Raw genomic sequence first — 72,089 nt, 5'->3', positions numbered from 1 at the left:
GGTTGCTTTGTTGCAGATTTTGATTGGCTGTGCCGGACAAACGGTTTTGAAAATCAGAAATCCCTACGATAACTTTTGTGAGGCTCAGTCTGGATATCATCTATGGCAATTTTGAAGAAAATTCGACCAAAAATGTAGGAGGAGTAGGGAAAAAACGCGTTTCCTTAATCTTTATTGTACAGACAAATTCAATATGGCGGCCGTTATAGCTTCTTGAGGCTTTTTTGTTCCTCATGAGAAATAAGGCATATGTAATGAATTTCAGAATTTTGGGACTTATGGCCTGCAAATGGCATCAATTTGAAAATTGACATATTGGGGCGTGGCCTGTAGCGCCACCTATTGTCTCACATGGCCCATGTTTGGTATGGTAGTTACCAATGGTCTGCAGTTTCAACATGCCAAATTTCACAACTTTTTACGGTACTGGTCTAGGGGCTGCCATTGACTCCCATGGGTAAAACATAATAATAATACCACCAATAACGATAGGGTTCTCCTACCGGAGGAACCCTAATAATAATAATAAAACTAACAATAACAATAGGTTTCCTCCTTACGGAGGAATCCTAATAATACTAACAATAACAATAGGTGCCTCGCAGCTTCGCTGCTTGGCCCCTAATAATACTAACAATAACAATAGGTGCCTCGCAGCTTCGCTGCTTGGCCCCTAATAATAAGAAAAGGTAGAAACACTTAAGTGGCTTCGCCGCTTCGCGGCTTGGCCACCAATAATAATAATAAAACTAACAATAACAATAGGTTTCCTCCTTACGGAGGAATCCTAATAAGAAAAGGTAGAAACACTTAAGTGGCTTAGCGGCTTGGCCACCAATTAATCGATACGCTTCATTAGTTTTAGGAGTGGCCAGAGTCTATTGTAAGGAATGGCCTTGTAATCAGGAGTCCTGTTGAGGGACATTGGGCTGTAGGGTTGCAGGGTGATACTGGGTACAAAGGACCTGGGGCCGGTTGCACAAAGCACCTTAAGTTAAGATTTTCCTTAACCCTCGTGCTGCCTTCGGGTCACATGACCCAAAGGTTCATAACGAACCATCGTTGTGTTTACCCAATTTTACCCAATACAAAAACAAATTAAAATAATTTTCTTTTAACCTTTGCAATGTGGGGGGTCTGAGACAGCCTAGCTGTTAAAAGAAAATGCTTCACTTTGTCTTTGTATGCGGTAAATTTGTCGCAATACGACGGTGGGTCACAATGACTGATGGGTCAGAATGACCCGAAGATAACACAAGGGTTAAAGTCAGAGTTAAGGTTTCCTTAAAATGTAATCGGTTGCACAAAGCACCCTTAAGTATTTTCCTTAAGGTTTCCTTAAATGTTCCCTTAAGTATTTAAGGTTTTCTCCTTAACTTCGTCTTATACTTAAGGAATCCCTTAAAGTTCGTTAAAGCGTTGCACGAAAGACCTTAGCAACCAAACTAAGGAAGAAAATTTAAGGTACTTCTAGTTCATTTTTAATCCGCAACATGGCCGAGTTTATGGATATAAATGAACGTAGGCCTATCCCAAGAAGTGTTCCGCGACCGCGAAAACCCAATGGATACACTTAATGATGAGCAATTGATCTTAAATTATAGATTTGACCGGCAGTCAATTTACGAATTGTCCGACCGTTTACAGTTGAGTCGATACCAATGATGTTTGCTACCATCACTGCCTCATCTGAAAGTGGTTTTGGAGGTGGACCACCACCTGAAAATGTATTCCAAACAAAATGTATTTTATGTCAATGTAGTTGTTTTATAGCACTCTGTATAGGCTACTGTGCTGCTGCAGTCTAAACATGAAGGCTATTTATGGGTCGGCTAGTCTACCTCGACTAGCTACTGTAACAGTAAATGTTACAAAACGTTACTGTGTAGCAACTACAGTAAGCTACACCTACAAGTAAAGTTGATCTCACCAGTTTTGTTGGACTCCCTCCTGAAATGCGTGATCTATTTTTTGGACATTACAGTTAAGTTATCATATTTTTTTTGAATTTCTGAAATTGACCATTTGATCAAACTTCGTGAGTTTATGTTGGTTGCTATTTCCTCCCACATTCGTAGTTTTTTGTGGGCTGTTATGTGCGGATCGAATTTACTTTTCAGTATGTGTTTTCTTTTGCTATATTCCTGTAGAGGGACAATCTTTTCCTCCTCTGACCAATTCGGTTTTCTTGCCCTTTTTTTTCAATTTTTAGCTCTACTGTAGCTCTTGTAAGGTGATGTAGGCCTACTAACGATAAAACTGAACAGACGCGGTCACCGTGGAAACGGTCGAATTTTACTGCTGTGAAATCACGTTTAATGTAGTAAATCCCTTAACGTTTCACCTTAGCTAAGGAAACCATTTAAGGGATTCTGTGCAACCCCCTTAAGTAAATCCCTTAGCTAAGGAGAAATCTACCCTTAAGTGTCATACTTAACCCTTGTGTTATCTTCGGGTCATTCTGACCCATCAGTCATTGTGACCCACCGTCGTATTGCGACAACTTTACCGCATACAAAAACAAAGTGAAGCATTTTCTTTTAACCGTTGGGCTGTCTCAGACCCCCCACATTGCGAAGGTTAAAAGAAAATTATTTTTATTTGTTTTTGTATTGGGTAAAATTGGGTAAACACAACGATGGTTCGTTATGAACCTTTGGGTCATGTGACCCGAAGGCAGCACGAGGGTTAAGTAAAAAACTTAAGGTGCTTTGTGCAACCGGCCCCTGATCTCCTCCTCTCCCTGAAACAGAAGCCCCAGAAGGTGGGGGTGTTTGTGGACTGAGGTCATCTTCTATGATGCAGAGGCCAGGTCCTGTATCTACTCCTTCACTGGATGCGTCTTCAGAGAGCTCTTCCCCTGCTTTTCCCCTGACTCATCATCCTCAGTCCTGTAAGTCACATAGACTGAGGCCTTCAGTCTACTGCTCTCTCTTTAACACACACAAACTCCACTTCCTAATATACAATTTATATCAAATGCAGCATGTCATGTAAATGTTTACAGATGTTATGCAGTCTGTCATGTGAATATATACAGATGTTATTCAGTCTGTCATGTGAATATACAGATGTTATGATACATCTTCAGGGATGAGCTTTGACAATATAACCACCAGGGGGAATTTTGGAGCAGATATTGTATGAGCCAATGAGCCACACTGGTGCTTCAGAGCAACACAAACATTGACCCTACTATGTCGGTTCTCTCGAAGTGAGAAACTTCAAATTGAGTAACATCTGTAGATACTTGTCTGGTACATGTGTAAGTAAAATATAATTTTACATTAATATAAATATAATGTAAAGTTGAAGAATGGGTCAAATATAGCTTTTCTACTTTTATTCAAATGATTTTACACAATGTTACAGCATGTGGCATTCAGTTTTCCACAACTTAGAAAAGGATTGCATGATTCTATGACATTAAGGGCATCTCTCCTCATGGTTCAACTAGAGAGGGTGCTGAAACAAAACAAGCTTCAAAAGGACATGTCCCCCCATCCAACTTGGAGCAATTTGTAGGAAATACAACAACAAAAACTGACCGCAAACTAAGTTGTGGCCTGAACAGCCTTTTAAAATAAAGCCTTAATAACTTCCCCATCTCAGACCTTTAGGTACCTCACATCTATCATTCTTACTACAATTCCTAGTCAACGGGCTTCCATAGATTGTACACTGGAGGGCTCCGTCAATGCTACCTTCCCACCCAACCACAGAACCCCCTCCCTATCCGTCCTGTTGGTGACCTTTGACCAGCAGCAGGGTCAGAGGAGCTCCGCTGTGACCTCTCGGACAGTTTGGGCACAGTTGGCACCGCAGCATCCAGGGTGATGCCTTGTCATGAGAACTGGATCTGCTGCACGCCAGGAATCTGCTGAGTCAGACCAACATGTGAACACACAGCAGGGTGAGATCACTACTGCATCATGTCCGTGGAAATACAAACAATCACGTGCAAGTTCATTAGCACTGACTGGTCTGAGTAACACGGAGGAGGTAAGGAACACATGCGTTTGGCTGATTCATCGGCAGGAAAGGAGTGAAGAATACAGGACTGAGGAGATGACTACAAGTGAAGCTCTTCGTCCACTCTGAATTGTATGCTGGCAATTGCTGTTAAGCTCATGCTCAATCAACTAACTTCCAAACAACAATTTGTGGTTTCATAATTTTAACACAGCGATACTGCATCTTAAATGTTGGCTGACATTAGCATAAACGGTGCAAAACAGATGTGTGTGGGATACGTTAAAAGGTATGGATTTTAGGATTAAATTACTTCAAGATTTAGCATAACCCCAAAAATTTAATGGATGCATTGGGTGTATCCTGTGTGTTCATGTCAGTTGTTGTGTTTTAGTTTGATGGTACCTTCACGCACATCCTCCAGTATTGGGACAACAAGCATTAAAACAATATGAAGGCAGATGTATAAATATTCTTGGAGGAGTCAGGTCAGTACTGTATTTTTTGGAAAATAAGCCACATTTTCTATAAACCGCACCCCACCAGAATGGGAGCTTTGTGTTTGTAAGTCTGAGTATAAACCGCACTGGAATATATGCCGCACTTGATACAGGAACAATAATACCAAGCAATGCACAAGTATGGGCAGTACAGCATGCCATTGTGTAACACACTTCGAAAACGAAAGTAAGTAAGTGCTGAATGTATGTTTTCTAGTGTCCGGGAGTTAACTAATATTGACCTTTTAGATGCGTGAGTTCTAAATATTTCTGACGGTCCCCAAAGCGTGTTATTTTTCCGAAACGGTAGTTAGTTAGCTTTACTTAGCTTCTGGGCTAAATTAGCGAGCAGAATACTTGTAGCAATGCTACTACTATGCTAGCAGACATCCACACATGCAAAAACGAATTTCAGGGAGGTGGTTTTACTGGATACGCATATATGCGACGTTATGCAGTGAGACCAGCATTCGAACGATCACATATGTGTGACGCTACTACTTAACGGGTTAAATAGCATTCACAAAAAGAGTGTTTCTACTGTTGTTTTGTTCTAAAAACTTTCTATAAGCCGCACCTCAATAAAAATGTAAAATCAGATTATAAACCGTGGTTATATTTCCGAAAAATACAGTAGTGGTCTGAGGAGCCATTTTTGACCTAATGGGAACAGAGGCTTACCTGTTGATATGAGGTGGTGTACACCATGACGTTTTGTTGCTGTCCATCCGCCGTTATGATGCCCGCAGGCAGCGTGTTCGCTGAACGACAGAAAACAAGGAGATTTTCTCCAACAGAATCCCGATGGCCACAATATTTGGTGTGATAAGCAAGGATAGCGGGAAAACCTATGCAGTATCTGTGTCAGAGAAATATAAAGATTTGGGAACACGTTCAGAACAAACTGTCGCCCGTCCACTTACTGAAGCTGTCGTCTGCTAGCTCCTCTCCCAGGCCTTCTCCAACTGACACACCTGGCATGCCCTTCTCCCCCTTCATCGCCTAGGAGACAGCAGGAAGTTGTCAGTTAGCTCCAGTGCAGGAAACACCAGTGCATGGTGTGTCTCCTCACTCAGGCTCACCTCTCTGAACTTCTGCAGGTAGAGTTTGAGTGGCTCCACATACATGTCGAAGCCTAGAGTGGACATGGCAAACAGGATGTCCTCTCCATTGATGGTCTTCCTCTTCTCCTGATGGCAGCGCTCACTGGCCTCGGAGGTAATGAAGCTGATGAACTCGCTGACGCACTCCTGCACACACTCCTTCGCGTCTTTCGCTATCTGTAACACATACATGTCCACCAAAGACCTTTGAGGAAAGAACAGTGATGAAACTATTCAAATATGTCTGGTGGCAGCACCTCAATTTCTGCTCTGTCTAACACAGTTTACCTTTCCTGTCTGTGGAACAGCATTCTTCATGATGCGGGCAACATTAGCAATAGGTAGATAGATGTCCTGCTCCCGGAAGTTCTCTTTGATGTTACCATCATCATGGTCATTCAAGCCCTCATCTCCATCATCTTCACCAGACATATAGAAATGCAAACAGAACATTAAAGTATGTTTATCTTCTGTGAATATGACTAAGGCCACTTCCTTTAAAAAGGAAATACAAATGCATCTCAGCCAGAACAAACTCGAACTCAAACAATCCTTGGAAACTCACCATCTGGGGACTGCAAGATGTAGTGACTTCCAGCGATGTACTCTCCACTGATGCCCAGCTGAGAGGCGTCTGTCGTAGAGCCGTCTCCGTCCATGTCACAAGCTAGCTAGCTACTACAAGAACATGTTCAAAAAGAGTTGTTAGTGAGCTACGCTAGCTAGCTCGATGTAGCTGCGACAGGCGAGGAACTTGGTACTGTAAATAGGACGCTATGGGAAATTTAGGATAAATAACAGTTCGACATATGAGAAATGGTGAAAAAAGGCACCAATAAGATAGCTAGAATTAAACAATGATGGATTGATAGCGTGAAAAGATGGTTTATGAAAAGATCTCAAGTCACTTCGCATTGCAGTTCACGCGCGTCAACAAAGGTATCGTTAGCTAAAATAAGCTAAGCTATCATTTCAGAGCACAACGCAAACATACCACCACAGTCAATACTGGCGAGCAAACTAGCCAATAATTGTATTGTGTAACGTTACCTGTTGCAGATAATCAATACTTGAACAAACGTTTCTAGTAAGCTATCCATTGCAAAAGTTAGTATTGCAAGCAGTCTGACAGCTTGCGCTCAGAACTGCCATTGTTGGTATACGATTCTGGCCTGTTCGCGCAGAGCAGGACATGGCTCGGCCTTAAGTGTAATTAATATTTTTGCGATAATTCGCCCATTACCTACTTCCTGCCATTCACTGCTCATTCACACAGACGACAAATACAAATCTGTCAGAGAGGGACATTTCCATTCGAGCTAACGAGAAACCGGTTAGCAATCATTGGCCGGAGCCCGACACAAACCTGCAATGAAGCCCTGGTTGGTTACCTTCTCAAAACGGCCGTTTGGTTGGACAGAAAATGGCTGCGAAAGAACCAGTCCTCGGCCGTCCTCAGGACACAAGCCGACTGCTGCACCGTACCAACCGCAAGAAGGCTGTTCTGCTAAGTATACAACCGCCCCTGTACAATACAAATTAAATGCACAAGCTGTTCAACTGGAAACACCCTCCCTTTGGGTGAGTTTCTCAAATACTCATTGGAATTCTGAATTCAATGTGACAATATAGGTTATTCATTGGGTGTGCTCAAGCCTTCGGCGAGAGCACAACCTTTGTTCTTTCACATATATATTATTGGGTGTGCTCAAGCCTTCGGCGAGAGAATTTAGAATAGAATTTTCCAAAAAAAAGGAGAAAACAACTGTTCTAGATCAAACCTATATTGAGCCTGTGGTCTATCATAGGTTAGTGTCACAGTGGCCACATCTAGAACAGCCAAAGCAGCAGTTTATGGACGAGGGTATCAGTCTGTTTTTTTTCTGGCCAAAATCTTTCTAAGTACACAACTTCAGGTTTTAGCGCATGCGTGTTTGTGAATGTCACTACAGTCATTTGCGTGCTGTCCAGGGGCGTCGTTAGACCCTTTTTACCGGGGCACGTGCCCCAGTAAAGTCTAAAGTTTGAGTTTTAACTATTTACTTTATTAGATAGATAGGTACTTTATTAATCCCGTGGGGAAATTCAGGTGTCTCTCACAGCTCTCATATTTACAATAATAACAGACACTATGTACAGACAGTATGGTACAATACAAACAGACAATACAATAAGTTATGTACAGTGTAGATAAAATAAAGTTTATATTGTAGATGTATAGTGCAAACCAGTGTATGTATTAGAGTGTATTAGAGTTTTATGACAGCTGGGACAAAGGACCTCCTAAGACGCTCAGTCCGAGAACGAAGGGTGTTGAGCTGCCTGCTACGGAGTCTGCTGGACTGTCCTGCCAGGACATTCTGGACGGGATGATTGACATTGCCCATGATGGCCAAGAGCTTGCGCCGCATCCATATCTTTATTAGTCAGTGCATTAATTTAGATTGATAATCCTGGAAAAAATGTACGCGTATCCCAATCAATGCTTGTAAAATCAAAGCAGTTTAACCAAAAACACAAACCGATGCCAGTAGAATTCCATGTCAGCGCGCTCTTCTGAGGTTGCCAAATAGCCACGCACACAAAAGTCCAGGTTTCGGACTCGGCACACAAGTCAGAATTGAGGTATGCTAAGAAAACATTACAGAACTAACGAAAGTTTTTACATGATAGGCCTACCGATCATCTTATTTTGACTAAAATATAAAAACAATATTACATGAAGCTCAAAAAACACAGTATTTGCGCTCAAATGAATATGAAAAAAATGTGCGTGCTCGCATTAACTATTGATGTCCCTGCCAAAGCTAATATCAAACTTGCGTCCCTGAGCTGTTGTATAGTGGGTTAAGCAAGGGGAGTTTCTATAGCCGAGTCGTGCATTGTGCGCAGCAAGCTTGGAAGACAGAAAAGGGATATGAATAGGCAACTACTCTATCACACTTCTGCTGTATGCTGGGAGGGCAGAGGTCACCATCCTCTAATAAAATCAATCATTTCATATCAGTTTTTACAAGCAAAGTCACAAATGGGATATGCCATGCCAAAGAGACTCCGATTGGGTTTTATTGCCGATTAAAAAACCTCCTTCACTGTTCTGTGCCAGTTTTGGCTATTGAGCTGCTGGCTGCCTGCCAGGCTCTGGAGTCCTCCGCCCCCAGCAGACCACAGCCCCTCTGGAGAAGGTCTACCGTCTGGTACGCTCTGTGGTCAGGTAAGACATCAGTGCCACCCTTACATTTAGGATTGTCATCCCAAGTTCCGCTGGTCAAATATCCAGCGTTCACCATCTCGATGACTTCCCATGTGCCCTTGGGAGCGAGACCGAGCCATGACTCCAGACATTGAAGCCGTTCACATGCTCCTCGCAGCCAACAAGGAAATACTTAATTTCCCAACTGTATGAATTCAATGTTTCATGAAAATGTACGTGAATTGGCAGGTTGAACATGTTTTTGCATTTTGCAGGTGTGGGAAGCGACGGTGGGGTTGAAACCACACTCCTGCTAGAAAGAACAGAATCCCACAGCTAATCAATGACTTGGTTGTGTGCTATATGTGAAGACATATGACTGGTTAGATGTAATCCTTAAAGGCCTCCTTAGATGTTACATTCATACAGGCAATAAACAGAGAGAGAGTGCATTCCATATAGGCTAAGGCCCTAACGCAGCGGTCTGGGTTTGATTTCGGCTCAGGCCATTTCTGAATGTCTTCCTCTCTCTCAATTATTTCCTGTCTCTGTCCAATAAAGCCATAAAAGGCCAAAAATATATCTAAAAATAACATTTTCAACATTCTACTTGTATACTGCAGCAGAAATACGGAACACAAAAAAAGAAATATTGAAAACAGTATTTGTGTAAAAGAAAAAAATGTTTGTTGGATAAAAAACAAACAAAAAAAATTTGAGGATATATGAAGCAACATGACTTATGGTTGTCCACTTTTCTTCAATAGTGACATGCCAAATAAATCTAAGGAAGAAAGCAAAGTCAGCAGGACAGAGCCTCGGAGGTGACATAGATAAAAAATTATTTTATTTTGTGCCCACGATTTATTAAATTGTGCGCACGTTTTACTAACTCATTCCCTCGTTTTAGTTAAATCCTTCCCTCATTTTATGTCTATAAATTTGATGAATCCCTCTTGAATAGCCTACATCTCCGTGTTGTGTGCATCTTACCATCTTCAGTTGCAAGTGAACTATGGCGAGACTATAGATGGCAACACAAAGGCCAACAAATACTAACTTTGTATTGTTAATGAAAGCAAAATAAAGTTGTAAATAAAGTTATTTGCTGTCATTATTACATTTACATTTAGTCATTTAGCAGACGCTCTTATCCAGAGCGACTTACAGTAAGTACAGGGACATTCCCCCAGAGGCTAGTAGGGTGAAGTGCCTTGCCCAAGGACACAATGTCATTTGACACGGCCGGGAATCGAACTGGCAACTTTCAGATTACTAGCCCGATTCCCTAACCACTCAGCCACCTGACTTTTAGGGGAATTAGGACGAAAATATGTGCAATATTACATCAGCAATTAGACTATTACATGAACCTGCTCCGAAATATAGGGTTAGGGTTAGAACTTCATTCATTCATTCAATATTTATTTGTCATTGTCATAGAAAAACTACGAAATTCTGTTTAGAGCATAGAGTGAACTTAGTTTCGGCTGGGGGGGGGGGGGGGGTCGGACAGACCTGCCCCCACTGCAAAAAAAAAAATCATAGAGGAAACACTGAGCAACCAACCAGCATTTCTCATCAAATGGATATCACACCTCCATCTCTGTATTTTTTTGCAGATTTTTGACTGAGCCCCACACAGCAGGTCTCATTTGCCCCGTGGGAGTCGACCCTGTATAGTCAAATAATCTCCCCCCACTCCCATAAAAAAAATGTTTTTGGAGCTATGTAAGTTTTTACAGTTGATATTTTAATACCCCCCCCTCAAAAAATACAAATTCATAATACATTAATAATAACAAATTACAAATGTGTGTCCCTCCACCGATTATTCTGGGAAATTGTATTCAAGTATCACTTATCCAGATAAATTAAAGTACACCAGTTCTCCATTTTCTTGTGATTCCATTCACACTGAATATGAGACAGAGGTGCTACAAGGGTCTCAGTGATAACCATTTGGGACTAACAGTATTTATTATACCTTCAGAATATTTTTATAGGTTTACATAGGCCACTATGGATTGTCAAGAGAAGCAGGACAAAATCGTTCCAATGCTCTTCTGACAACCGTCTGGTGGTCCCACCGCTCAAGAGCGCCCGGTCCCAACACAAGCTCTTCTCCTGTCTGGCCCCCCAATGGTGGAATCAACTCCCCACCTCCATCAGGGACACTGACTGTCTCCCCACCTTCAAGATAAGGCTCAAGACGCACTTGTTCCGGGAGTACAACGGTACTTAGGGATGCTTGGCTGGACCTGATGTTCCCTCCAGGATCACTATGACTCGTATTGAGAGACTTGTTGCTCTTGTTGGTTAGTTGTAATGGTTTCAAATTCTTGTACTCGCTGTGAAATATTTTACTGTTGATTGTTTTTTCTACAGGTACACTCTTGCACTCTTGTGGGGAGTTTCATGTTGTTCAATTGTAACTTGTTTAACTGCATGCTCTTATGGTTCTTCCCTTTGGCACTTATTTGGTTTTCCGCAATGTTTGGGGCGATCTCGTTGTTATGATCAGCGACCTATGCTCTTTTGTAAAGCTCTCTCTTGGAAGTCGCTTTGGATAAAGCGTCTGCTAAATGCATGAATGTAAATGTAATGTACTTGAAGTTGTTACACATAAACCTGAACTTTTAAACTTGTCCTGAAAGGATTCAAGTGTGCTCCTTTAAATTATTGGTATTTGTATGTGTAAATCTGATACACTTTGGTGGGGGGGGACTTAATCCCAAATATATTTAATGCTAAACATAATTAATTTAATTAAATATCCACTTTATATTGTCTTGGTAGTTGAAATACTACCCTGGAAAACTAGGTAACATCACTAGTTTGCTGGAATTTGTAGGGGGCAGAGCCGCCGGCACACGTGTGGTGAGCATGCATTTGCCCCACTACTTTTTAAAGTGGTATGGCCCCGCCCAACCACTTTCGACCATAGACTAATATATTAATAGACACAGCTAGATTTTTCTTCCAAGATGGCGTCCCCATTCATTTCTATGAAAAGTGGTCAGTGGCGCAGTGAGGCAAGCGAGAGCGCGAAATGGACCGCGACATCTTTCCAGACCGAATCGTCCGGTCTTGCGCAGAAGCAGTCACGGAGCCAGAGGGGTGGCCGGGGCACTGGACCCCCCTGATATCGGACTGGCCATCCCAGGTGCCACCCCAAAATGTAATTCGCTATCCCTGGCAATTGGATGCTGATTGACATTTAATTTATCTTGATAAAAGACGCTTCTTTAGATATGACAGCATATTTTTTCAATCGAGGATATTTCCACAGTTCACCAATCAGTCACAAATCACTACTCCAGCGTCTGATACAGCGCCAGCGACGGAAGACAAGAGCATCATATTAGTTATCGTTTTAAGGTTTAGCATTGGGTTTGAGGCTTCCTGAACAAAATGTTATGAAAGTTGAGTTGCTGGGCCGCAGAGCCATAGAAAAAGATTCACAGATTCAGATAAGAGAAATGTTTCTGTTTTGTTTAGCACGTAACACTAGTAGCTAACAGCGCAGTTCCTCCTGTGGTGTAGTTGATTCAATTTCATTTTCATTTATATAGCACACTTTTAAAACAACAACAGTATCATTTAGCCATTTAAGGAACAATCGTCCAGGCATAAGATGAAGTTCCCGAATTGATGTTTATTAACCACACGGTACACAGGCTACTAGTTAGGTAAACAGCTGTTTGTCCCTAGCCCACGCTAAATAAAATAAAGGTAACCCACAAAACAATAGTGACCGTCTCTTGTGAAACCCAGACGTAACAGAAAGAACAGACGCTAAACCTGGTCTAAACTTCGAATGCGCCATCCCCCCTCAATGCACCAACCACCAAGATGCCCGGCATTCGAACATTCCGGGCATTCCCGTGATTGGCAGACAGCAGGTTGATTAGCATGTCGGACCCCGCGAACGCTACTGGTAAACAACCAACTAACAGCCTAACATATAACACACGTCTTTCTGTGTGGGTCGCTACACTATTTTTGTACTTTAACTGCTAAGATTCCTTGATGAGATGCCTTATCAATCTATTCACGTTACAAAAGATTAACACTGCAGGCAGATAGCTATGGAGGATTATAGGGGCCAAAACTAAATAAATAAATACTTGGATAAATAAATAATTATATAACACAAAGCTTAAATAAATGACTAATTATATAATGAAATGCCTAATTGACATACAAAATATATAAATTACAAATTAAATGAGACACTAAATATATAAATGTTACATGTATGTGTGTGTATATATTTACATTTTAATGTGTTCACATTTATTTATTTATACTTACATTTATTTATTTATCCTTACATTTATTTATTTATCCTTACATTTATCCACGGTGTAACTTGCTGCAGCAAAATAAATATGTTGTATACGTCACCAAGTCAGGGGGCAAGTCACTCTGATTGGTGAATGAACAGTATTACACACCAGGCAGGCTCAACCAGTCGATCAAGCTCTCTTCGATCTAGAGGGATCCTCTATCGCCTCACTCTGCAGCTGCTAGGCGTGTGCGATACTGCAAAATGTGGTATTGATCCGATACCAAGGAGTAAATACAGGGCCATACGGCGCCCCTGCCAATACCAATATTGCTGATTTGCAATATTACTTTTTACTTAGAAAAGCAGTTTATCTACCTTCGTGTCGAGGGCGCAATGCCTCATAATTTATGAAGTGAATGCAACATCAATATGAAAATTTGAATTAAAATTGAAAATTTGAATTTTCATGATCATTTAATGATTTTTCCTTTAATTACTTGTTCGTGATTATGGTCATAAAACACAGGACAAAAATGTTTTGTCAAAAATAGTTAGTGTGTGCCGCTGAGTCGTGTTACTGCACGTACACGCCGGCAACAACTCACAGCCTAGCAGGGGAGGGGCAAAGTGAGTTTGGGCGAAGTTAGACGGCGTTTGCACAAGTTACAACCACTATGATGTAAAGGGAATTGTGTACTGAATGTAGAGAACAGAAATTGAAACTTATCACGCCAGTATCAATCAATAGGCTACTGATACCAATGTTGGTATCGATACTATCGGTCTTGAGATCGATTCGCCCACCCCCTATGCTGTACCATCTCGCCGAGGATCGTGAACACATTTTCATTGATGTCTGTGTCAGTCAGGGCCGATATCATTGCTATAATTTCAGCGAAGCTCTCAATATGATGTAAAAAAAATAAAAGTGAATTGGCAGTTGCCTCCATCTCTTCAGCTACCGACAACATTTCGACCACTGTAGCATGCAATATGTTACATCTGGCTCACGGATGAAATCGGAAGAGAGACGTAGGCAAAAGTGGACGGCTAGCAATATGGTTTAATGTTTTCCCATGGTGGACGACAAAGAGTACACGTTATCAAACTGGGGGTCAGCTCAGGCCATCCTCCCCCATCCCTGGAGCAGGTACTTGAAGCCTGGGTCCAGGTGCGTCCAATCAACCCAATCAGCAGGGCTCGCAGGAAAGGGGAACGCTGTCACCCCCCCCCCCCCTCCTTAAGAGGGACCCCCCAGGGTCCCCAGGCCCCACCGTTGTCCCAAGGACAGCCCCTAGTCCGTCCAGGCCCAATCCAACCGCATGGCTCCCACCACAGCAACCCCTACTGCATGTCCTAAAACACAGGAGCAGAAAGGACAAAACAGACAGAAACGGCATGGTCACCTAGGCACAAGGTGCGCGGGACAGCGCATCAGCCAACACATTCTCACAGCCCCTCACATGGCGGACATCCAGATGATACGGCTGCAAAAACAGACACCACCTCATCAACCGCTGGTTCGGGTTCTGCAAGGAATGTAAAAAGGTAAGTGGGTTGTGGTCAGTGTAGATAACCAAAGGACCCGTCCCAACATAAACCTCGAAATGCAGCAACGCCCAGACCAACGCCAATGCCTCCTTCTCGATTACTGAGTAATTCAACTGGTAAGAATGAAACTTTCTGGAGTAAAAACTGACTGGACGCTCGATGCCTCCCGAACCAGCTTGCAAAAGCACCGCCCCCGCCCCCACCTTACTAGCATCCACATACAAGGCAAACGGACGGTCCAGTTGGGGAGCAGACAACACTGGGGCAGAACAGAGCAAAGACTTAACCTCCTCAAAAGCCCTCTGACAACCAGGGGACCACACAAATTGAACCTTGGAGCTTAACAGGTGGGTTAGGGGCTCCACTACGGTGGAGAAGTTAGCACAAAATCCTCGGTAATACCCCACCATCCCTAGGAACCTGGCCAGCTCCTTCTTGGTGGCCGGAGAAGGAAACTGGTCAATGGCCAGTACCTTAGCTCGTATGGGACGCACCTGGCCCTGGCCAACCACCTTCCCCAAGTAAGTCACGGTTACTGTAAGCCTCGCCCAGGCTAAGCGTAGGAACAGAGCCTGAATCCGCTGCAAATGTTCATTCCAGGTGTTACTGTAAATCACCACATCGTCCAAGTACACCGCACAACCGACTAGCCCGGAAACGACCCTGTTCATCAGACGCTGGAAGGTTGCAGGGGCATTACGCAGACCAAACGGCATAACGGTGTACGAGTACAACCCCGAAGGAGTGATAAAAGCAGCCACTTCCTGTGCCCGAGCCGTCAAAGGGACCTGCCAGTACCCTTTGAGGAGGTCAAATTTACTAACAAACCTTGCAGAGCACACCTGGTCAACACAGTCCTCCATGCGCGGCAGAGGGTAGGAATCAGCCTTAGTAATAGCGTTAACCTTACGGTAGTCTGTACATGGGCGAAAGGTGTGATCGGGCTTTGTAACCAACAAACAGGTAGAGGCCAAGCTGGAACTAGAGGGCTCCGCTATGTTGTGGTCAAGCATGTATTGAACCTCGGCATCCAACTGCACCCGTTTCTCCGGGGACACGCGATAAAACCTTTGCCGGATTGGCGCAGCATCCCCCACCTCAATGTCATGTTGAATCAAGTGTGTACGAGATGGAGCATCCGCAAACAGCTGTGGGAAACCCCGTATCATCCCAGCCAACTCCCTACACTGGACTGCCGACAAATGGCCCAAAGCGGTCTCCAGGGTAACCATGGACTCAGACTTCCTTAGTCTCCCTCTGAGCACACAGTCATCCGGTGAGGACAACTCCTCCTCAGCCCCCCCTGCCAGGAAAGGAGGAGAGTCGGCCACCCGCACAGCCAAAGCCACGGGTTTCACCTCTGGTATGGAGTTTAAAGGAGAGGAACGGACGTAATACGGTTTTAACAGGTTGACATGACACAACTGGATTGACCTTTTCCGAGAAGGTGTAGCGATCAGGTAGTTCTGATCCAAAACCTTGCGAACCACCGAGTACGGACCAGTAAACCTGGCTTGGAAAGGAGACCCTACAACCGGTAACAATGCAAGTACCTGATCACTGGGGCTAAACTCCCGGCGTTCAGCACGGCGGTCGAACAGACGCTTCATCTTAGTTTGACAGGCTTCAAGATTCACCTTGGCCATCTTCCCAGCTTCATACAACCTCCGCCGAAAACCATTTACAAAATCCAACAGGTTCACTGGAGGCGCAGAGGCCTTCCAATCATCCTGTAACACAGCCAGGGGACCACGAACGGCATGGCCGAATACCAAATCTTTCGGACTAAAACCCGTGCTCTCTTGCGTCACTTCCCTAGCTGCCAACAACAACCATAGCAAACCTTCTTCCCAGTTGCGACCCATTTCCAAGCAGTACGCTCGCAGTAACGACTTCAGGGTAGAATGGAAACGCTCCAGGGCCCCCTGACTCTGTGGATGCTAGGCGCTAGACAACGAGTGTTTAACTCGGAGCAGCTTTAGGATGGCAGCAAACATGCCAGAGGTGAAGTTAGAACCCTGATCGCTTTGTATTACCTTGGGGATGCCAAAAATGGAAATGAACTGGGTCAACGCCTTCACCACCGACCTAGTGGTGATGTTACGTAGAGGGTACGCAGAAGGGTACCTGGTGGATTGACACATCACCGTCAGCAAATAGGTACTACCGGTTTTGGAACGGGGCAGGGGACCAACACAGTCGATGATCAATCGTTCAAAAGGTTGACCGACTGCAGGGATTGGATACAGCGGGGCAGGTTTAACTGTCTGGTTAGGCTTACCAGTCAGATGGCAGACATGGCAGGTCTTTATATAGGCCAAAATCGTGGTCTTCAACCGGGGCCAGAAAAAGTACCTCAGTACTCGATCGTAGGTGTTCCTAACTCCTAAATGTCCCGCTATGTCATCATGTGCAACCTGCAACACAACGTCCCTGAACTTTACCGGCATCACAATCTGAAATACAGCCTCTCCCACAAAATGATCACTTTGAGGCAGCCATTTTCTCACCAACAACCCCTCCCGAATAAAGTACCCCTGGCCAGAACTCTCCATGTCCTCCACGGGAAGAACCTGGTCAAACAGCTCCTTCAGTGTAAGATTGTCCTTCTGGTCTCTCCCCAGCTCACTGCGAGAAACAGATAAAGGGAAAGCAGGCACAGGGAAAGAAACTGACTCTGATTTATCGACAACAACCTCACCGTCTCCAGCATTAGCACGGCCCATGGCCCGTGTCACCGCGCAGACCGGAAACACCGCTGGGTCACCACACACGATGGGCTCCCCCCCTTCTGGCGCAGAAGTAACCCCCAGGGAAGATGGTAGAGCAGGCCAGACCTGGTTCCCAGCCAGGGTGTTCCCCAAGATCACTTCCACCCCATCAACTGGCAAACAAGGCCGGACTCCCATGGTCACCATGCTGTGCACCAAACCGGAGGAGAGCACAAGCTGGTGCAAAGGGACTGAAAAAACTCGCAACCCAATCCCCCGAATCAACACATGACAACCAGCGTCTGACTTGGAAGAGAAAGGCAACACAGATTCCAGTATGAAGGAATCCAAAGCCCCTGTATCACGGAGGATCCTAACCGGCACCTGGGCGTCACCCCCCCCCCCAAAGACACATACCCCTCCGTAACAAAAGGCATGAAACCAGGGTCACACCGCCCAGGCAGTGCCCTCCCTGCAACACGGCCAACCCCACCATCAGAGAAAAACGCCTGCGCCGCCGGGGTGGTGAAAATCCGCACAGCAGCAATGGCATCAGCCCTACCATCGACAACAGACGCGGCCAACGCAGAAGGCGTAACCTGTCGAGGCCCCGATGACTTTCCCCGCGCCCTACGAACAGGGCATTCGTTTTTCCAATGCCCGGCCCCCGAGCAGTAATGACAAACCCGGCCTGGATCCACCTCAGCCCGGCTGTCACTCGCCTGCGACCTGCTCTGGCGATAACCACAAGGGATCTCCTGGGAACCCAAATCACCGTGGGTACGATCTAAACGACTGCGGTGTGTAAGTGTGTCATCCGCCGCTACGGCAGCTTCACCCGCAGTACGCACCCGCTGCTCCGACATGTAGGTGGCCACACGTTCAGGCAGGGTTTCTTTAAACTGCTCCAGAATGACCAGCTCCCGTAACTCTCCAAAAGTGGTTATCTCCACCGCCGCACACCAGCGATTAAACTGCGTGATTAACCCCCTAGCAAACTCCACATAGGTCTGACTATCCCCCCGTTATAGAGTTCGAAAACGTTGATGATACGCCTCCGGGACCAACTCATACGCCTTCAGTACTGCATCCCTTACAGACCGGTAGACGCCACTCTGAGTGACCGTCAACGCTGACAGAGCCTCCTGAGCTCTGCCCGTCAAAACGCACTGCAACAATAAGGTGCGATCAGAATCGGTCCACCTACGGGCAATGGCTACACGTTCGAACAACAAAAAAAAAGGATCTGGATCTTCCTCGTTGAATTTCGGAACGAACCGTAGGCCTCGGCCCACATCGAAAGTCTCACCAGAAAAAAAAGAGGACCCCATGGCATCACTACCAAGCTTGTCCTCCTTAATCAAATCTAGGCGATAACACTCGACCCTCGTCCGCTCCTGCTCGAGCTTCATTCCCCACTTGTCTCGTTCCAACTGCAACTCCAACAACTCCTTCTGTTGCTCGAAAGTCAACCCAGATGCCAGCTGAGCATAACCTGGGAATTTCCTTGGTACAACACCCTCCGAAAACTGGTGTCGGTGAGGACTCCCAGATCAACCAGTCCGGCCACCACAACAGACCTGGGGTCTCATTTATAAAACTGTGCGTAGGACTCTTACTAAAAGTGTACGTACGCCCAAAAGCCTAAAATGGCGTACGCACACAAAAATTCAGATTTATAAAACCGTGCGTACGCACACCTGTACGCAATGTTCCCTTTATAAATCACAGATTACCCACAAGTGTGCGTACATGAGTCAGCATTGTACCCCGCACTGAACACGCCCATTTTTAACCATAAATAGTCAATGCAAAGCACCTCATGAATGCTAATCTAGTATCTCATTATGACCCTGGCATGCGATTGTTCTTTACGGTGAATCATAGCGCATGACAACTTCTCAGACACTGTTAGCCTATTGGTGGAGCCCGAAAACTCAGAAAATTTGGTGGCCGGTAGATCACCAATTAAAAAAAACTGTGCGAGTGGCGTCAACTGTGCCAGTGATACCGCGAGTTGAGATACAATTTGAAAACAAGCGTTTTGTTATGAACAGTAATCTATTAAAGCCTGGACTGATAACGATGACGTGGAGTGTAGCGATTGCGCGGGAGCTTAACGACTGTATTTCCAGTTTTTGACATATGATGATATATGCACAGTATTAAATAAATATATGTAGTTATACACTGTATTCTGCAGTTATTTAAAGGTAGGATATGTGATGTTATCTGCATTCCATGCAGTCGGGCATTTCCCCCTCCTGCACTCCGGTAGTGGACAATATGATGGTGAAATAGCGCTGAATTTTTATTTAAAATTTGAGTTGGATTGTACAAGGTGTTTATGGAACAATTATCACTCAGTACAAACGCAAATAACACTGCTGGATTTAATCTTCATGATAATGATGAAATCGAGTGAAAAAAACGTGTGTGAGGAAAACAAAATATATAAATATTACGAGTAATCGTTCTTCCCACATTTACTTTCTGCAGTCTGACTACAGTACGGTCATCTGCGTCGCCGATTCCAACTGTTTCCAAAATGTGCGTAGGCCTACGGGAGGGTCAGAGTTTGCGTGGAGGACCGCACATTCTCCCGTCAAGTTTGTTTTTTATAAATCACAACCTTTGCGTGGAAAGTGGCGTACGCACATTTTCAGCCCCGTTTTGTGCGTACGCAAGCTTTATAAATGAGACCCCTGGTCCTTCAACCGACCACTACTAACAACGATCTCATAGTGCTGCGCAATCCCTAACAGCTGATCCTTAGTGCAGCCCTCCAGCAACTCCTCGGAAGGATCCCGCACAAACTCGTCCACGCCGGTCATACTGCCCGCGTCACCTCACAGTCAAACACACAACCAACCACCCTTACCCACCTAACTAACTACCCATTAATCTAGCTAACTGGCTCCCCCTAATCTTCGCGCATGTTACTGGTGGCGGGTACTTACGCACCATAGCCCACTGAACGAATTAGGCAACCAGCAATTGGCGACCCTCTCCAATCATGGATGTGCCCCAGAGACAAATGCTCTAACCGCACGGAACTACGCAAAAACAATAAACCAGCTAAGAGAGAAAAAAACTAAACCAGCGGATCCTCCTACAGAGAAACCGCTGACTGTACCTACTCTGGGATTTACAGCTCCAACCAACCGCTCCTTGTGACAGCCCGTCACGCGGAAATAACCAAGCGGAAACGTCTGTTGCAAAACCGGATCATGATCCCGGACGAGCGCCCATGTTACATCTGGCTCACAGATGAAATCGGAAGAGAGACTTAGACAAAACTGGACGGCTAGCAATATGGTTTAATGTTTTCCCATGGTGGACGACAAAGAGTACACGTTATCAAACTGGGGGTCAGCTCAGGCCATCCTCCCCCATCCCTGGAGCAGGTACTTGAAGCCTGGGTCCAGGTGCGTCCAATCAACCCAATCAGCAGGGCTCGCAGGAAAGGGGAGGGCCGTCACAAATATTTCATTCATTGAATCTGCACTAGGTGCTGCCATCCTGAATGAGTCAAAAGCAGTCGATTCAAGTTGAACCACCAATCAGAGGCTTTAACCCGCCCCCTGACTTGGTGACGGCGGACGACAGATTTATTTTGCTGCAGCAAGTTACACCGTGGATAAATGTAAGGATGAATAAATAAATGTAAGGATAAATAAATGTAAGTATAAATAAATAAATGTGAACACATTAAAACGTAAATATATATATATATATATATACACACAAATACATGTAACATTTATATATTTAGTGTCTCATTTAATTTGTAATTTATATATTATTTTGTATGTCAATTAGGCATTTCATTATATACTTAGTCATTTATTTAAGCTTTGTGTTATATAATTCTTTATTTATCCAAGTATTTATTTATTTAGTTTTGGCCCCTATAATCCTCCATAGATAGCTACCCTGTTTGCTATTGTATAATGCTTGTTTGAAATACATATTTCAGAGTAGGGCTAGCCATGATCTAGTAACTTAAAGGCTGGTATTTTGATTGAAGTTAATAATGGGGATATGTTTAAGATTGAGATTGGACTCAAATGTGGGTAATTGGATGTGTAGGCCTACATGTAATTTTTTTTGCTTCACTTTTTCACTTCAAACATTAAAAGAAAGGGTGAGATAGCAGACTTCTTCAAAAAGCTGAGCAAACAGGATCAGGTGGAAATAGACCCCAGTCCTTGCACCACCCCAAGACCTCAGAGCAGCTCCCTCCCCGAGGCTACAGGCACAAGGTCAGAGCATAGGCAGTCAGCCACATGCCAAGTTCAGCTTGTGTTTATAGGCCACACATGTAAGCCTACACAAAAGTTTTTTTCCGATTAAGCCTCACTTTAAAATGTTGGTTGTTGTTTCATGAGTGTTCTTGTGTTGATGGCTGTGGCATTTTTTGTGTGAGTATACACTAATAGTTATGTTTTAATGTAAAAGAAGGATTCTAACCTCTCACCTGGTTAGACCCAGATTATATATTCATGAAAACAAAGTGACGAAAGTCTCTCCAGTTTGTGAGTAGCCTACAGTACAGTGTGTGTAAGAAAGAAATGAGTTGCAATTCAGATGTAGAGACACAGTCTATTCATAGTAAATGTAGAATTTGATTAAAGTAACCCTAGTGGACCATACTAGGCCACACTGAAGAACTCAGGCTTAAGTGAATTTGAATTTCTATTTCTCATCAGCAATCATATTAATAATTTACAATGCTTAGATGCCAGGCTAAGGTTACACACACATTTTCAGTCTTGGTTTGTGGACCCCCTGAAGTAGCCCTGGCCACCCCTTGGCCACCCCATATATAAAAGTCTGGTTCTGCCACTGCGCAGAAGCTTGTTCCTAGCTCTGAAACTCCTGCATGCTTGCAACTAGCTGTACACGTCATACTTTGCAACAACCAGTCGCGAGCTTGTGAGCTAGAGCATTGCAGAAAACTGTCAGAATGTGGTACAAGTCCAATCAAGAAGCAGATACATGTGAACTTCAATGAAAATCAATACTATTAGTACTGTAGTATTATACGTGCAGGGCCTATATGTTGTTCTTTTTGCTTTGTGTTTTTAGTTTGACTGCTTAAGTATTGTGTCGGATTAAAGAAACTATAAACTTGAATATCTGGTTCCGTCGTTGTTCTAGCTCGGCAAAGCAAGCTAAATTAAGCCTATACCTATGTTACTATTATAATGATGATGAGTGTTGCTTACTATTACTAGCTTATTGTTAATGCCATCGTTGTGGTGTTAACAGCGGCGGCCTTAAGCATCTGGGGGCCCGTTTCAATAACTAATACGGGGCCCCATACAAAATATAAACATAATAGAGCAGAAAAAGCAAGGATTCCTGTTGGTTTGCATCAATGGTATATTATTTTATTACGTGCACTTTCAGCTTCATGAACAGGGCAGCTCAACATAGAAATAATCCAACCTTATTTGATGGAAACGATATACAATTATTTATACAGCGTTTTACGTTGGAATAAAGGCCGCAATATGCTTCTCCGACTCCGTTTACGGATGGGCGGGCTTAAGGCTTATATATGCTTCTGCGTTTTTCGAAAAACGGACACATGGGAACGCCCTCGTCTCCGTGGAACGCCCTCTACGAGCTCTCCGTCAGCCCTCGGAGAGCCCCGGAGAGCTCGACGTGCACCTCCTGAATTTTCTAACTATCCGTCGTGAGCGACGTAGAGCTACGGAGACCCCCTTGGCTGTGATTGGTCAGTATTAAGAATCACTTGCGTCAGGGGCGGGGTTGCCGGGATAAACAGGACGAACAGAATCCTTTGACCGCCATTGCTGTAAGTTTTCACAATTCATATTTCAGCTAAACAGTACATGTAAATCAGCATCTGAATTAAAATGTGACGAGAAATGGGCAGTGTAGTTGCTGGAAATGTGCGTATTTTATTGATGAAACGGCTAATTTTAATTCAGATGCTGATTTACATGTACTGTTTAGCTGAAATATGAATTGTAAAAACTTACAGCAATGGCGGTCAAAGGATTCTGTTCGTCCTGCTTATCACGGCAACCCCGCCCCTGACGCAAGCGGTTTCTTAATACTGACCAATCACAGCCAAGGGGGTATCCGTAACTATCCGAAATTACGACGGATAGTTAGAAAATTCAGGAGGTGCACGTCGAGCTCTCCGGGGCTCTCCCAGGGCTCTGAGGGCTCTCGGAGAGCTCGGAGAGGGCGTTCCCCGTAGAGTAGGGTGTTCCCATGTGTCTGTTTTTTGGAAAACGGAGAAGCATATATCGGCCTAAAAGGCCGAATTATACTACTCCGACTCCGTTACGGACAGACAGACAGACGGACGGAGTTGGACGGATTGGTTGAATTTATAGTACTCCGAAGGCTGTGGGTGCTGAAAACAATTCACTGCCGGAAGAGTAGATGGTGCTGCACTGCGATGCTAGCTAGGTTATCGAAAAGTCTTAGCTAATTTACAAATTAGCCGTTTCATCAATAAAATAAGCACATTTTCAGCAACTACACTGCCCATTTCTCGTCACATTTTAATTCAGATGCTGATTTACATGTACTGTTTAGCTAAAATATGATTTGTAAAAACTTAGCAATGGCGGTCAAAGGATTCTGTTCGTCTTGTTGGTCACAGCAACCCTGCCCCCGCCCTTGACGCAAGCGGTTCTTAATACGGACCAATCACAGCCAAGGGGTATCTGTAAAATGACAGACGGATAGTCAGGAAAGTCAGGAGGTGCACGTAGAGCTCTCCGAGGGGCTCGGAGAGGGCTCGGAGAGGGCGTTTCACGTCGGAGAGGGAGTTCCCTCTGTCATTGTCCGTGAAAATGTAGTATAAATCGGCCTTAAAGGCCTATATATGCTTCTGCGTTTTTCGAAAAACGGACACATGGGAACGCCCTCGTCTCCGTGGAACGCCCTCTACGAGCTCTCCGTCAGCCCTCGGAGAGCCCCGGAGAGCTCGACGTGCACCTCCTGAATTTTCTAACTATCCGTCGTAGCGACGTAGAGCTACGGAGACCCCCTTGGCTGTGATTGGTCAGTATTAAGAACCGCTTGCGTCAGGGGCGGGGTTGCCGTGATAAACAGGAGGAACAGAATCCTTTGACCGCCATTGTTGTAAGTTTTTACAATTCATATTTCAGCTAAACAGTACATGTAAATCAGCATCTGAATTAAAATGTGACGAGAAATGGGCAGTGTAGTTGCTGAAAATGTGCGTATTTTATTGATGAAACGGCAAATTTGTAAATTTGCTCCGACTTCTCCTAGGTAAATAAACCTAGGTAAATACCTAGGTAAATAAACACTCCACGACGACTTACAAAAAACCGTTGCGCCACCTACTCTTCTGGCGGTGAATTGTTTTCAGCACCCACAGCCTACGGAGAACCATAAACGAAGTCTATCCGTCCGTAGCCGTGCGTATCCGTGCGCCCGCCCATCCGTAAACGGAGACGCAGAAGCATATTGCGGCCTTAAGCCTCGCCCTTTCACGCACGTTAACTTCACTGCTTAACCCTTGTGTTATCTTCGGGTCATTCTGACCCATCAGTCATTGTGACCCACCGTCGTATTGCGACAAATTTACCGCATACAAAGACAAAGTGAAGCATTTTCTTTTAACAGCTAGGCTGTCTCAGACCCCCCACATTGCAAAGGTTAAAAGAAAATTATTTTAATTTGTTTTTGTATTGGGTAAAATTGGGTAAACACAACGATGGTTCGTTATGAACCTTTGGGTCATGTGACCCGAAGGCAGCACGAGGGTTAATTGATTAGCGCAGTATATTTTCAGCTGTCTGGGCTGACTTAAAAAAACAGCTCAAACATCCCCTCAGTACTTAACAAAAGCAAAGAAGAAAAAAGTCTGACTGACACTGAACCGAAGGATGCAGCTCACTGGGCGCACCGTTGCTGTCGCCGGTAGGGTTAGCTCTACAGATGCTGGACCAAAGAAAGAGGTCACTTTTGGTAGACTGAATAAAGCTTTTCTTTTGTTGTCCGATATCTTTAGTTTTTCAGCACCACTGGCATATGAACGTTTCATTTATTTTCCTGCTCAAACTAACGGTGCGTTCACACTGCAGCGTTTTTTAACGCTCTGCACCGCTTGCCTTCCCACAGTACACCACGCTCGGGGGCGTGTTAGAAAAGTTAATACAGAGTTGTAGTTCTCTAAGGTCACTGTTGTAGTCATGACCAAGCGTGCAGACTTGGGTTCATGTACTCACAATATCGATCAAAATACCACTTTTACACAACATTTGTGTAAAAATACAGAATTTTTACTAGTGCAAGATTACAGTAGAATACATGTTACGCCACCGGTCACTCAACCAGTCGTTTGTAGGCTGGGCTAGCAAGCTAGCAGTGGCACAGAACAGTCACGTAATGTGACCAGACTGAATATAAAAGTATAAAAACACACTAGGGACACTGACAACGTCGGCAACCCTGCACCATGCATTATTAGTTTAATGTAATCTTTAAATTCAGGCTCGTCACATTACGTAACTTTGTTCTGAACAGAACTGGGTGTGCACACATACGATAAGTTTCTCCTCCATCTTGAAATTGTAAAACCTAGAAATGTTTACCATGATCAACAGTTGCTACGTTACAAGAAACAATAAACCAATCCGATTGGCCAACGCTAGCGTTTTCACGCTCCTCATTTACATAATGTTGAGAAAATACAACTTGCAACGCTCCGCTGTCCTGTGTTGGGAAAGTTCACTTTCTACATGAACTAGTTCAGTTCATAGTTCACACATTTTAAAATGAACTAGTTCCGTTCATAGTTCATAATTCAAACTTTTGAACTACGTTCACAGCTCCAAAAAATGAACTAGTTCAGTTCGCCTTTGACTGGCCTTGTGCCCTTGCCGAAGGCAAAGCACACCCAATTAGTTATAATATCGTGGCATGTTACAGCGTCATTGTTGACATGTTATTCTGGAGCAAAGACGAAGATGAATAAATCATGTCTGATAACCACAATATTGTTATGGTCGTTATTGTTAGAACTTTATGTCAGTTAACACCCAGACGCAGCCTTATCTATGTTTCACCCGTTTCAATTGAAACGGGGCCCGCCCTCCAAGGGGGCCCCCAACCGACCAGCAAATAACCCATTCATTTTCTCAGTAGGATATTGAATGTCAGCCATAATGTCTAAGCCATCCAAGGTAGACTGACCACGAGCTACGAAGTTGTGAAACAAAAGTTTCTGCTCCTATAAAAGCCACAAGTCCGTATGAAATCAACCTTGTTATTTGCGATCTTCTGTTGAAATACTACACTACCCACCAGTGTTGTGCCTGAACGCGTTCATTGAACGAAAGTTCATGAACTCGTTCATAAAGCGTTCATAAAGCGTCATTGTTGACATGTTATTCTGGAGCAAAGACGAAGATGAATAAATCATGTCTGATAACCACAATATTGTTATGGTCGTTATTGTTAGAACTTTATGTATTTAGAATTTTGGTGAACGTGAACTGAACGTACTGTATTACTGCCTGATGAACGATGCTGTGAATGCGTTCATTCTGGTGTCGGCACATTCACTCTTTTTAATTTCGTTGACTGGTTGGGCAACCCTGGATACAGGACTGTCAACGGTGTGTTTTTCGCCTGGAAGTCTCTAGAAATCTGGCACCTTATTGAACGAAATTAAAAAGAGTGAACGTGCCATAAGAACAGTTTCTTTCCATCTGCTACTGGCCTCTTCAACAAGGCCAAGGACTCCCATTGACATTCATTCACTTATTTAACTATTATAAGTCCATCTAATGGCAATTCAGTATGCATAAGCCACTTGATCTCAGTATCCGATTGCACTATGTTGACCATTCATGCTGCTCATTCTATTCTTATTTTTATATATATTTTATTTTATATTAAAATTGTTGTATTCTTAGATTGTTTAGTTCTTAGAAATAGTTAAACTTTTGTACTTTTACTTAATTTAAGATCTGTATATGTTTAGTGTTTTGCACCTTCCTGCCACAGTAAATTCTGTGTTTGTATAACATACATGGCGAATAATCCGAATTCTGATTCCGATTCTGAATTAGTGTGGATTTTGATTGGTTGTGTTTGAAAAAGGAAATCAAATGCTTCCTGTTAGAATTTTGTGTGTTACGTGGAGAATTGTCTGTTGTGTTTTGCAAAAAGTGTTTTATGAAATTGAAAACTGAGTCAAAGGCCCAAAATGTGTGTATGGTTTTTCAGATTTTAGGTGTGGTTCTGGTGTTTGAGTGTCAGGTTTCAGAAATTGTGTGAAAAGTAGTGGTGGGCATAGATATATTTTTTTAATCTAGATTAATCTCACTGTAATCTTGGCGTTAATCTAGATTAAAATGGCTCATTTGAATTCCGCCGAAGGCATTCAGAATATGTGTGCTACCCAAATAATGACTAAAAGTAAGTCTTTGAGAACGGGTTTCTCAAGCCAGGTGGCGCATTAGACCAGGAGCTCATCTCCTGTTTCCAAAATGCATCACAAACTGCTTGAGAAAGCTGTTCTACTATGATAATTGGTGATGAAAATAAATTATGTTCAATAAGTTGTACTTGTGTTTATTAACTGTTTATTAGTTTAGTTAACTTGGCTGATAGAGCTGTGCTGACGGGCTTGCCTCGGTTGCACTCAAACATTGAAGTTTGACGACGACTCTTCCCCTGCGCTACATCAGTGCTTGGCCCGGCATCTTCCGCATTAGCTAAGGGATGCTTTGCGTTTAGGTGGTATTTGAGACTGGAAGAACTCCTACAGTAAACTAATTCCGCATAGCACAAGGTGCAAAAAACCTTAGTCTTGTCGAGGTTTCCATTGGGAAGCTTCTTAAAAATAAATTTTCTCTGAAGCAAACCAGGCGGCTTCATAGCTGCATCCATGTTAGCACGTCGCGTTTAATGTGATAATTTCATACACAAGGCATACACACAGGTTCGAAGACTCGTTCTCGCCCCCTACAGTGCAATTTGGCTACGTATACATCCGCGCTAAAATATCAAGGTGAAAGTCCTCATAGCTTGTGTAGTATAGACCCAGCTCCCAACCCAACTTTGAGAATAGATTAACGGCAATATTTTTTTTATCGGCGATAAGAGTCGCAGCGCGTTAACGCGCGTTAACGCCGATAACGGCCCACCACTAGTGTAAAGTAAGGAATTTGTGTGTAAGCATTTGAAAAAGTGAAAAGGTTTTCAGACAGCAAATGGCAACATAAGTATTATTATTTTAAAATCAAACCTACTCTTTATACAGTATTGAGTAGTTGATTTAATAATTGAATGCACAACTTTCAGGCAATCAACTCTGACGGCGGACATTCCCTCAACATCTGCTGGGCCAGATGACAGAGAGCAACACAGAAACAAAACAAGGTTTGTCTGGCAGCAGACACTTTCTGACAAAACTTTGAATAGGGATTAGTTATAATTAATAATAATCTTAATTCTATAGGGAGAGTGAATGCTCTGAAAGTGGACAGTGCAGGGCCAGTGACCAAACACCTGCTCTGGGAATTGAGCCGTTCCAACCATCACAATTGTGGAACTGGCTACATTGGTGCCAGGAGACTAGCAAGGTGTTTTGCCACACCTGTAGAGCAGCCAACAACCTAAACATGTTAAATCTTTCTAATTGTAAAAGCGGGGCTTTTATCAAGCAAGGTTTTTCGAATTGGAAGAATGCTACAGAAAGATTTAGAAAAACATGAGGCCAGTTCATGTCATAGAGAAGCCACAGTCAAGTTGCTACACTATACAAATAATTTATCAGTTGCAAGTCAGCTTCAGTCTGAAAAACAGAAAGACCAGGCACAATCAAGTAAGTAAGTAAGTACGTTTTATTTATAAAGCACACTCTCAACACAGCAAGGTTGACCGAGGTGCCGAACAAAAGCACAAAAATAATAATACAAATACATTTAAAAAGCACTATAAAATACATAGTAAAAACAAAATACAAAACAGTCAACAACAGCAAAACAAGTGACATCACAACTCAAGTAGTGGGAAACGCCAGAACATATAAGTGGCCTTAGTGGTCCCCTAATACTGTATCAGAAGTCTCTTTCCCGAAATTCAGCCTTGGTGCAGAATTACAGCCACTACTAGCAGTCCCACAAGGAGCTTTCCTCAGAACGCGCTGTTTTGGTGTCTGTAGCTTTAAATGCTAATGAGGAGCGGAGGGGCGGCACCATGCGCTAATGTTTACAATGGATGTATCGAGATGGCTGTAGCCCCGTTGCTGTAAGATGCCTTGAATTTGCCCATTCTCATCTGATAACCCTGGTTTGCAGAGGTACACACTCAGTCATTTCAATGAGGGGAAAGGCAGATATCGCATGCGCCATAACACCAACAGCAGAACGGTTATCCAAATAACAAAGAAGTGTACAACACTCACATTACAGCATGTGTATTCACACACATACTTAATTAATATTTTTTATTGAAAAACATGGCACAGTGAAAGTTACATAACTGTGAGATACAAATGTCACATAGAAAATATAGCCATATTTAGCAGGTTTTTTGTTGTTTTCTTTACATACAATACGAAAGCAGGCAGGTGTACCAAACAAATGAATTATACAATACAAAACAGTCAGGTAATCACAAATATACACAAACAGAAATCAAATAAATACAACAGAATCACTAAATAATAAGTAACAATAAAGAGGGGGCGGGGGGGGGGGGTTCCATCAATCCGGGGGTAGTGAAGAGAGAGACTTAAAGAAGGATAGAAAGGGCTGCCATTTACTGTAAAACTTGTAGGAAGCACCTCTCAGAGAATATTTTATCTTTTCTAATTTCAGAAAAGACATAACATCCCTTAGCCATAGGGCTGTGGAAGGGGGTTTCGTAGACTTCCAGTGAAGAAGAAGCTGACGTCTCGCCAACAGAGATGTGAAAGCAAGGATGTCTGATTGTTTAGATGTAAATCTATTGTAATCATCTGGGCATCCGAATATGGCAATGTGGGGAGAGAGAGAGTTACGTTCACCATAAATATTTCAGAAATAATACCAAAGTACCTCTGCCAGAAGGAGAGAACTAACGGGCAAGAAAAAAACATATGAGTCAGATTACAGGGAAAGGTATGGCATTTGGAAAGCGGGAAAGATTTGTGACAGGCGTGCTTCGGAGAAATACAAAATTCCTATACAAAATTTTGAACTGTATCAAAGTTAAACGGGCACAGGTTGAGCTTGAGTGGATCTTACTGAGGGCAGCGTCCCACCAAGTGTCTTGTAATACCAACCCAAGTTCACCCTCCCAGGCAGCCCTAACTTTGTCAGTAGATGAAGTGTCATGATTCAGGAGTTTGTTATAAATTACTGAAATAGAAGACTTCTGAGGGGGGTCTGGAGTGGGGGTGCGGAAGGAACGGTAGGGAACAAGGATTTGGCGCAGTGTCTGATTTGGAAATAGCGAAAGAGGTTAGATGGGGGGAGTTGCAATTCGCTTGACAAATCTGCAAAGCTACGGAAAGTACCATCTCTATAGAAATCTTTAAAAGTCTTCAGGCCTTTGTCATACCATGTGGAAAATGTGGGATCAGACAGTGCAGGTCGAAACTGATGGTTTTTTAGTAGAGGAGCTAAAGTAGATGGAGAAGTGCATTTAAGGAACATTCGAAGTTGGAACCATATTTTAACCCTTGTGTTATCTTCGGGTCATTCTGACCCATCAGTCATTGTGACCCACCGTCGTATTGTGACAACTTTACCGCATACAAAAACAAAGTGAAGCATTTTCTTTTAACCGTTGGGCTGTCTCAGACCCCCCACATTGCAAAGGTTAAAAGAAAATTATTTTTATTTGTTTTTGTATTGGGTAAAATTGGGTAAACACAACGATGGTTCGTTATGAACCTTTGGGTCATGTGACCCGAAGGCAGCACAAGGGTTAAGAGTGGAATTAACCACTGGGTTATCTGCAAAACCAGAGATGTTGGTAGGGATGGAGGAGGTAAGCAAAGCGGACAAAGAGGATGAATCGCACGAACGTAACTCTAACTGCCACCATGGGGGATGTGTAGGTTTGGACCAAAATGAAACTTTTTGAACATGCGTCGCCCAATAGTATAATTGGATATTGGGGAGAGAGAGTCCAGCGTTTAGTTTACACCTCTGGAGAATTGACTTACTTATGTCTTTCCACACCATAAAAAGCCAGATATATCCTGATCAAGTGTTTTAAAGAAGTGCTTAGGTAAGAATAAGGGGAGACATTGGAACAGAAACAAGAACTTGGGTAGGATATTCATTTTAACTGTGTTGATCCTACCGATAAGTGACAGTGGTAAGCCCCTCCATCTTTGAAAGTCAGACTTAATTTTGGACAGTAAAGGGGAGACATTGGCAGAAAAAAGGGAGGATAGCTTTCTGGTTACATTTACTCCTAAATACTTAAAACCTGAGGGGCTCAATTTGAAGGGGATATCAGACTGGTTCAATTGGCATGCCAGGGCATTGAGAGGATAGCATTCGCTTTTGGATATATTAACTTTGTAACCTGAAAAAGAGCCAAATTTCTGAATAAAGGACAAAATTACTCGTATAGATCGGCCGGGGTCAGAAACATATAATAACAAATCGTCCGCTTAAAGGGAAAGTCCATTTCAAAACGTGATATACCAGAAATAATGGAAGATGATCTCAAATGTATAGACAGAGACTCTATGGCCAGCGCAAAATGTAAAGGAGATAAAGGACAACCCTGTCTGGTGCCTCGAGATTAAGGAAAAAAAGCAGATTGAATACCATTGGTGGAGATCTGAGCTAGTGGGGATGTATAGAGAAGGCGTATCCATGAAATGAATGTACCGCCCAGCCCCAATTTTTTTAGTACAGCGAGGAGGAAATCCCATTCGACCCTGTCGAAAGCCTTTTCTGCGTCTACTGAGATGACCACCTCAGGGGTTATTGCGGAATCTTTTGTGTAAATTATATTTAAAAGGGTGCGAACGTTATAAAATAATTGACGGCCCTTTATAAAGCCAGTTTGCTCCTCTGAAATCATGGCCGGGAGAAGTTTTTCTAAACGGCTGGCTAGAGCCTTAGCAAGGATTTTAGCATCCACGTTGAGTAAAGACAGGGGTCTGTAAGAACCACAAAGATCAGGATCTTTGACCTTCTTCAACAGCAAACTAATGGAGGCTTGTCTTAAAGTGAGAGGGACAGAGCCGACCTGTAGAGAGTCCTTGTATACAGAGAGCAAAATCGGGGCCAATCTGGATTGAAATCTTCTAAAAAGTTCCACTGGGAATCCATCGGGGCCAGGAGCTTTATGATTTCGCAAATTATTTATAGCAGCATTGATTTCATCCACTGTTAGCGGTAGATCAAGATCGTTGGCAACATGAGGGCTAACCGTAGGAAAGTCGAGGCTATCCAAAAACGCACCCATTTCAGAGGCGTCAGGTGAGGTCTCGGACTTATACAGGGAAGAGTAGAATGAGCAGAATACTGAGTTAATGGTATTAGGATCAGTGTGTAATGTGCCCCCGGGATCCTTGATCTGATCATACGTGAGGCAGCCTGGCGACGCAACTGGTGGGCTAGGAGCCGGCTGGCCTTATCGCCATGCTCATAATATGTAGAACGTGAGCGCAAGAGAAGGCGCTCAGCCTCAATGGTCGTAGTAAGGTCAAATTCAGTTTGTAAATCAACACGGTCTTTGAACAAGCTAGGGGAGGGGCAAGCGGCTAATTGTTGGTCCAACTTGTCGAGATTGGTTGAAAGCTCTTGAAGTTTGGCTGTCCGAATTTTATTTAAATGCGCAGAGTAGGAAATTATTTGACCCCGTAAAAATGCTTTCAGTGATTCCCATAATAGCGAACTAGAAATAGTATCAGCAGCATTTTGATTGATCATGATGAAATCATCAATTGAAGATTCAATAAAAGAGTTAAATTTATCATCTGATAAGAGCAGAGTGTTTAACCTCCATGGTGAGGAGTATCGGGGTTGCGAAGAGAGAATATCTGAATATCCAAAGAGAGCGGGGCATGATCAGAAATAACTATAGGATGATATTTAGTCATTGACACCTTGGATATAAGTTTGGCATCAATGAAAAAGTAATCAATACGGGAGAAGGATTTATGCATATGTGAAAAAAAAGAATACTCCTTAACGGTAGGATTGTAGAACCTCCAGGGATTAATGTAACCATTCTTAGCCATGAAGTCAGAGAGCGTTCTGGACATAAATGAAGGGGTCATGCTTTTGGGAGAGGAGCGGTCTAGCCTAGGGTCAATAACACAGTTCATGTCCCCTCCAACAATAAGGAGGTTGTCATGTAGAGAGGGGAGACGTTCAAATATCTTACTCATAAAGTCTGTGTCATCAAAATTTGGGCCGTAGATATTAACTAGTAATACAGGAACGTGTGACAGTGTACCTGAGATGATTAAATATCTGCCATTGTCGTCCGAAATCAATTTAGAAGTTGATAATTGAACTGATTTACCAATTAGAATAGCGACCCCTCTAGCTTTAGAGTTAAAATTGGAATGAAACACCTCAGAGACCCACGGGCATTTTAGCCTAACCTGGTCTGTGGTGCGCATGTGGGTTTCTTGTAAAAACACAACATTCGCTTTTAGCCTTTTCAAGTGAGTAAATACCCTAGATCTTTTCATGGGACTTCCCAGACCCTTGATGTTCCAACTCACAAGTCTAATATGTGAACCTCCCAGAGTGGGTCCTGAATTGCCAGTATTAGCAGCCATTTATGAAGTATTGTTGATGAATGAAAAACACCCCAAAGAAGAAGGAAAAAAAAAGAGAAAGAGAGGAAAATAAAAAAAGGGGGGGAAACAAAAATAAACATGCACACACACCTGCACATATACACTGAATGGCCAAACAGACCGAACGTTAACCCCATCCCTCCCACCCTCACCAAAGCACTTACATCAACCCCATCCCCAAACGATGGAGAACCCAGCGCTAACTCCAATAGGAGTGAAATCCCTAAGGACAAGGCTACCGGCATTAGCCTAATGGAAACGGTTAAGCTTAAGGCGGGCTCCTGCAACTGACAGCAATAGAGAAAAAGCGGCCGACATCATGGAAGGGTTGGTTGAGTCTTCGGGCACGCCAATGATCCGTATATTGTTGCGACGCAATCTGGCCTCGAGATCTTCACATTTATTGTCCACTCTTAGCAGCTCGGTAGACAAGTGTTCCACTTTAGACTGTAGCGAGGTAATGCTATCACTGCAGGTGGAGAGCGATGCTTCCATGTCGACAACAGTGCTCTAAAGGGCGCTAACTTTACCCTGAATGTTGGTAATAGTAGAAGTCAAGTCGGATTTAACTGCCTGTAGTTCCGTCTTGATGGACGTAAGATTTTCGTTTAGGGCAGCTCGGAGCTCGGTTTTGAAAATTATCACCATCTCCTTACGAAGTGACGAGAGCAGTTCCTCCTTGTAATCGGGTAAGATAGGGGGCGTTGCGGCTCCGTCGCAGGGGGGGGAGAAATCACTACCAGGCAAGGATGTAACGTGCGCAGCAGGCCGCTGGAGCGCCGCGGATGTGGCACTGGTAGTATTAGGTTTAGTAGGCATTTTTGTCGGCGATACAGAAAGAAAGAGTGTTGAATAGAACTAACACTAAGAGAAAAAGAAAAAAAAATATCACAAATATGTGCTGATGAACGTAATTTTGGTAACGTAAAATAAAAAATTTACGTTAAAATTAAAATTAAGATACTGGGTCTTCAGAGGCTCGGATGAAGGAACTGTAAAAAGATTTTTGTTTTCCTTTGTACATCCAAACTGAGCAAATGTAATGCTTTGTTCGTTTGCAAGCCATGATGTCCCTCGAGGATAAAAACACTTGCACGGTTGTAGCTCAGTTTCTTATGGGCGGGCCAGATTCTCTGGGCGGGCAAAGCAGAGAGAGGGGAGGTAACCTTCCTCCTTGTGACGTAACAAAAAGGAGATTTTCAAACAGAGCAATTGAGCTTTCATTTTCTGAAAGGCGGAGAAGAACACCCAGGGCTTGGTTTACACCGATCGAAAATTCTAGCCACTGGGGGACCAAAGGCAGGCTAGGGGAACTCATATTAATGTTAAATAACCTCCTAAAGTGAAGTTTTCATGTCATGTCACCTTTAAGCCTGGATTTAAAAACAGACAATGAGGGAGCCTGCCTAATAGAAAGGGGAAGCTGATTCCACAGCCTAGGACCAGAAACTGCAAAGGCCCTATCACCTGTACATATACAGCGTGATCGGGGAGTATACAAAAGTAGCTTATCCGCAGACCTCAGTGACCTAAATGGTGCGTGCAATTTTAAGTTCATTACTGAACTACAACTCGAACTAGGGCGCGACATCAACGTCATCGTTCTCAGCCACTCCCTCTGTTCGCTGATTGGACTGCCAAAAATGTAGCTGGCAAAAAACGACTAATATCCCGAAAGCCTGGGTGCCAGCCGAACTTAGCCCCGCCCACAAAAACATTTGGTCTGGAAGTTGGGTCTGGGTTTTGGCACTGACACTTAATTTCAATTACTGATGTCATACATTTCTTTTGTATTGCTATCAAATACATTTTAGAACTAACAAACTGGTAAACCAATTGCCAGCAGACAGGAACAAGTATTTGAGCACTGCTATGTTTGTTATTGGGATAGGCGGTAGCTACTCAGTCCACCAGCTTTGAGTCACATCCCAGCCTGAACTGAGAATGCATGCAAGTTTTTCAATACACCAGTTGCTGCTGTTGGTAGCACTCCTACGTGTAATACAGAAAAAATGGGACAAATGCCATCCATCCATCATCTGCCGCTTTTCCGGGGGTCGGGTCGCAGGGTCAGCAACCTAAGCAGGGAGGCCCAGACTTCCCTCTCCCCGGCCACTTCCACCAGCTCATCCTGGGGGACCCCGAGGCGTTCCCAGGCCAGCCGAGAGACATAGTCCCTCCAGCGTGTCCTGGGTCTTCCCCGGGGCCTCTTCCCAGTGGGACGTGCCCAGAACACCTCACCAGGGAGGTGTCCAGGAGGCATCCTTATCAGATGCCCGAGCCACCTCAACTGGCCCCTCTCGACGCGGAGGAGCAGCGGTTCTACTCTGAGCCCCTCCCGGATGACCGAGCTTCTCACCCTATCTCTAAGGGAGAGCCCGGACACCCTGCGGAGAAAACTCATTTTGGCCGCTTGTATTCGCAATCTCTTTCTTTCGGTCACTACCCACAGTTCGTGACCATAGGTGAGGGTAGGAACGTAGATCGGTAAATAAAGAGCTTCGCCTTTCGACTCAGCTCCTTCTTCACCACGACGGACCGATGCAGAGCCCGCATCACTGCGGACGCCGCACCGATCCGCCTGTCGATCTTGCGCTCCATCCTTCCCTCACTCGTAAACAAGACCCCGAGATACTTGAACTCCTCCGCTTGGGACAAGATCTCCTCCCCGACCCGGAGATTGCACTCTACCCTTTTCCGGTCGATAACCATGGCCTCATGGAACCAATGCATAGAGGTAAATTCAGTGTTCAATTCCTTAATTTCTGAGGATATGCCCTTCTCTCTTTCATACATGGGAGAAAGCACAGAAGAAAATTTGATGTATAACTCCTGTCAGTGTGACCCATGTCCCCGCTCCCCACGGTGATCTGTCCAACATGACTAGTCTCACCTTAGCCCTCTTTTATAATTGTTATCATACATTTTGGTTTTTAATCTCTGCCGCAATATTAATGCAGACTACCCCTGAAAATCATGCCCTTTCTGCTATTGTAGCCTAGACACTGTGGTGGCACTATAAAGTGGAAACCTTTTACAAAATGTTGTCACAAACTATCGGGAATCCTTTCCAGATTGAACTGTTTGGAAAATGTGTCAGGAAGCGCTTGCAAAACTTCAAGGCTTTCAAGTTTTTCCCATGTGCCTAATGCAGCTCTTGTGCCACAAATGTGTTAAATGGTACTCTGCAAAGACACTTGAATTTGGACCACTCAGCCTGGCAGTTTATATTTGTCTTATTAAAAAGTAACGGTACTTTGTGTAGTTGGTTTTCAGAGGCCGAACACATCCATGTCATAATGTAAACAAGTCGGAACACTTCTGTCAGCGTAACAGATTAATTGCAAAATGTACATTTGTCGCCACTGTATAGAACAGAGTTGCACTAGACAAAGTATTCAAAAAAAAGAAAAAACTATAACAAAGGAAAACATTTTTTGGGCAAATATCATATTGTAATGTTCTATACTGCAGAAACAGATACAGTTCTTGTTGTTCAGTAGTTTAATGGATTCAATCAGATGTGAAAATGTATATAACAAGGTTGTAAATCTAGGTATAGTTATTGAATTTACATGTACGAATAAAGAAATTCCCATAACAATCAAGTTAAGAATAGAGAGAATCTTTTTCTTTTTTAATAATGTCACAATAACAAACAATGCCTGTTTGTTTCAAAGTGCACCTATGTTAGAAATGTTTAAGATGTAGATCGATATCATCAAATTTCAAAATGTATACATTCACTGTATATACAGTACTGTATGTGAGGGATTTTCATATGTATCTCATAAATCTTGTTTGGGATACAAAATCTAAAGGTTAAAAGTCATGCTTTCTTCCAGTTGATGTAATCTATTCTGGCATTCCACAGGAACTTTCCTCTAGGAGCAAACTTATTTTTTCATGAAATACATTATATTCATTTCATTTTAGCATTTTGGATTTCTTAAATCTATACTATCCATTCGAGCAATAACAAATCAAGATGTAAGATGTTTTTCAAAAGTTTCTAAATGACTTGTATAAGCTGTACAATAAAAAGTGTAACAAAAATCTAGTTTCTACAGCCCTTGATACAAAAGTCATTTTCAAGTGCAATTGGTTTAAAACTGAATATTTTCAAATGTGAAATTATCTGATACATGACAACACAGATAAATATATGCAGCCACTAGCCATTGGAATGAGGTACCAGACAGGACACACAACTTATTTGGGGTTATTTTATTTTCAATAAATTGCTATGTTAAAATGTGCAATGGGTCTTTCTCAGTTGGCATGGAATGGCTGCTAGATATGGCACAGCCTCCATCAAAAGTGGAAAAATGTGATCACAGTTCTGCTAAAACTACTAGTAGTACTGAAAATACATATGATCTGTCTATTTTGTCCCATTTGGTAAAAGCAGAGGGCCTATCACATTTCATGTATCATTAGCTTTCTCTTTTTGCAGTCAAACCAACTTATACAAATATAAATAATAACTTTGTAAAGTTCTGTTGTAATAGGTACCAGCACAGAAAACATATTTTATTTCAGGGACGAAATCAGAGGGAGGATTTTATGTGTTTACTTATTGGATGTGATTAACAGTTTAAGGTTAACTGGGTCCGTTTATTTCACCAAAAAAATGTGTTATCTTCGGGTCATTCTGACCCATCAGTCATTGTGACCCACCGTCGTATTGCGACAACTTTACCGCATACAAAAACAAAGTGAAGCATTTTCTTTTAAGCGTTGGGCTGTCTCAGACCCCCCACATTGCGAAGGTTAAAAGAAAATTATTTTTATTTGTTTTTGCATTGAGTAAAATTGGGTAAACACAACGATGGTTCGTTATGAAACTTTGGGTCATGTGACCCGAAGGCAGCACAAGGGTTAAGTCGTTGCTTTCGTTCTCACCCTCTAATCTATTTGACCAGTCCACGTCACATAACGTCATATCCGTAAACAAAGAAGTCCGAACAGCATGCGGAGCAGTGGACTCTGTTGGTAGAGCTGGGGAAGAGGTTTCGTAATTTTGTTAAATTCTGTAGACAAATTACACCATGTATACTCTACTTAAATATTGTAGCGACAATTAAAGTGTATTAACAGGAAATGTATCTGCTTTTATTGTAGGTTTTATGATATATGAAAACATACGTTCTGTTTGGAACATAGAAACTCCCCTTCTTAGAAATGGTCTAGCCCAGCTGAACATACAGAGAAGTGTGAGGATCTTTAAACACAACCTAAGCGAACTGTGATCCAGACGTACCAGTAAACACAAGAACAAAATAGTTATTTCGCCAATCACCAAGTCTCATTGGACAGAGATTTAATCAAGGTAAAGCATTTAGCTAGGTAGTGATTTCCTACATTTTTGGAGAGAAGAAAACTATGTTGTAGGCGCAATTGGTGCAGTAGTACTAGTCACCAAACAACATGGAGGTAAAACTCGCTTTATATTTGGGGTTAGAAAATGCAGTGATCCATGAACACTTATATAGCTTCCGTTCGCTTTGTCCACTTAATTGCTAGCAAATCTTGATATACTTAATACCTGGTGTGCAAACTTTAACCAGCAGTACCCCAACCACTCAAAATTGTATTTAGTTGGTTCAGTCAGTTAGATTGTATGATCTGAGGTAGACTAGTTGTACTAAGTGGCCTATTAGGATGCAATTAGTTTAGCAAGCCGAGCTTGTTTTGGAAATGGGGGGAGGAGGCAGATGTTTTTGTTTACGATATTCGATTAGTTGTTTGATCATTGTCGAGGCACGAGTGTATAAAATAATGTTATAGTTTATGAACATTAAAATGCACGCAAAGCAACAGTGTTCGTTTTTAACGTTGATGCGATCTGCAGTATTCTCAGATAGACTCCGAGCAGAGCTCATCATGTCTTGTTTTGGTTCTGTACTTGCCTGGGTCACGTGTACTGATCAGTGACGCGTGTGTGGATTTTTTTTGTCCTTGTGCACGGCTAAGATCGTCTCCCCTTTATAACAAGCCTTGTAGGGAAGGCCGAAGACACACATCAGCCAATACAGAATGTTACCATGGAAAGCTATGAAGCTGCCGACAGCCCAGTATATAAATGTACATATTATTTCTCTTTAATATTTAGGCTACGGAACTGCCATTATAGTGAGCACTAATGTGAACACTAACCAACCAATTCATATATTATCGTACAATTAATTCTGTGGACTTGAATGTCAAGTCAAAATATTTAATGCGTTGCTGCATTACACTGCTTCTTAATCTGTTTAATAAGTACTTAGACTGGACATGTCACCAGAGATTAGGCTATAACCATGGCTTGCTGTCTAATAGGAACCCCATCTGTCAAGTCCCACGAGTGATACAATGACACAAATATGACTTTAAAGGGTGGGGGTTGGGGCAGTCAGGGGTGCCATTATTAGAACTTACTATGGTAAACCAGCACCAATAAAGTAGGAAGGCCCATAACTCCATGCCAAATAGGTCTGTTTGGCTGCAGTGTACTCCCCATTTCAGTTGAATGCTTTTAAGGCAAAAAATCTGAGTTTATATTAGTGATTGCAAATGTTAGGAACCGAGGTGAGTGTGACCATTTGTTGGTCTAAGCCAGGAGGTCTTGTAAACAGATCTGTGTAATGTTATCAGGTTATCTAGGAGACTAATTTGATCCAAGCATAGAACAGGGTCTTTATTGTCCTCTTTGTGAAAGTCAACAGGCTTCTAGGCCTAGGACTGAGCTGATTTGCTGTTGGGTCTCCCCTCTCAGGTTAACTGAACTGAACCTAGATGGGTATACCCATTATCATTGGTATCATTACCAATCATCACCTCCCATGGCTTCTCCTACCACTGCTACGCTGACGACACGCAGCTGTACCTGTCGTTCCCCCCGACAGATCCGGGGATCTCAGCTAGGATTGAGGCCTGCCTCACAGACATCTCCGCCTGGATGACCGAGCACCACCTCCAGCTGAACCTCGCCAAAACAGAACTTCTCATCATCCCGGCTAAACCCTCCATCTCCCACGATCTCTCAATCACCCTGGGATCTGCGACGGTGACCCCTTCATCCTCTGCCAGGAACCTTGGGGTTACCATGGACGACGAGCTCTCCCTCACGGCCCACATTGCTGCGGTCTCCCGGTCGTGTAGATTCACCCTCTACAACATCCGGAAGATCAGGAGATACCTGTCTGAGCACTCCACCCAGCTGCTAGTCCAAGCACTTGTCCTCTCCAAGTTGGACTATTGCAACTCGCTGCTCGCTGGTCTCCCAGCATGTGCAACCCGCCCTCTTCAGAGGATTCAGAACGCAGCGACCCGCCTGGTCTACAATCTACCCAGACGCTCCCATGTTACCCCGCTCCTCATCTCTCTCCACTGGCTACCTATCATGGCCCGTATCAGATTCAAGACCCTGGTATTGACCTTCCGAGCAGTGAACGGGACTGCACCCGTCTACATCAAGTCTCTCCTGCAGCCCTACACCCCCACCCGTCACCTACGGTCTTCTTCAGACAACCGCCTGGTGGTCCCACCGCTCAAGACCGCCCAGTCCCAACACAAGCTCTTCTCCTGTCTGGCCCCCCAGTGGTGGAATCAACTCCCCACTTCCATCAGAGACACTGACTGTCTCTCCACCTTCAAGAAAAGGCTCAAGACGCACTTGTTCCGGGAGTACAACGGTACTTAGGAATGGTTCGCTTGACCCGATGTTAGTTTCCTCAAGGATCACAATGACTCTTGCTTAGAGACTTGTTGCTCTTGTGGTTAGTGGTAACTGACTTAAATTTTTGTACTCGCTGTGATATATTGTTTTATTATTGTTGCTTGCTTTTTTCCACAGGTACACCTGCACTTATAGCAGTTCATGTTGTTTAATTGTAACTTGTTTAACTACATGCTCTTATGGTTCTTCCCTTTGGCACTTATTTTGGTTGTTCACAATGTGTGCTTCATGTTTTGGCTACTCGCAATGTTTTGTGGCTATCTCGTTGTTATGATCAGTGACCTATGCACTTTGTAAAGCTCTCTCTTGGAAGTCGCTTTGGATAAAAGCGTCTGCTAAATGAATAAATGTAAATGTAAATCATTTGTTTCCATGGTCACTGGCTCACCAACTGTTAATAGCCTGTGATGTTTTGTTGTACCTTGTGGCTCCCTTAGCAACTGCAAAGGGACCCCCCCATACACACACACACAAAATGTTAACAGCAAGTTTGAGTTTAAAGAGCCATATGTGCTGCAAGGAGCTAATGTTGTTAAACACAGTTAACCCTTGTGCTGCCTTCGGGTCACATGACCCAAAGGTTCATAACGAACCATCGTTGTGTTTACCCAATTTTACCCAATACAAAAACAAATACAAATAATTTTCTTTTAACCTTCGCAATGTGGGGGGTCTGAGACAGCCCAACGGTTAAAAGAAAATGCTTCACTTTGTTTTTGTATGCGGTAAAGTTGTCGCAATACGACGGTGGGTCACAATGACTGATAGGTCAGAATGACCCGAAGATAACACAAGGGTTAAGTATTTTTAGGAAAAGCCTTATTAATATGCCTGATATCTGTTGGTGTTCTGGTCTTCAGCTCAGGTATTGTGAAATTATGTGGAGGTATCAATTAAAAGAGGGGCATAAGGCTATATTAGCTCATAATATTAAGAAGTTGAGGCAAAACTAATTCGATTATTAAATTACTAAAACACACACACTGAGGAGCAGATCCACACAAAAAAAACAAAATCTCTATTCAAATATAGTGCTACACAAACAATTCTAAACACAAGCTCCACAAACTCTCTCTTGGCTAATCATTACATTGTGTAGTGGGTTTCAACATATGACTAGCAATGTAACTGTAAGTCACACAATGAGGTGTGAGACCCATCAAGCAAAGACTGTCCAGCAACTCCAGTCTTTATTATATGAGAGGTGGGGGCAGGGGTGTCCCCTTGCCTACACTAGAAACCATTTCAAAACAATCTGGAAAAGTGTATGTTTAAGGTGGTTGATTTGTTTGCCCCATACCGTGTATTTAGCATACTGTAAGTAGGCTAGGCCTAATCCTAAATATTAGGTACTAGAGTTGGACCAAAACAACTCTGGTTCTACTAGCTTGGAGTGTGTCTTATACTTCAGAAGCCTCCTTTTTGTCCTTGCTAAAGGGTACAAATAAATGCAGAGAAAAACATATCTCTACCGTTCCCATGTCTCTGATTTACTTATAAAGTCTCTTAACCCTTGTGTTATCTTCGGGTCATTCTGACCCATCAGTCATTGTGACCCACCGTCGTATTGCGACAAATTTACCGCATACAAAGACAAAGTGAAGCATTTTCTTTTAACAGCTAGGCTGTCTCAGACCCCCCACATTGCAAAGGTTAAAAGAAAATTATTTTAATTTGTTTTTGTATTGGGTAAAATTGGGTAAACACAACGATGGTTCGTTATGAACCTTTGGGTCATGTGACCCGAAGGCAGCACGAGGGTTAATTCAGCTAAGCAATGAATGTTATGTCTTCAGCACTGTCCCACCATGCCCCTCAACGACGAGCGACCATCCTCGACTTCCACAGCGGCCAGCGAGGACCAGGGTAGCGATGGAGAGTCAATGTTGGGCCGCTGTGACAGTACTAACTCAGCCAGCGACCTGGACTATTCCCGCCAGAGCTTCACCAGCGACTGCTCCAGCAAGCAAAGCTCCCCTTCCTGTGAGTGTGTTACCTCCTATATAGCAAAGCCATTTGTAGCAAACCAGTGTTTCCCCTACCATTATATTAGGGGGGCGCCCCGCCCCCCCAACGGCACCCCCGGAAGGTCAAGTAAAAAAAATATATATATATTTTATATATAGCGCCCGATCACAAAATAAGTAATTTCAGGTTACCTTTCCTATAAAACAGGTGTATAGCTTGCTCTTTTATTAAACAAACTAAATGGCCTTATGTTATTTATCTTATTTACACGACGGCATGTCATTTCTGTCTCTACATGGTCACCCACCCCCCACCCCCCCACGGCGCCCCCCCAAACCCCCCCCCCCCCCAAGCTGTAAACCTAGGGGTAGTACCTGGGTAGTACCTGGGTAGTACCTTTAACTGTCTCAAATACACGTGTTCTACATTGTGTAGAAATCTGAAGCAGCATGACGAAACGTTCTTACACTTTAGCTTTCAAACAGAAAGCTGTGCAGAAAGCACTCACCAGCAGCAACAGATCTGTAGCACGCGAACTTGGGGTTGATGAAAGGCGAATTCGCGAGTGGCTAAGTCAGTTACCTCGCTTTGATGAACTACCTGGTACACTAATAAATACTGTTTTAATTTAACCAATGAAATACCAGTTTTCTGATGTTTTTGGTGCTGCTTTTAATTGAGGGCGGCGTTTTAACACAATGTTCATTTTTGGTGCGGCGTTTATTCGCGGGCGCCGTTTATTTGAGGCCGGCGTTTAATCTAAGAAATACGGTATTGCTCTGAAATCCGTGCCCCCTCTTCCCAACCATACCCACCACTTGTAACAGCATTTTCTCCTGCATCTTGTCAATATAGCCAGCCCGCCAAAAACCATAACACTTGATGAGGTCATGACCTCTGCACGGGACCTGTCCAACCTAAACCTTGCCCATGAGATTATTGTCAACCACAGCTTCCAAGTGGAGCAGCCAAACCTGCCAGAGAACAGGTACTGGTTACTACTAGATTCCTTTCATTTGTCTTGTATAGTGTCTGATGGTCAGCCTACCATGCTATCTCTTGTTCCCTGGAGAAGGAGACTGCTCTTCCCTGTTTGGTTGGAGGGGTCAGGGGGCTGAGTAGGGATGTTTTCCGTTTTCCTGAGGTAACAAAGTTTGGGCTTGCCTTGACTTACTTCTTTTTAAGTTTGGAGAAGCGGGTCAGAGACATGGTTCACAAGGCGTTTTGGGATAGCCTGGAGGCTGAGCTAAATGACGAGCCTGCAGAATACGAGCACGCCATCAAACTACTGGAGGAGATTCGAGAGGTGACTTTTACAGATCCATGGTCCAAGAAATGTATTTTCAGCTCACTTGAGTGAAAGATTGCCATCAAAACTCCCCTGCCCTTCAAATGAAAATTCCCCTACTCTGAAAAATTGTTGATTGTTATTTTTGTTGATGAATTTGAGTTTGTCATACAATATGATTTCTCCATGTTTGTCTCGAACAGATCCTGCTGTCATTCCTGAACCCAGGAGCCAATCGGTTGCGGACACAGATCCTGGAGGTTTTGGACATGGACCTGATTCGTCAGCAGGCCGACAAGGAGGTGGTGGACATCCAGGGACTGGCCTCTTATATAATCAGCATCATGGGAAAGCTCTGCGCACCCATCAGAGATGACGAGATTAAAAAGCTCCAAGAAGGCTCCTGTAACATTGTTAAAATGTTCAAGTGAGTTCCGTATTTTTACGCCACATTTTCTATAAGCCGCACCCCACCACAATGGGAGCTTTGTGTTTGTAAATCGTAGTACAGGCCACACTGGAATATAGGCCACACTTTAAACGGGAACAACGATACTGCAATGCCGGCTAGCGTTGAGCGGAACAATGCTCACGACTTTATTTCCTCAGAAGCACTTTACCATTGGACAGCTTGGTTAGCCAACTAGACAACATTCCCAATCAGGGTGAACACTCAAATGATCTAAACTACAGACCATAGCATTACACATATCAAAACAGAACGAACACAACAATAGAACTCCAAACAATGCTTATCGAACTAAGCTAATGCCCTTAACTTTGTAGCTTTTCAGCTTGCCACGGGGCATTCTGGGTACCAAGAGCATTGTCGCTACATTACCAGAGAATGTCTAATATGGGGAGAACTGACACTCTCGGGAAACTTCCGGGTTCTGAACTGGTTGCAGTTCCACTCTAGTTCCATATGAGGGCGCTAACGAGCGAGTGCAGAATGAATGGAGGTCTTATGGAGCTATACCCCTCAAAATTAACTTTTCTCAGGATATAATTTTTTGTTTAGTAATTTGAATTCTGAATTCGAAAGGGGAGGCAAGAAAAATACACACTGCTGGGTGCTGGGAGATTTTTTTAAAGTCGCCTTTCTGTTCTAAAAAGCCTTTTAAAATGTCAATGACGTCATACACATTGTACGGCCAGAGATACTGCTTTACGGCAAGCTCTGGTCACTTCCTTTTCTCTCTCGAGGCATCAACAACACAGCTGACATGTTAGGCTCTCCCTGTCAATACACATGCTAGAAAGAGTTTTGGCTTGCTAATGTTATTGCTAATGTTGCTAATGCTCTGACATTCTGATTCCGCTTCGGATGCCATCAAGCGGGATCTCTGGTCTTAGTCAGTCCTTCACTAACCAATCAGCATTCATTAGCAGAATGCTAGCGTGTTATGGGCAACAACGACTCACCCTGTAAGAAATCAAAAGGACATAAGTACTCGTTCATTCAACTTTCGACCGGTAATCCATGTTGAACATGCAAAAACTACAATCAAACCTGAGATTTCTCAACGACAATCAGGCGAAAGAGACAAATGTAGCCGTTTAGCTCCATAGTCTCCCATTCAGCAGACGCTCGCGATCAACCCCAGTGGAACTCTGGTGGAACTGCAACCAAATTCGGTACAATGAGGCTTAATAGGGAGTGGACAGGCTCTCCTTAAACAGGCTCTGACATTACCAAGCAATGCACAAGTATTCATAGTTTTCAATCACGTGACATCAGCGGTGACCTGGAGGGCAGAAAGCTGCTGGCGATGGCGGCTCACACTGTTGAGACGCAGCAAAAGCCAGCAAATTTACCTTCCCACGTTTCTTTGGATCACCTCTTAACTAAAGAAAAGGAAATATATGGACACAAACTGCAAGTGTTGGGCACTTGCGATCCATATACAGCACCTGCTGCCGTATTTCTGCCCCTAAAAACCGCAAGGTTTTTATATATGTGATAGACTATGTGATATCATTACTGTAGACTAGCTAACCCCTCTCTCTCTCTTAAACAACTGCTAACTATTCAAACAGAAAGTCAACTTTTCCTTCAATTTGTACTTATTACAACCTCAATTCCCAAAAAGTTGGGATGTCGTGAAAAACGTAAATAAAAACAAAGGACCAAATGAGTATGAAAAACCAAAGTTTATCAGTCTTAACACAAGCCTCAAATATTGTCTTTGTTTTACATTCAGTTGAATATCGGTGTAAAAGGATTTCCAAATCATTTAATTCCAAATGCATTTTTGAGTTTGCTGCAAATACTAATAATAGGGGGTCAGATGGCTGAGCGGTTAGAGAGTCTGGCTAGTAATCAGAAGGTTGTTGGTTCGATTCCCGGCCGTGCAAAATGACGTTGTGTCCTTGGGAAAGGAACTTCACCCTACTTGCCTCGGGGGAATGTCCCTGTACTTACTGTAAGTCGCTCTGGATAAGAGCGTCTGCTAAATGACTAAATGTAAATGTAAATACATGTATATTTGTACAGCGGCCATTGTCTGCCCTCCCCGGAGACAGAGGTAACGTTAGGTTCAATAGCACAAATCCACAATCTCCTCCTCTCTGGGTTTTCTTTATCGGACGGAATTCTAAAGAAACACAGCCCAGGCTTGTGTCCTCTTCGATTACTGCATCCGATAGAACAGGGATGTCAAACTCATTTTCACCGAGGGCCACATCAGCATTATAGTTGCCCTCAAAGGGCCAGTTGTAACTACGATGTAACAATGTAAAAACATAGTGTTTTAGTTGTAGCTTTTGTGAACATATTGTGCTGCAATTGCAGTCCACCTTTTAATTCTTGGACAATCTGCTGTTTTTCTTGGAGGATAAATTTTGCATATTTATCTCCATGTTTGGTGTCAAAATGCCGACGGAGATTGTACTCTTTGACGACCGACATCGCCTTATAACACAAATTACATACCGTTTTTTCTCCTTGAAGCACAAACATTCGCTTCCCATCTTTATTGAAACTGCCTTCCATCCAGGGCCGGATGCAGATTGATTACGGAAGGGGATTGTATTATTTTTTATAGTGATAGGCCTACCATTTTTTAGACCATTTTTGCTTATCAATCCGAGTTTTAATCAGGCGTGGAACCAGGCGTTGTAAATATTCGGAGATTAGCCCAAACCTAGGACGTATTCTGGGTTTGTTGTGATGCTAGATAGGGGCTTCCACACTTAATGCGAGCGTGCATAGCGCGAGAGCGTCATTTTTTGCCCTTCATTTGAGCGCACGTAGCAGAATAGCTTTTTGAGCTTTATGTAAAATAAACATTGCCGTTTTCCAATTGGTAAAACCTTGTCTGATGAAGGTGATGTCTTTATCATTTCTGGCTCCAAATTGTCGACAGGGGAAGCAGAAACATGCTAGCTTGGCTGAGTACTCTAACCAAGTTCGAGAGCGATACCAACTTAACTTGGGTTGAATGCCCGAGGACCTTGGCTGAAAATGCGCATGGGGTACGTTTGCAGAACCGGCTGCATTGGATGAATTGGTGAAATTGGTGAAAACTATTAATAGGCGATCTTACAGCATCTTACAGCATTGTGTAACACACTTCGGTTGTGGATAGTATGTCCAGAAATAAAGCCAAGTCACTCATTTAGTGGCAAAATCCATTGTTATGTCTACAAAATTATTTTAGATATAGTATAAGTTTAGCTAGCTTGCAAAATCCTGAGGATAGCCTACTGTAGCAGACCTTTCTATGTTCAACGGACAAGGGTGTTTTGTCCCTCGGGAGTTGCCATAGGCATGATGCAGACGTAAGCATTACGTGAAGTCAGTGAGGGCTGTTTGAATGGCGATGTCAAGAAGAGCAGTGGGAAAATACAAGTTGTGAAAAGAGACCGCGTCCGTGCCTTTTGTCCACACGACCAGAGCCTGTTTAAGGAGAGCCTGGCCACTCCCGATTGTACCGAATTTTGTTGCAGTTCCACTAGAGTTCCACTGGGAGTGATCGCGGTCGAGTGCAGAATGAATGGGAGTCTATGGAGCTAAACGGCTAAATTTGTCTCTTTCACCTGATTGTCGTTGAGAAATCTCAGATTTTATTGTAGTTTTTATATGTTCAACATGGATTATAGGTCAAAAATTGAATGAACGAGCACTTATGTTTTTTTTCTGCGTCTCAACGGTGTGAGCCGCCATCGCCAGCAGCTTTCTGCCCTCCAGGTCACCGCTGATGTCACGTGATTGAAAACTATGAATACTTGTGCATTGCTTGGTAATGCCTCATTGTACCGAATTTGGTTGCAGTTCCACCAGAGTTCCACTGGGGTTGATCGCGAGCGTCTGCTGAATGGGAGACTATGGAGCTAAACGGCTACATTTGTCTCTTTCGCCTGATTGTCGTTGAGAAATCTCAGGTTTGATTGTAGTTTTTGCATGTTCAACATGGATTACCGGTCGAAAGTTGAATGAACGAGTACTTATGTCCTTTTGATTTCTTACAGGGTGAGTCGTTGTTGCCCATAACACGCTAGCATTCTGCTAATGAATGCTGATTGGTTAGTGAAGGACTGACTACGACCAGAGATCCCGCTTGATGGCATCCGAAGCAGAATCAGAATGTCAGAGCATTAGCAACATTAGCAACAACATTAGCAACCCAAAACTCTTTTTAGCATGTGTATTGACAAGGAGAGCCTAACCTGTCAACTGTGTTGTCGATAGCTCGAGAGAAAAAAGGAAGTGACCAGAGCTTGCCGTAAAACAATATCTCTGGTCGTACGATGTGTATGACGTCAATGACATTTTAAAAGGCTTTTTAGAACAGAAAGGCGACTTCAAAAAAATCTAACACCCAGCAGTGTGTATTTGTTTTGCCTCCTCTTTCGAATTCAAAATTCAAATTATATCCTGAGAAAAGTGGATTTTGAGGGGTATAGCTCCATAGACCTCCATTCATTCTGCACTCGACCGTTAGCGTCCTCATATGGAACTAGAGTGGAACTGCAACCAGTTCAGAACCCGGAAGTTTCCCGAGAGTGGCAGTTCTCTCTATATTAGACATTCTCTGACACGACCATATACAATTATATCTAAAACGAACCTACAAAGAGCTCAGTTACACTACCAAGGTGATTTAGCCAATGTCGTCAGCGATGCTAGGGTTAGCTTTCTAGCTGTATACAAGATTTCACTGGGTCTTGTTTGGTTTACTGAAATAATTATAAAATGTTATGTTCTAGCCATTTGCAAGTCACTGTAATTCCAAGCTCTGATAGTGTAACTGACACAGTAGAAATAATTCCTCTTTGAAGTAAAAAGCCCCCGTGCAAGTGTTGAGCATTAAATTAGCTGCACGGTCTGTAGAGATCTTGGGATGAAGCCACTTTTTCGTTCTAAACCGGGATATAAGACGCTTCGAAATATAAGCCTTACAACCACAAGAAAACTGTAAATCGGGGCACAGGCCGGGGTACAGTGTTTCTACCTTTTTCTTCTTATTATTCCTTTTCTTGTTGGTGGCCAAGCAGCGAAGCTGCGGAGCCACTTAAGTGTTTCTACCTTTTCTTATTATTATTAATCTTCCTCTCCCATTGGAGTCCATGGCAGCCCCTACAACCGTATGGTAAAAAGTTGTGAAGTTTGGCACACTCTTTAAGGACAGTCCCCTCTTTATTTTCACCAAGTTTCATTTCTCCCGTTCGAGCACTCTAGCGCCACCGATAACAGCCGAATTGATGCAGCCGCCAATTTAAATTCATGAAAGAAAAAAAAACTCTACTACTCCTACAAAGTGTGTCCAATCTTCACCAAATTTGGCACAGATTATCTTCAGACCAAGCCTCACAAAAGCCATCACATAGTATTTTTATTTTCCAAACCGTTTGCCCGGTACAGCCAATCAAAATGTGCAGTTTAGCCAGCGAACAGGAAGTTGGGTCGTATCTCAGCAAATCTTTGATGGATTCACACCAAACTTGCTGCATGCACTCGGAACCCTGTTCTGAGGATGTCTAAAATGTTTTCTGGGTCATTTGACTGCTTGGCCACCTCATTGCTGCTTGCAGTTATATTTTGTTTGCAAGATTGCTCTGTTATGAGTTATGGCCATCTTTAATGTTTTTGGATTGAGGATTGGATTAGATATACAAATGTTATGTGAAGATCAATTGGACTATTCACAACTTGGTCTGTATGTGTGTATTTAACATTTATTATTACAATGGATTCTCTTCATATACAACAAACTGTTAATTTACTGTTGTTGATTGGAAAAGGAAAGGTTTTCTATGCTTCTGTTGGGAGATTAAAGATGCCGTACATGGTTTGACAGATAAAAGAATATGCTGTGCTCGTTATGTTGCAACAGGGACATCTTCCGCGTGCTGGACCTAATGAAGATGGACATGGTAAACTTCACCATCCAGAACTTGAGGCCTGAGCTGCAGAAACAGTCTGTGGAGTTTGAGAGGGCCAAGTTCCAGACCATTCTGGACAAGACACCCAGTGAGTTGAACTAGTCTGAAACAGATTGATGCCCTGGAAAAACGATGATGCTAATAGGACGATGATAATATGAGAACAAATATTGGTATATGAAATTGAGAAAGGACTTCAATTGGACAATGTCATGTCTTTCTAGATGATGTACATGTTGTGGTAGAATCACCTCCCCCACTGCCAGTTCACGGTGTACTTGTTTTCACCCTTGCTTCGGCAATGAATTTAGACTGACCATTCACTGTTGAACAGTGTTGTTGAATACTAATACGTTGATTTGTCAACAGTTAAATATCAGGCCAGCATTTGGTGTGTTTTGCACTTGGTTGAGCTGAATGGATATTATGGGCAAAGATTAAAGAAAGTGCTCATTGTGATGTACACTGCTACTTTCTACCTACCAGAGAAGGCAATTGCACTTTTGAATATTTTTTATATACGGCCCCCTTCAGTTTGACAATGTAACGTCTAACTAAAAAGTGATCTTATATGTTTGCCTACAACCTTGCCTTGCTACCGTGTGAATTGTGTATCTCGTTTTTGCAGGTGCGTTGGACCATACTACTTCCTGGATCAAGTCGACTCTGGAGGAGTTGATGCTGTCCATGCCTCCCACGGCCGAAACCAGCAGCCAGGGGAAGGGGGGGAAGGCCCTGCCTGGACCTCTCCTGGTCATCAACACTGGGTTCATCCGTACCCTGTTTTGGAACTACCAAAAGAGTCCACTGCCTGAGGTCTGTATGTGTGTGACATTTAACTATAAAAAAGCAGTGTCTGTCTGTGTGACACATTACTCTCCTGCTCTTCCTGCCTATCCTTCAGCACTCCCATTTATGAGTAACTTTTTCAGAATTTCAGTTGTAGGTATCTATGCACAGCTTTATAGTTTTGCTATAGCGGTACCAAAATTGCCAAGTGTACCAGTTAAGTTAAAATCCGGATTTTAAGTCACTTCCTGATTCGATAGCTCCATATGACGCTACGGCTGTGGAGTCTCTTCGTTCATATACACAGACACGAAACAATCCAACCCCCCCCCCCCCCCCATAACCCCTCCAGACGCTGGTGACGGATGAGGTGCGTTTGAGGGAGCTCCAGCGCAGGCTCCAGCTGCTGCAGGCAGTGGCCTCCGTACTGCTCATCGTCTACAGCGCTGTGGGCGGGGCCGTCTCCGGCCTGCCCGCGCTGGCCGACCGTCTCAAGAGGATGACCAGCGTGCTGCTGGAGGGCATGCACAGCCTGTGAGCTCACCTGCACGCACACTCATACGTACGCACACTGGAATACTCACATATTGAAGTATGTACACACTGGAATGCTCACATGCTTGAATACATAGACACACTACACAGACTAATACGCATGCATAGTACTATGCACTGTAATACGTACACACTGTAATGCGCACACACGCTACTATGTACACACACTAACACAACATTGATGCACGGACCCACCTGCTTTGCCATCCAATCAAAGTAATATTACCTTTTCAATGCTGTTCACTACCTGTATATTCTTACCAATTATGGTTCAGCCAATAATCAAATGGCTTGTTAAATGTCATATTTTTGATTGTTTGGAATGGTATCCCAGAACCTCTGGCTGCCACTCACATCACTATTGCGATTATCATTCTTGTGCAGCTTTTCACAGAGAAACACAGATTTAGTAGTTTACCTTATTTTCACAAGTTACCTGACAGCTCAATATGCATCTCTCGCTAAATGACAGATTTGTGTGCTAGCAACAACAAGGATAGTGTAAAGCTAGCTTGGGCAGCTAGCTTGACCTCATGCACTCCATTCAAACCCGATCCTTAGGTCCAGCACAAGCATAAACACTTCTTGTCCCTGCCCTGTACCAGCTACCACAACACATCAGGAAATAAAGTTTAGAAATGGTGCACAGTTACAACTAGTTGTAGTACAATTAGCAGACAAAAAGTATGTTTGGGTCCAACTCTCAGATTCAGTGTTTCCCCTACCATTATATTAGGGGGGCGCCCCGCCCCCCCCAACGGCACACCCCCCCCCCCCCCCCTTGGAAGGTCAAGTTAATTTTGTAAAAAATATATATATATTTTATATATAGCGCCTTATCACAAAATAAGTAATTTAAGGTAACCTTTCCTATAAAACAGGTCTATAGCTTGCCGGATAGTTGCTATTAAACAAACTAAATGGCCTTATGTTATTTATCTTATTTACACGATGGCATGTCATTTCTGTCTGTACATGGTTGGGCGACCCCCGCCCACCGCCACCCCCCCCCCCCACCCCCCCAAAGCTGTAAACGTAGGGGAAACACTCTTTAGCTGGTTTCACTCAAGAACATGACTTGTGACTTCAGTCAAAAGTGATGTGTATTAGTTTGCCTTGCTGAGGTTTAGTAGTGTCAAAAACCACAATGTTTTTACCCACAAAGTTTATTTTTCCCAATTTGGAAAATGACATTGCAGTATAAAAGGGGATCTTAGAAGTATTAAGTATTTGCCATCAACAGCAGCATGGACCCTTGTCAACAAGTTGATCTTTATTATATATATAAAAAAAAAAAGGATTTATAATGTTCCACTGTCAGTCTGGATCATGTCCATTGAGGAACAAACATCTCCTCTATTTCATTTTCTCTTTCTCCTCTTGCAATGCAACTCATGGATATAAATGTAAGGCCACAACCTCACTTCCTGTCTTCCTGCAGTCATTTCAATCTGGAGGAGGCTCTGGAGGGTGTCAGTGGACAGATCTGCTGTGAGCTCAACAAGTCCCTGACTAAGAGGAACTACCTGGCTCTGCCCGTGGCCCTGCAGGCCACCCTCAAGGGCCAGATCTGTGCCCTCACTCAGGAGAGCAACCCCATCCGCACACTTGTGGGTGAGCGTCGCACCCTATGACCCTGACATGTACTGGGAATGTAGGGACATGTAGGGAATCAGGTGGCTGAGCGGTGAGGGAATCGGGCTAGTAATCCGAAGGTTGCCAGTTCGATTCCCGGTCATGCCAACTGACGTTGTGTCCTTGGGCAAGGCACTTCACCCTACTTGCCTCGGGGGAATGTCCCTGTACTTACTGTAAGTCGCTCTGGATAAGAGCGTCTGCGAAAATGACTAAATGTAAATGTACTGAATCAACTGGAGATTTTTTTGTGAACATAAGGCTGTCATCCCGCAACATACAGTGAGGAAAAAAAATATTTGATCCCCTGCTGATTTTGTTCGTTTGCCCACTGACAAAGAAATGATCAGTCTATAATTTTAATGGTAGGTTTATATGAACAGTAAGAGACAGAATAACAACAACAAAAATCCCGAAAAACGCATGTCAAAAATTGTATTAATTGATTTGGATTTTTAGTGAAATAAGTATTTGACCCCCTCTCAGTCAGAAAGTTACCTGTATAAAAGACACCAGTCCACAGAAGCAATCAATCAATCAGATTCCAAACTCTCCACCGTGGCCAAGACCAAAGAGCTGTCCAAGATGTCAGGGACAAGATTGTAGACCTACACAAGGCTGGAATGGGATACAAGACCATCACCAAGCAACTTGGTGAGAAGGTGACAACAGTTGGTGCGATAAGTCGCCAATGGAAGAAACACATAAGAACTGTCAATCGGCCTCTGTCCAAGGGCTCCATGCTAGATCTCACCTTGTGGAGTTGCAATAATCATGAGAACGGTGAGGAATCAGCCCAGAACTACAAGGGGATGGGGGGGGGGGGGGGTCTTGTCAATGATCTCAAGGCAGGTGGGTACATGGTCACCAAGAAAACAATTGGTAACACACTACACCATGAAGGACTGAAATCCTGCAGCACCCGCAAGGTCCCCCTGCTCAAGAAAGCACATGTACAGGCCTGTCTGAAGTTTGCCAATGAAAATATGAATGAATCAGAGGAGAACTAGGTGAAAGTGTTGTGGTCAAATGAGACCAAAATCGAGCTCTTTGGCATCAACTCAATTTGCTGTGTTTGGAGGAGGAGGAATGCTGCATATGACTCCAAGAACACAATTCGCACCGTCAAACACGGAGGTGGAAACATTATGCTTTGGGAGTGTTTTTCTGCTAAGGGGACAGGACAACTTCACCGCATCAAAGGGACAATGGATGGGGCCATGTACAGTCAAATCTTGGGTGAGAACCTCCTTCCCTCAGCCAGGGCATTGAAAATGGGTCGTGGGTGGGTATTCCAGCATGACAATCAGACCCTCCAGGAATTCGCAATGTTGCAATCGCACTAATTCACGCAAATTCAACGATTCCCCGCGAATTCAGCGCGACGTTGCAATTTTAACCAATCACCGCAATTTTCCCGCAACTTTGACCAATCATCGTCGTCTCCCACAACTCTCTCCAGTAGGGGTTAAATCCAGTGTTGCGCCTGAACGCGTTCATTGAACGAAAGTTCATGAACTCGTTGATAATTTTGGTGAACGTGAACTGAACGTACTGTATTACTGCCTGATGAACAATACTGTGAACACGTTCATTCTGGTGTCTGAACTCTTTCACTCTTTTTAATTTCATTCAATAAGGTGCCAGATTTCTAGAGACTTCCAGGCGAAAAACACACCGTTAACAGTCCTGTATCCAGGGTTGCCCAACCAGTCAATTGCTGCGTGTGCTTTCTTCTACTGTCTATGCCTGGCAGTGTGAGAGCGCCGAGTTGCGTAGAGGCCGAGAGCGGTATTGCAGACAGATAGAGATTTCAATCTTTTTTGTTAAAAAAAGGGAGATTCCTCCCTTCAATGCATGCAAATGTAAATCCTGGTTGGATAAGGATTAAAAATGGGATATGATTAAAATTGGCATGTTGGTAAGGTTATTTAGGGGACCATTTCTCAATGGTTTTATTCTTTGATGAATGTTTGTTAATTACTTAATTTTCAACCAATAACTCAATTAAAATTACAAAGAGGGAAATTCGCAACTTTTTATCGCAACTTTCACTTGCTCCCTTAATTTCATCGCAACAAACACCTAAAAAACACCGCAACTTTCATCGCAACTTTTTGGAAAAGCTCCCGCGAAATCAGGAATTTTAGCCCGCAACTATCACAAAAAAGGCCTGCGAAATCCTGGGGGGACTGGATAATGACCCAAAACACGCGGCCAACAAAGGAGTGGCTCTAGAAGAAGCACATTTAGATCCTGGAGTGCCCTAGTCTCCAGACCTTAATCCCATCAAAAATCTGTGGCGGGAGCTGAAGGTTCGAGTTGCCAAACGTCAGCCTCGAAACCTTAATGACTTGGAGAAGATCTGCAAAGAGAAGTGGGACAAAAAGCCTCCTGAGATGTGTGCAAACCTGGTGGCCAACTACAAGAAACGTCTGACCTGTGTTTTGCCACCAAGTACCAAGTCATGTTTTGCAGAGGGGTCAAATACTAATTTCACTCATTAAAGTGCAAATCAATCATAACAATTTTGTCATGTGTTTTTCTGTATTTTTGGGGTTATTCTCTCACTGTTCAAATAAACCTACCATTAAAATTATAAACTGATCATTTCTTTGTCAGTGGGCAAACGTACAAAATCATCAGGGGATCAAACACATTGTTCAAGCCCATTCTGACCTGTTTATTTATTATCCTTTTTCCTCTAGAGGGGCGGGTCCAGGAGTACCTCCAGGTTTTCCTGTCCACACCCAACTCCAACGTTAACCTGCCCCCAGTCCCGACCGGCTTATCAGCTGTCGAGCCTGAGCTTACTGCTTTAGGAGTCTCGTTTGTTTGCTTGGTGAACTACAACAAGCAAGTGTACGGCCCTTTCTACACAGGCATCCTCAAGAGCCTGCTCTTCAGCAACACCCCACCCCACCCTCTTTCAGCTCAGGACCCCCCTCAGAGACCTATGAATTCCAGCTAGAACGTAACATTTGAGTTGTTGGTTAGAAAACAGGGAGGAAGGAGATGTACTAATCAGCTAATCCCAGACTCAAACCTTGAGGTAACGTAAAAACGTAAAAATATAAATCCGTAGCCCAATGGTTCCTCCCTATAAAGTACAATGAATGGGCTGAATGTTAAATGCTACTGTTACAGAGAACATCGATATATATTTTAGTCAAACTTAATATGGTGTATTTATGAAGCAATTTATCAAACATTTGCCAATCAAATGATCTGTTTATCTTCATACATGGCTCATGGGTGTTAACTTACATGGGTGTTTTCCACAGAGACCTGTTATGCTTATTAAGGGTTTATAAAGTGTCCGTCATAATCGTAGTTTTATGAATAGTCTATTTATGAATACTTGGTGGTCAACAAATGTTGTGCAACTGCTTAAAATATGTATAAAAATGCTCGAGTGCACTATGACATCTCGAAAGCAAATTCTTTGACTTGCATAAAGAATATATTTATATAATCATGTCCCATTTTATAGAAGAAACATGTCAGCTTTATGCTACAAACTATTTAGTACTGTTACATGCTGAGGTGAACAACACAAGAACACAACAATTATGGTATTGTTTGTAGCGTATGCATCAATTTGAGAAGTACATTGTTTAGTTTTGTCCTGTGATGCATCTGTCATTGGATATGTACCGTTTGTTTTAATAATAATTATTGATTTCATGTAATAAAAAAAACATGTTTAAGAACATTTGGATGCTTGACCTGGGAAAAAATCTGCATGATTTTTTTTACATTTACGTACATTCTTGTTACTTATTATTTAGTAGTTCATTGAATTGTATTGTTTCAGAATATGAAAAATATATTAAATGCTTTCTTAAATACTTGAACCAGTCCTTTAAAACATGTTCTAAATACTAAAATAATGGGAGTTTTTAATTGACAACATTCTGTATTGTTTACTGCAAGCTTACTTGAATTCATGGAGAATATGTTTTGATGTCTTCCTCATATGTACTGCATCTATAATACAATAAACTATAAACCTGGTGGCTATGTATGTATCTCTTTGATTATAGTGGTGGGCAACTGAGTAAAAAGAAAACTAGACCATTTTTTACGTGTACTGTTTTCGTAAAAATCTAATTAGGCCTAAACCAAATTATCTACATTATAACAGCCATACATTATCAATAATGTTAGCAATGCTGGTACTACTATTGTTTATATTTTTATAACACTTTTATAACATGCCACTACAAACACATTTTCATCCATTTGACATTTACTAAATGTAAAAGTTAATGTTTTGACCAAAAATGTATGATTATGTTAACCTTTAGAGTAATTAAGGCATTCTTAAGGCTAATATTAAACTTAAGAATGCCACAAATCACTTGTTAAAATTTAGATGATCCTCTATATATGTTTATACTAGTGCTGTCAAACGATTAAAATATTTAATCGCGATTAATCGCATTAATGTCATAGTTAACTCGCACATTTTTATCTATTCTAAATGCCCCTTGATTTCTTTTTGTCCCATTATTTTTTCTCATTTTAATGCTCTTATCAACATGGAAAAGTGGATCGGACTGCTTAGTGCAAACATTTTTTAAATTGAAAACAACATTGCAATCGCCTGGTTTTGACGAGGGGGCGGGGAATTCGCATCAGCTGTGTGCTTGGCCATCAAGTGGTATTTCAGACTGGACGTGCTGCGATGATAGCTCAGTTCACAACGACAAAAAAAACAGATCACTTTGGTCTTGTCAATGGAACCATTTGGCAACTTTTTCCATTCAGAATCTTATTGGAATCTACTTCGGCGTCTCGCGCTCGCAATCCACTCAAAAAGGTAACGTTAACCTACTACTCTTTAGCCGGCTCGCAAGCCCAAACAAGTGTGTGCGGCGTGCCTGTTGTTTTGTTTCCGATCTAGCTAGATCAGGTGTTGTGTTGTAGTTTTTCTAACGTCAGTAGTTGTTGCAACAGCATGTGAAAAAAACTACAAAGTTTGCTAGGCCAAAAATAACGTTAATCTTGCGATATAAAAATGTACGAGGTTAAAATGGGTTTGCGTTAACGCCGTTAATAACGCGTTTAACTGACAGCACTAGTTTCTACATATTGTATGTCTGTGCTGTAACTTTGTACAGTACTGCAATTAGTCAAATCTGGCTCACTACAAAATGCTACCAAATAAAACACAATTAATTCAGAAAACTGTGAATACAGGCCCACAGTTGTACAGACAGTGTTGCTTTTTGGGGGGGGGGACATGACACTGAGAGATGGCTACTCTCTACAGTTTGTTAGAGCCCCACCTCCCTTCGAGAAGGTGAAATGGATGGTGTTGTCCTACCCAGTCAAGGCACGCACTCTCGGCCAAGAGATAGCAAGCCTCCTGCGCAGAGGACCAGTCTCCTTGGTTTCCAAGGAACACCAAAACAAAGGCCTATGATCCCCGTACTTTCTTACTACAAAGAAGACCTCAGTTTCTTGAACAAGAGCATCGCCAAGCGTCCATTTCGTATGCTAACAACAAAGCAGCTCTTGACTTGCGTACAAGATGGCGACTTCGGCACCAGCATAGCCTTGAAGGGCGCATATTTTCAAGAGTATATGGCTGCAGCCTACATCCTCCCGCCTCATGCCCTCCCGTCTCATGCCCTCCCGTCTCATGCCCTCCCGTCTCATGCCCTCCCGTCTCATGCCCTCCCGTCTCATGCTTCTACTTTTCAAAATAAAAGCTTGTCTGGTCTGCTATTTCTCCTTCCTACTTTGTTGTACGTGTTTTTTTTTAAGCTACAAACTAAAAATCCATTCTACGGCTGCAGCCTGGGAGGCCCGGTTGAGTTTAGGCGTCACAACGACGGTTGAGGTTAGGATTAGTTTAAGGCCAGGAGTCGTAGCAGAGGAGAGAGGTTAAGGTCAGCAAGCAGAGTAAAGAATATATTGTGCTTATTAAAGTTATGCATTGTGCTTATTAAAGTTATGAACTTAGAAGTGTGCTCAGGCTTAAACATTGGGTCTCACACTGGGTGTGGGAAGCAGGCTGTTCTTTGTGTCTCTATCTCTTCATTTTCAGAAACAACCTTGAAACCGGGTGGAGACGGCACCCGAGCAGGTGGGACGCGTAGGCAAGAACAACTCCCTGATGCACGAGAGAACAAGCTCAACCCTTTTTTAATACTTGTGTTTCAATTGCACTGTATAAATATATGCTGGGGAGGGACAGATAGCCAGTTGGACTTCGTGAACCAGCCCAAACTCTGTTGCGGGTAGGGAAACTTAGACAACCCCAGAGCTCTGTACTTGTTGATTTCCAACTGCTGCATTAAAGCTGATATTATCGGACCTCTGCGACTCCAGACCACTCTTTCTAGAACCCAGATTTGTGTCATTGAATACCATCATTACATATTGGAATAGACACATAGAAAAAGAATCCTTCAAGAGTCAAGTAAGAGCACAGAGGTCGAGGTTAAGGTTAGGCACAACCACGACGGTTGGGGGACAATGATGGTCGGTACAGCACACCGTGCATTTTGTCACCTGCGATGTGTTCTTTTTTTTAAAGACACTGATGTGTAGCCTACCTTAAGGAAAATCACAAAAAGAAACCATCAGTCTGCAACCATACATTTCTCTAGGTAATTACCGTTAACTTTAGCTAATATTCGCTAACAAATGTCAACATAAAACGCTGATGCAGTTTTAAATGAAGGTCATCGCAGGTTTAATCAAATATATGTTAAGATCAGGGACAGAACAATAACATCCAGAAATCAGAAAACTATATCGATAACATTTTTCAATTTCAAGTTTTCAATTTATTGCAACAAACGTGCTCACGAACTTACCTTTAACTCCATCCGTAAAATAATTCGCGATGTAGTATTTTTGACCCTCTGAACTTACCGTTGGACAGCCTGGGCATGAGACGGGAGGGCATGAGACGGGAGGGCATGAGACGGGAGGGCATGAGACGGGAGGGCATGAGACGGGAGGGCATGAGACGGGAGGGCATGAGACGGGAGGGCATGAGACGGGAGGGCATGAGACGGGAGGGCATGAGACGGGAGGCTGCAGCCATACCCATCTCCATATTTTCCATGTGCTGATGTAGCCGGTGTGTATCGGTTAAACCCACTCAAGTATATGACAGGCCACCCGCGTCAATGAATAGCTAGCTTTTCATGGGCGTAGCTGGTAGTGGTCGCGCTTGGGAAATCAGAGGTGGCGTGTTCAGCATCGGCCCATATATCGGATCAAGACGCTCGTGGGAATTTTCTTTACTCAATGTTGTCCTGAGGGCAGAAACGTTTGTGATTGGTTTAATCTGACAACCAATCGTAAGAGAGGAGAGAATTGCAGAGGCAGGGCCACCATTTTCAAACTTTTTCATTCTCAACAACGTGCCGCCAGTTGCGTGCAACCAAGATCGGAACTGGTTATCATTTCAAAGTAAGTTTTTTTTATCTGCTAGTGCTATCAACATTGTGTGCCCATTAACCATAAGCGCTAGCTAAGCTAGGTAGCAAGCTAAGCTAGCTAGTCAAGCTAATCAGGTTAGCTAGAAAGCTTAACTAAGCTAGCTAGTCAAGCTAATCAGGTGAGCTAAAAAGCTTAGCTAAGCTAGCTAGTCAAGCTAATAAGGTGAGCTAGAAAGCTTGTTAATGTACATTGCATTAAGCTTTACTGTACTCGTATTCAAAAAAACAATGGCTATTTAAGGCAGTGTAGTCTAATTTATATTCTCCGATTTTCAAAGTGATGGCATTTCCACCCTATTGCTCCAATTCTTCTGGTGTACATGCCTCATTTCCCATGGGGAACAAAAAAGCCTCAAGGACCCATAAGGTCCGCCATGATGGATTTTCCTGGATTTTCTTCTCTTGAACCAAAGCTCCAATTGACTTGACAGTAACCGAACATGACAATATTCAACACTGAGAATAGCTCAATGGGCTGGGACGGTGACCTGCAAAGTGCAAGGTCACAGATTCGAATCCAGGCACAGTATTTGAGCCTGTCTTAAATTTGAATATCTGTTTAGTTAAACAGGTTGACATCGTTCTGAAGAACCATGCGCAATTTCATGCAATTTCACCTTGAAATGTCAACTGTTTCTTAACCTTTGTCCCAAAGCTGACCAAAAACTAATACTCATATCACGCAGTCGGAGCACAGCTAGATAACCAGCGTCAGCACCCTTGGGTACCCAGCATGCAGTGCGGCATGTCAAAAAATGCAAAGACTTGTGGAAAATAGTTTGGTTACAACAGCCGTGCGAGGGATTTCAGTTGTTGTGTTCGTTCAGTTAGATGTTTGTCATGTTATTGTTGGTTAGTTAATATAATGTTGTTGGTCACCCTGATTGTGCATGTTGTGTAGTTTAACCTTTGAACGAGTGAGTTCTAAATATTACCGACGCTTCCACCAGAGTAAGTTATTTTTCCAAAACGGAAGCTAGCTAGTTTTAGTTAGCTTCCGTTACCTAGCAACCTAGCATAATAGTCGTATCAACCTACTACCTGCTAGTGTTACTTGTTAGCCTCCTAATTGTAAATTCTGAAGCCATACTATAGCGTTTGTCATATAGTTTTTGTGTATCGGAAAATAGTCGGTTGGAATGTTCAGAATCACACGTGTGACGGTACTCTGTGGGGCCCGCTTTCGAACGATCACATATGTGTGACGCTACTCCTTAACGGGTTAATGGGACCAGAGAGTCCGCTACTGTACTGTCACAGGCTATTCTGGCAAGGAGCTGAATATGAGCTCTGCCCTAGCCCAGTTGCCCACATGACTATTGTTAGTTGTGCATTGACTGAGAGTCTGGAAAGAGATCAACTCAAGAAGAGTTTCAATATCCTATACAAAGTTAATACTCAGGCCTTACTAATCATAAAATCTCAGCAGTTGGTGTGTAGCAGAAAGGCTAGAGAGACTGACTTGTAACCTTATGCTCATGAGTTCAAATCCCCGTTCAGCCTATTGTTGTTGGCCAAACATGAAGTAGTTTTTCTCTCTTGTTGTCCAAGTCTTGATCTTCTACAGTGTACATGTTTATAATATTTTGCCATTTTGCGGAGGAACCCGCATCGCTGCTTGCAGCTATATTTATTATTATTCTTGTAATTTATCTCATGAACACATTGGTAAAAAGTTTTGAAATTTGGCATATTGATACAACATGCCACAAATACCGCCCAAACACAGACTATCCCACATCAGACCATAGGGGGCGCCACAGGCCACGCCCAAATGTCCACTTTTCAGAGTGATGGCATTTCCACCCCATTGCTCCAATTCTTTTGAAACTTGGTGTGCATGCCTCATTTTTCATGAGGAACAAAAAAGCCTCAAAGACCCATAAGGTCCGCCATGATGGATTTTCCTGTACAGTGATCATTTGGGAAAACCTTAAAAAATCCTCTTCTCTTACAAAAAATATCAAATTGACTTGAAATTTTGTACAGATATGTATCATTGACGTATTTAAAAACGTTACTTAAGACAGTTGAATCAAATACAAAATGGCTGAAAGGGTGTATTTATGTAAATGTACACATTGCCTCAATATTTTTGTGTCACTAAATCAAATGTAATTTTTAATGTTTTTTTAAACCTAATAGGCTTTAAGGTGACACCCCCCTGAAGTACCCTGCAAAGTTTCACCTTGATATGTGAAAATATGACATGTTTGAGCATGGACCAAATCTGACAATGCTTGCCATTGGAGAAACGTTTTATTTTATTGTCCAGGTACTGAACATAGCAAATTCAAGATCTGGGAATGGCTCAATTGGATGAGATGTTGTGCTGGTAAACGAAGGGTTGTAGGTTCAAAACCAGTCAAAGCCATTTTTTTTTTTTTGACAGAACGGTTTCTAGTCTGCCGGTCAATCTTCCGGTTGTAAAACATAGCAGTGAGTATTTATTTGAGCCCATTACAACACTCTGATCATCTGTTTAGCGAGACTGTGTAAACCACTGCAAAACAAGCCAGGTTCACCACAGTAGCTAGCTACTTGTAGGCTATGCATGGTAGTGTCAGATTAACAACCAAGTTAGCTTTAATTAAGTAGATTGATTGTTCAGGTGGATCCCTTGCCTGTTGCACAAATTCATTTCAGTTACCTAAGCCAGGACACATCGCCACTGATGCTAGGCATGATTTGAAATTCCCTTCCATGACAAGTTATGGCAACCTTTTTCAAAGCACTACGAGTAAGCTATTCTTTACAGCAGCATCCAGTCATCCCGTTGTTGCAGCTGTTGCGTGCCATTTGGTGAAGAAAGTGTTTTGTCCGTCTCTTCATAAACGGAGTGACTAAGTTCAGTTGAGTTCTGGATTTTAATAAGTATTATCAATCTGCAGATTTGGAGAGAAAACCAGACCCCTGACAATAAAATTACAACACGACACCAGGCTTAGGTCTCAATCATGTCTCTCTCCGCTCTGAAAGCCGGAGGACCATCTTTTATAGGGCACAAGAATGTAAACATAGATAGTGACAGTCAGGCAGTAATGACGTTACAACAGTCTCAGAGAAAGAGATTCACTGCTCCCAACACCTGACAACTCTCAGACTAGAGTGTTCATAGTTGGAGCTCTCCTTGTAGTCATGACAAGGGACGTTTAGTCAGTACTTTCTCCTGACCCCGAACATCTATTAACCCTGACACATAGACACAATATACTCTTATTAATAGCAAGCTTACATGAGAACGTACTAACTAATATCCAATGACGAGTTCTATTGATTAGTGAATAATGTAAGCACACAGGAAATCCCAATTTCTTCCACAGTCCCCCCTTTTGACGTTTAACGTCAACACAACAAACATTTATCAACTGTTTATCTGGGGCCTGCTGTTGTGCCTTACATTTCACAAGTTTCATAACATTTCAAAACCTTAACAATCAAACAATACTTTATCTGTTACTACTCAGCACAGCATACATGATTATAGGATTTGAAGAAGTATTAGGTAGTACCCAATCAGGTGACAAAGTACAAAGTCAATGAAGTGAATAGCTTTTGTGTCGTTCTCTAGATAGGGTTCCTAGAAATGACCTTAACGCTCCTTCTATTTTCCTTGTTCAAAGTTGCATGGCATTATACACTTTGGTGATATTGTGACCTCTGATTCATCCTAGTAACACAGGCACCCTCTAGGACCTTACAAAAGAACTAGCTTATAGCTATTCACTTCATAAGCAAACAGCATAATGACAGTTTATCAATGATACTAGAAACATAGGCATATTTCTCTCCTGGACATAACCAAGGGTCATGCTCTCATGAGCTCAACACAGCGTGGTATAGATCAAACACTGTTCATAAATTCAGATTATTTCAAACATTATAAAAGTAATAAAGTAACCAAATACCTTCCCATAATTATTTAAACATTTAATCAACCATATACTACATCTTCTGTAGTATGCTAAAGGTGTAGGAATAGCATAGTCAGCAACATCAGGAATTTATGTAACCCGCCCAAATGGTATACAGGACAAGTAACATTGAACTCAGATACAATTGAACTTACAAATCATCCAGTAGAGTGTGAGCATACATAGAAACCGTATCCTTGCATGTATTTTTTCCAACACTCTCACTGTACCATACACATAACCATGCAGGTGGGGCATATTCAAGAGATGACTGACTCGTTCGACAGAACAGTCACATTTGTCACATCCAACCCTACACGAGGCCACTTCTTGACCTTACACATATCAGCCATTGACAGAGGGACAGATATCCCTGGATAACCTCCAGAATGCTTGGGACTCTAACCATTTACATTACGTCATTTAGCAGACGCTCTTATCCAGAGCGACTTACAGTAAGTACAGGGACATTCCCCCGAGGCAAGTAGGGTGAAGTGACTTGCCCAAGGACACAATGTCAGTTGGCATGACCGGGAATCGAACTGGCAACCTTCAGATTACTATCCCGACTCCCTCACCGCTCAGCCATCTGACCCCCCCAAACCACAAACCCTGCAAGGTCTGTCCCATCTAATGCTGCGTCCAGTCATTTTTCCCGTCCACGGTAAGGTGTTGTTGTACAGATTGTTCTTCATGTGTGCTTTATGATGAATCTCAATGTTCAGTATAATTGGGAGCGTGCAATAGTGACTCTCGGTGTGGCTCATGTATGCGATGTCTGTGGACTCGTGCGTCCAGTATCAGTAAATGTCTGTCAGGTGTGTGATCCAGACAGTATGTCTGGATCTCATCTCTCTTCGTAGCTCAGGCAGCGGCCTCGGTTTCCTTGAAACAACCGAGGGCCTCCGCCACAGTATCCTCTCGTCTCCGTTCGCAGGAGGAAGACTGAAAGTGTCTTCCCCTCTCCAGGCTCCTCTCTCTGGTTTCCCATCTGGGTGCTGTCATCTGCTTCATGAATCACACATGGGGAAGAGAGGCATGGTAGCAACAGCAGCCCCTCTCTGGCTTTCTCCACATGTGACTCACCTTTCGACGTCTTCAACACGGTGGGTGCTCTTTGGGACCTCCTTCTCAGTGCCCCTGGATTGGAGTTCTGGATGGCAGGGTCCTGGTTCTGGCTCAAATCGGTCCGCTGGACTGAAACCTTCTCCCGGATCAGCCGCTGCAAAACGGGTCTCCACCCCCCTTCGTGTACTCCTGGAGGAGTAACCCAGTGGGAATGAGACAAATGGCAAGTTGGAGCAGGCACCATTTGGAGGTGCACCTGCTCCTCCACCGGCCCCTGGCTCTCCGTTGGGACCCTCCACCGTGTTGTTCGGTGGAGGGGCCGTTTTGCAGTGTGTCACATGGATCCATGTCGGACGACCCTCCACTTTCACAGCTGTGTGAGTCACCAGAGAAGCCAGGTATGGACCGGCCCATCTCGGTGAGAGGGCAGTCCTCCGTTTGTGCACTTTCACATACACATAGTCTCCCGGTTGATAGGGATGACATGGCTCCCCAACGGGTTCAGGCAGGGCAGCTTTCACCTGTGAATGCACAACCCTTGCTGCTCTAGTTAGGGCGTAACAAAAGTTTAACATTGTATCATCCATCTGTTTCAATGATAGTGGGGGAGAGACAGGCAATTTCATTGGTCTCCCTAAAACTATCTTGTGTGGGGAAAGTCCATTCCTCCTCTGCAGAGTGGACCTCATGGCCATAAGAGCTAGTGGGAGTGCATCAGGCCATCTTAAGCCAGTCTCTTCACATATCTTGGCTAGTTTGTTTTTCAAAGTTCCATTTTGCCTCTCCACTGCCCCCGCAGACTGTGGGTGGTAGGGACAGTGGAAATGCTGGTTGATCTGGAGCGCTTTACAAAGTTCCTGAACAATTTGATCTGTGAAATGTGAACCTCTATCACTGGACAGTCTTGTGGGGGTCCCATATCTACAGATCACATCTCTCATGAGAATCTTGGCTACCGTGGTAGCATCAACTTTCCGACATGGGTAGGCTTCTACCCATTTCGAGAACATGTCAACAAGTACATATTCAAAATTACAACACTTGTTCATCTGCATAAAATCAATTTGTAAATGAATAAAAGGACCACTTGGTGGCGGGTGGGCTGCGTCTCTTCTCTTTGGTCCCTTTATGGGATTATGCTGCTGGCAGGTATGACACTGAGCACAATGTTGCTCAGCCTTTGTGGAAAAACCAGGTGCAAACCAATCTGTATTTATTATTGAGACCATACTCCCCTTGCTCGTATGGGCACATCCGTGCACCATGCGAGCCAACCAAGGGAACAATGCATGTGGAATCTTTCACACAGCCAACAGATAACCAACCATCCCTCTCAGTGTGAAGGTCCAGCACAACATGAAGAGAGGGAGTGCGTGTTTCTGGTTGCTGAGACACCAAAAAAATAAAATAAATAGAGACCTGGAACACATCAGAAGATTTGGCCGCAGCCTTTGCTGCTAAATCAGCTCAAGCATTTCCTCTTGAAACATAATCTGTATTGTTAGTATGAGCCTCACACTTAACAATAGCTAGCTTTCTCGCTAGTAGTATTGCAGACAACAAATTATCAATCATCTTTCCATTCTTGATTCCTCCACCTGAGGAGTTAATGAAACCTCTTTCTCGCCATATGGCACCAAAATTGTGAGTAACTCCAAATCCATACCTCTAGTCAGTGTGAATATTTACAACCTTGCCTTCTGACAAACAACATGCCCTTGTCAAAGCAAACAACCCTGCCGGCTGTGCAGTGCATTGTGGAGACAGTTTACCAGATTCGAATGTCTCGAATGTCCGTGCAGACCGCATATCCGGAGTTTAGGGAGCCATCCCATGCTCGGGACGAAGATCCATCTACGTACAACACAAGTTCAGCATTATCCATAGGTTTGTCAAACAAATCAGGTCTGGGTGTTAGTGCTTTATCGACAACCATCTCACAGTCATGTGGTTCACCATCAGGGGTGGGCAACAATGAAGCTGGATTCAATGGGGAGCATCTATGGATCGTAATGTTACTTTGAGTCAACAAAATCAGTTCATACTTTGTAGCTCTAGTGGCTGACAGGTGTTGAATTTTGGTGCATAACAGAAGAGCACTTACTGCGTGAGGAACCATCACTGCCAAGGGCAACCCCAGCACTATATCTGAAGTTGCTTCCACACATGTTGCCGCAGCACAGATTGCTCATAAGCACGGGGGGAAACCTGTTGCCACGGTATCTAAGGAAGAACTCACATAGGCGATAGGCCTCTTAAGATTACCATGCTGCTGGGTCAGTACACCCTGGGCAAACCCTTTGGCCTCGTGGCAGTACAATGTGAATGGCTTGGTGATGTCTGGCAGACCGAGAGCTGGCACCCGGGCCAAAGCCTGCTTGAGAGATCAGCTTCAGTGTTCCACAACAAATGAGTATCAGTCTGGCCCTTCATTAAATCGAGGAGAGGTCTAGCTAACACAGCATAATCAAGGATCCACTGATGACAATACCCGGCTGAACCTAGAAAATACTTGAGTTGTTTTGGTGTTCTAGACTTCGGTATCAATCGCATGGCCTCCACTCTATCCGGAGTCAATAGTCGCTCTGTACCTTTGAGTGTATGGCCCAGATACTTGACCTCCTCAGACCATAACTGTAGTTTTGCCTTTGAGGTCTTGTGGTCCTTCTCAGCCAGTGCCTGTAGCACAGCAATAGTGTCCTGTTGGCAGGAGGCAAGATTCTTAGAACATATCAAGAAGGTCATCAATATACTGCACCAGAGTAGAGCTGGCTGCTAAGGTGACATCCTGGAGGTCCTCTCGTAATTCTTGACTAAACAACGTAGGTGATTCAGTGTACCCCTGTGGTAGAACTGAAATGTATAGTGGACCTGGCGAAATGTGAATGCAAACAGATACTGGCTCTCTTCTGCAATGGGAACAGAGAAGAAAACAAACAATAGTCATTCACAGAGCATGAAAGTAACAGGGTTACTTGCTAAGTATCATAACAGGGTTAGGCACAATAGGATGTATAACACAGGCATTACCTGCTTATAAACCCATAATAAACTTCCAAGTATTTTATTAGCCTTAAAGGATCAAATTGACCTTAAGTCTACCTATGACTCATTGTTTCAACAAAGCATCAATAACTGGGACAATACCTTTCCCTACTTCTCTATTACTAGCATACTGAGGTACGGTTCTCAGGAGTCGTACTACAATCAATGATAATAACAACTTGGGTAGCATTCTTAATGCGCCCAATATGATTAGCGTGTGTGGACCACAGTAGTACCACATCTGCGGTCGCTAAAATCTCTGCATTCCACTGCTGGGGGATGTGTATGGGATTGCTAGGCCAATTGTTCTTTATCCTAAAGAATAGATAAGAAAAAGCCAGTAGTGCATTTCATTTCGGTTCAGTTTGCACAACAAATTACTTTCCAACAGATTTACTTGTTACTTACTTTTACATAGTTGAAAGAAATACATGTTCATCTTTCAAAGATCCATCTATCCACCCATAAGAGCTAACTGACAGTTGTGTCCACAGGAACCCCAGAAACTACCACTATCATCTCATTGATTTGGGTACTGTGTACTGTGTACTGTTGAACTGGCTAACCTAGTAGCTCTGTGTCTTACTTGAAAAAGAGAAGCTCTCTGCCTCCCCTATTCTTGATTATTATCACTTTGATTTTGGCTGTTTACTGTCTGAGTGTCCTTGAGCAGGCCACAGCAAGCTCTTTGTTCTGAAGAAAACGGGGGGGGGGGGTTGAGTGCAGTAGTATGGAGTATGTGACTGAAGGGTACAGACTATTTCTGTATACTGTGACAATAACCTGCCCTGTGGTGTATCTGTCTACAGAGTATGCACATATCCCTGTCTATCTCTTACTCCCCTTGCTGCCTGCCCCTGGCTCTCCTCTGCATAGCCGCAGCTATAGCAACAACATCATCTTCTGTAAATAGGCTACAAATCTTAGGTAGTCTCTCTTGTTTCCCTAGAGAATGATCGCTACCTTCAGCTCTTTCACAACTACTGACTTCTCACAATTAGTTTTGGCACTGTTAGTCTGTTCAAGCAATGTCTCGAGTTCCATCACTCTATGACTTTGTTCAGTCTGCTCACGTTTTAACAATGACTCCTGGACACTGTCTCTCAAACTGCTCTACTTTTCTGCTCATCTTGTCTCGGTCTCTCAAGACGCTCCGGCTCATTCCTAGCTTCTCTATCAGAATCAGTTTTAGCTTGATCTGACCGTATTTTCTCAAGATAGACAATGCCACGTCATGTCGTAGCTTCAGTTAACCATATCATAAACATTGGCCAGCTGACAAATTGTTTACACGTCCGACTTGTTTCCTTGTCTTTCAAAACGCTTTTAAAGGCTCCAATATTTCTACATCAAACGTTCCCTCCAGCGGAAAACAATGTCTCAGGTCATGATTAGTCCATGCATGCCATTTCTCAATGCTTGACACTGCTTGAATTCCATGTAAATCAAACATATATCGGGCTGGACTATTCTCAGGTAACAACATCTCTATCGCTCCCGTACTGGAAGCTAGATTGGTCCGTGTACCTTGTGGCCATCGGTCTTTTTCAATCACGTGGGTTTGTTGTGTGTGACGTCACCGCAACGCCATTTTCCAGGTACAGCTAACCTGCAGTCGATGAGAACGGATTAGAATTTACTCAAGATAATATGCCAATAAATCGCAAAAATGGAGAAGCACAAGAAAACAGAGAAAAGCCCATACTGCGACAAACTCAACCAAAAAGCCTGTTATGTCGAAAAATTGGCATCGATTCAAGACACAGATCCATACTGCAGTAAGTTGGAGTGCTGACCCCGCATTGCTACCTATATCCTCATACCTGGATATAGTGAACTATCTTGTTTATGGTATAAGCGCGTATACCATTGAACAATTTAAAAACTATGAATCCGTTGAAGCACACGGACATTTCAGCAATGGCTGGGTACAGGATTTACACACATTCCGACAAAAGGACTGCGACAACACAGCAGTAACAACTTGCTGTGATGATGATCTTGCACTCACAACGCCTAAATGACACCCCACTCAAGCCCAGGGCCATCATCAGCTCATCAGGGGCCATATCTTCTGGTCACTGCACATGTATGGCAGAAATCGCTGAAACATGAACACATGTTGCAGC

At 43.2% G+C, this 72,089-nt stretch overlaps 2 protein-coding genes across 5 annotated transcripts; one reads left to right on the top strand and one right to left on the bottom strand.

Annotated features, from left to right (window-relative positions):
• Nucleotides 1–3,329: 3,329 nt before the first annotated feature.
• LOC134037811 (nuclear transcription factor Y subunit beta-like) lies at nucleotides 3,330–7,144 on the bottom strand. Of its 4 annotated transcripts, none has more exons than XM_062483337.1 (7): nucleotides 6,942–7,144; nucleotides 6,141–6,253; nucleotides 5,864–5,994; nucleotides 5,555–5,752; nucleotides 5,396–5,474; nucleotides 5,154–5,233; nucleotides 3,330–3,880 (listed from the first exon to the last, which is right to left on the bottom strand). In XM_062483337.1, the coding sequence occupies exons 2-7, from the start codon at nucleotides 6,232–6,234 to the stop codon at nucleotides 3,845–3,847; spliced, it is 618 nt and encodes a 205-aa protein (XP_062339321.1). In that variant the 5' UTR covers nucleotides 6,235–6,253; nucleotides 6,942–7,144; the 3' UTR covers nucleotides 3,330–3,844. The 4 variants fall into 4 exon arrangements, with proteins under 4 accessions (XP_062339321.1, XP_062339320.1, XP_062339319.1 ...); XM_062483336.1 differs by having other exon boundaries at nucleotides 6,967–7,144; XM_062483335.1 differs by lacking the exon at nucleotides 6,942–7,144 and adding an exon at nucleotides 6,626–6,893.
• A 32,184-nt stretch (nucleotides 7,145–39,328) lies between these two features.
• On the top strand, nucleotides 39,329–58,484 carry tcp11l2 (t-complex 11, testis-specific-like 2). The gene is made up of 10 exons (XM_062482870.1): nucleotides 39,329–39,454; nucleotides 43,642–43,828; nucleotides 44,669–44,801; nucleotides 44,999–45,119; nucleotides 45,305–45,528; nucleotides 51,440–51,576; nucleotides 52,117–52,304; nucleotides 52,630–52,811; nucleotides 54,274–54,446; nucleotides 57,176–58,484. The coding sequence occupies exons 2-10, from the start codon at nucleotides 43,654–43,656 to the stop codon at nucleotides 57,436–57,438; spliced, it is 1,596 nt and encodes a 531-aa protein (XP_062338854.1). The 5' UTR covers nucleotides 39,329–39,454; nucleotides 43,642–43,653; the 3' UTR covers nucleotides 57,439–58,484.
• Nucleotides 58,485–72,089: the final 13,605 nt, after the last annotated feature.

This window comes from Osmerus eperlanus, chromosome 17 (genome assembly GCF_963692335.1).
Source record: "Osmerus eperlanus chromosome 17, fOsmEpe2.1, whole genome shotgun sequence".
In the NCBI taxonomy this organism is placed as follows: Eukaryota; Metazoa; Chordata; class Actinopteri; order Osmeriformes; family Osmeridae; genus Osmerus; species Osmerus eperlanus.
This window is presented reverse-complemented; position numbering and strand designations above follow the sequence as displayed.

Coding starts and splice junctions, on each gene's coding strand:
- tcp11l2 (XM_062482870.1), top strand. CDS start 43,654: ATGCCCCTCAACGACGAGCGACCATCCTCGACTTCCACAGCGGCCAGC. Junction 51,577..52,116: donor CATTCTGGACAAGACACCCA/GTGAGTTGAACT, acceptor TCGTTTTTGCAG/GTGCGTTGGACCATACTACT. Junction 52,812..54,273: donor CTGGAGGGCATGCACAGCCT/GTGAGCTCACCT, acceptor GTCTTCCTGCAG/TCATTTCAATCTGGAGGAGG.
- LOC134037811 (XM_062483337.1), bottom strand. CDS start 6,234: ATGGACGGAGACGGCTCTACGACAGACGCCTCTCAGCTGGGCATCAGT. Junction 5,475..5,554: donor ACCTGCAGAAGTTCAGAGAG/GTGAGCCTGAGT, acceptor GCTGTCTCCTAG/GCGATGAAGGGGGAGAAGGG. Junction 3,881..5,153: donor ACACCACCTCATATCAACAG/GTAAGCCTCTGT, acceptor GGTCTGACTCAG/CAGATTCCTGGCGTGCAGCA.